Here is a 71,878-nt window from a genome sequence, read left to right on the forward strand (position 1 = left end):
TTCATCCCACAATGTTATTTTATCTTCAAATCCGTTTGCCCTATCTTTGTTATAATATTCTTTTAGTTAGTAATATTTGAGCCAAGTCATGTTTTCATACTTATTTTTTAATTCCTCTAACGTTTTCAACCTTAGTTCATTTCCTTCTCTCTTCAGTATTTCCCTATACGTGGGCCATTTAATCCAACCAAGCTCTCTTCTTTGGTGTGTCTCCAGGGGGGAGACCCAGAGTGGGGTTTTCCTATAAAGTCTTTGTTTATATCTATCCCATATTTTTAATAATGCCGACTGGATAAAGTGGTTGCCGAAATTTTTTTCCACTGTTTTCCTATTGTACCAGAGGTACGCGTGCCAGCCGGCCCTCCATGACCTTCCAGGGTTAATATTTTCTTATTACTTAAATTTATCCAATCCCTTACCCAGTCTAATCCACAGGCGTCAAAATAAAGGACTAAATTTGGTAGACCAACCCCCCCTTTTTTTCTTTCATCTGTCATATTTGTAAAATTAATTCTTGTTTTTTTGTTGTTCCATACAAATTTAGATATATCCTTATTCCAATCTTTAAATAGTTTCTGATTTCTAATAATTGGTAAGTTTTGAAAAAGATACATCATTTTTGGTAAGATGTTGGATTTTATTACTGATATTCTGCCCAAGATAGATAGTTTTAGTGATGACCAATTCTTTAAATTCGTTTTGATTTCCTTCCAACAACAGCATGCTAATCTAACTGACCCCAGTCCATTATCAGATAAAAATTGTCCCATTTATACATCAGCAAGTGGCTTAGGTAAAAAACAGACTAATATTCGCAACTGTAAAGAGACATACTGTTGCCGCCATGATGACAATCTAAAAGCAGGACCCCAAACATGCACTCCAAATTAATAGATGTGTTTTAAAGTGGAAAGGAAGCCTCCACAGTTGGTTATTTGGTAAAACAATTCAAAGATGAGCAAAGTACATTCTTACGGGTGCTTTTCAGAGATGAAGCTCATTAAACATTATTTGTTTTCCTTCAATACCCAATGCAGCACGACATTCCAAAATTGCCTCATATGCCTTGGAAAGCTCAAATATTTTACATTTGTGTTTGCAAATGAAATAAAGATATCTGTATCCTTATCCAATGTATGGGTCTGGCTACTTTTTAAGGCACATGAGAAGAATAAGGGGGATATATTCCATCAAAGTGATAGTTTCCCCTTTCTTCTCGAAGCCCCACCGGCAGGGGACCCCCACCTTTCTGTTGTCCTTCCCAAGGGCCCCTGAGTAAATAGTTTCTCAGTACGTTTGCTTAGGTTGAACCAAGACATGTTCATAAAGTTAGTAAAGTCTCTGTTAAGGATAACGTTGACGAGCTGCTACTTATTGATGAACAAGAACCACAACAAGGGGGGGGGATACTCACTGCTTCATCTTCTACCTATGTGGATTTTTAAAATCAATTGGTATTTTAAAATATAAGCTTCCTCAAAGTATAACAAACAACACTTTTAAAATATATATACTTTTCTCACCTCCTATTATCATCATGCTGGGTGAATCATTTACTGAGAAGGAAGTCCTCTGTCAGTAAATGCAAGGAAAGTGAAAATAATTGTTCTTTCTAAGATGGCTGCTGGTTCTGCTACTCGAGATCCCATAGAGGATCTCTGTGAGGAAGCCACTTGTTCCATTTGCCAGGAGTATTTCAAGGATCCTGTGACCTTAGAATGTGGGCACAATTTCTGCCAAGCTTGCCTGACTCAGGACTGGGCTGCATCGGGAACTACAGAGACCTCCTGCCCTCAGTGCAAGGAAAAAGTTCTGCAAAGCAACCTCAGACCAAATCACTCCCTAGCCAAATTTGTCGAAATAGCCAAGAAATGCAGCCTTCAGAGAACTAAGAGGGCAGAAGGGAGTGAGAGAATCTGTGGGAAACACCAGGAGCCCCTCAACCTTTTCTGTAAAGATGACGAAGTCTTCATTTGCGAGGCGTGCAACAAGTCCAAGGAGCACATTGATCACAGAGTGATTCCTTTAGGACCAGCTGCTCAAGACTACAAGGTAAAAAAAAAACATGTTACAGAGTTTGATGAGAAAAGGGGATATATGTGGATACTTCCTGGGAAGTTCTCTGAAAACGCATTGCCATTTGAAATTCTTATCATTAGGTTAGAAATAACAATTGCTTGCAGAAATATGGGAAAGGCCATTATCACAAAAAAGGGTCTTTAGAACTAGGTGCAGGCAGTTCCCAAGTTCTAGGTTTGTTCTTAAATTGAATTTGTATTCAAGTCGGAACAGGTACATTTTCAAAGTGTAACTCCAGCATATATATACAGTAGATATATATAAGCTTTGGATAGCAAAGAGAAGGGTTAACACCCCTGTGGTGTTTCTTTTGCTATCTGTGTCCTTGTTCAGAGATTTCACCTCACTTTCTGACCCTGTGATGATTGGATTTTGAAAAAATTGGCTTGTTGTGGAAACAAGGATTGGGGATAAAGACCAGTGCAGACACCTCTCCTCGTGATAATAACTCTTTCAGGTAGATTTCTCTCACTTCCTGTTGTCTCGCCCCTGTTCTTAACTATGAGTTGTTTGTAAGTCAGATGTTTGTAACTCGGGAACTGCCTGTGTATCGGATGGTAAACTGGAATTGAATCTCCTTTGATTCTCACATATTAGTAATAGGTAAATCTCTCTAATCTCAAATGATAAATTGCTCATTGACCAAAAGTATAATCATCACTTATTTCATTCTTTTGCTGCTTCTCAGTGTTAGTGAGAATACATACATTTCTCTCTTTCCAGTAACCAATGCTAAATCTAATGTTCCAGTCCTTGGTTAAAGGGCACATGTAGGAAAGAAGAAAATCTAGAGCATCTACAAAATTTAAATGATCAGAAATTAGTTCCTGACTAAATCTTAACTGCCCAGGAAATCCCAGGACTGTTTTTGTTTGCTTATTTGTTTTTAAAAAGAGGTTGGATGACCAGCTTTCAGGGATGCAATAGTTGTGGATTTCCTGTTCTATAGAGGGATGGACAAAATGACTCTTAAATCAGCAGCAGAAAGCAAATGCAATCTAAAACGTACAGTGCTTAAGTTAGAATATATGGTATTTAAGATTAAAACCCATTGGTGCCTCCCTCGGAGTCTGTTTTCTGCACACTGGGACAATGAAGGGGTTCAATCCATAAATATAAGTTTCCACCTCTATCTCTGAAAAAGAAACACCTCACAAGTAAGATCAATGTTCCTATTTGGTAATCAGGCCAAGACCAGCCAGTGAAGACTTCATGGTTACAGTAGAGTCTCACTTATCTAACACTCGCTTATCCAATGTTCTGGATTATCCAACACATTTTTGTAGTCAATGTTTTCAATCGTGATATTTTGGTGCTAAATTCAGAAATGCAGTAATTACTACTTAGCATTATTGTATATTGAACTACCTTTTCTGTCAAATTTGTTGTATAACATGATGTTTTGGTGCTTAATTTGTAAAATCATAACATAATTTAATGTTTAATAGGTTTTTCCTTAATCTCTCCTTATTATCCAACATATTCGCTTATCCAACGTTCTGCTGGCCCGTTTATGTTGGATAAGTGAGACTCTACTGTACTTCCTTGACTTAATCAACTAGCAGTTCAAAGGACAATTGTAACTAGCACAATATGCTGATAGGCACACCATAAAGCCACCCTGGCACCCTGTGAACTTTGCTTCTGAGAGACAATAAAATAATGAATATTAACAGAACAGAATGGTGGGTTATATTTTTCTATTGGCTTGTTTCGAAGAAGCTGAAGCAACAGACTATGAATAATTTCCCATATCAGGATTTCTTCCCTCTCTTCAGTTATGCACACACAGTCTTTAAAAATCATTATTTACTTTTTAGGAAATACTCATTTATCAAAACTAAAAATACAGTTTATAATAAACAAGAATAAAAATTTTCATTCACTCAAATCCCACTGATATTTCTGATATTGTTAGTAATAACACCAACCAGAACCAGGAATAACCACATCTTAATGAATATAACATCCTATATACAGTGCATTATCAAGTTTTATCCCCTTCTCTACCCCACCCCCATGATTTGACTAAATGCAAACTTGAACTCAGTTTGAAGCAATTGAAGTAAAATCCTGAAAAAATTGTGGAACAGAATGAGATGTTGTAAAGCACATTCAAGTAGGACAATATCTGTCCTCCTTCCTCTTCCAAACTCCCACTTTCAGCACCAGTCATCCCTTTCCAACGTGGCAATTGCTTCACTGGTGGACAGTGGAAGAAAACAGCATGGAAACACTGATGAGAGACAACACTCCTCCATGTCTCCTTCTCCCTCACTCTCCACCAGACAGGCAGATCACTTGAAAGATTAGATCTTCTAATACAGGAGTGTCAGGCTTATGGTTATTGACTAGTTCAATAAGAACTTCTATCTCCTATTGTCACGCCCAGGCAACGAGAGCACTAAGAACCGACATACGGAGGCCAAAACTATCTAATATCTTTATTAAGGAAATATGTAAGAATAATAAGAACAAGTAGGAAATATAGTCCAATGGAAGACCTTTCAGGAAAGGTCAAAAATAGTCCAAAATTATACTGTCCAATATTTTATATTAGAGTCCAAAGTTGTAGATCCAAACCGAAACACACTCTATTTGCAAGCAATAGAGTGGGGAAACGTCCAAATTCCTCCCAAAGTTCAGAGTAAGTCCCCAGCAAGGTTAAAAACAAGGCTTGATACTAGAAGCAAGGTCCAAAGCTGAAAACAAGGCAAGATAGTTCTTGAATACTTGGCTAGACAAGGGAAGGCAAGGAACTAGAGTTGCGGACTTTGCGAAGTCCACACTTGGCTGGAACCACGAAATCACTCCTGAAGTTGATCTGTTGACTCCGCACGGAATCCTTCGTGTCGGGCACTTTTAACTCGGTTTCATTTCTCTGCAAAGCAGGTGTCCTGAGCTTCCTTTCCCAAGGGAAAGGAGAGCGAAACACATCTCCTTCCAGATGCATTCCTCCCTAGAGTTTCCCAGGGGAATATGGCTAATTAATGTCTTGTTTAGCTGCTAATCTCAAACTTCTCCGAAACTGCTCTTTCTCACCCCGGCCCGCCGCATAGGACTGTTTCCTGAGAAACGGAGGGGAGGCAGGGGAAGAGGCCTGTTCAAGGTCTTCCTTAATGGGCTCTCGGGTAGGATCATCAACAACAGGCATCTGGAAAGATTCCGGATCCTGCTGAGCCGGCAAAAATTCCGTTTTCATCCTCATCAGCTACAATGGCGCTGGAATCAGAACTCCAAGGCCCATGAGACATCACACCTATCCCCCAGCCCAATAGTTCCCACCCCTTACTTCCCAGTCTTACAGACTTCTTTCCCCTATCCCTCAGTCCAATAGCCCCCAATTCCCTACCCCCTATCCCAAAAGCCTCCTGCCCTCCACCCCTCAGCCCAATAGTCCCCTACCCCCAGCCCAATGGCCCTCTTCTCTCTACCCCCAGTCAAATGTCCCTTTAACTCCTTTGCTCCAGTCTAATAGCTCCCTACACCTCACCCCAGCCCAATAGTCCTTTACTCTTCACACCCCAATCCAAGAGCTCCCTATCCGCTGGCCCAACACTCCTCTTTTTTTTTATCCCCCAGTCCAATGGCTTCCTATCCCCTAATCTTCAGTCCAATAGCCCTTCATCTTCTCTCCTTCAGTCTAATAGCCCCTTACCCTTTATCCTCAGCTCAATAGCCCTCTACCCTTTACCCCTCAGCCCAAGAGCTCCCTATTTCCTTTTCCCATCACCCAGTCCAATAGTTCTGTTGGACCATGGCCTAAGGACAGGAAGAGAAATCAGGTAGGGAGTGAAAGGAGTTCCAGTGGTCGTGGGGAGGGGGCTATAGGAATGACAATGGGGAGAGGGAAATATGGGAAAGGGGGACCAAAAGTGCAAATTCAACCTACAGAATGTGAGAGAGTTATGGTAGTTCTAAAATGACTTTGAAAACGGTCTCCTGGCATGGTGAATTTGGGTAACCAGGATAGCGGTCCCTCCCGGTTAATGGTGGTGCTGTTGAATGCCAGGTCTGTGAATGAAAAGACTGTAATCATCCAGAGACCTGGTTGGATGAGGCTGGGGGGGGGGGGGAGGTCAATTTTACCCAGCTCTGTCCACCAGGCTACTCTATGCAGCACCAGCTGAGATCCGGAGGATGGGGAGGTGGGGTTGCAGTGGTCTATAGGAATTCCATCTCCTTAACCAGATGCCCTACCCCACAGACACCCTCATTTGAATGCATCCACCTGAGGGTAGGAGACCGGGACAGAATAGGGATACTTGTAGTTTACCAGCCACCCTGCAACACTACAACCGCCGTACCTGAGTTAGCCGGAGTGATCTCAGGCCTGGCATTGGAGTCTCAAAAGCTTATAGTGCTGGGGGACTTCAAAGTTCATACAGAGACCTTCCTGTCAGGAGCAGCTCAGGATTTCATGGCAACCATGGAGCTGTCCTAAGTGGTTTCAGGCGTGCGCCTGTGCCACCCATGATGGGGCCCCTGACCCTTTGACAGCTCGCTGTAAGGCATTTGCTTGGTTCTTTGTGGATAGTCGTTCTGATTATCTCCACAGAGAGCTCGACAGGCGGAATGTGTCCTTGTTGGTTGTCCTGGACCTCTCAGCGGCCTTCGTTACCATAGACCACAGTATCTTTCTTGGTCGCCTTGCAAGGATGGTTCTTGGAGGTACTGTTTTGCAGTGGCTCCAGTCCTTCATGGAGGATCGCACTCAGAAGGTATGGTTGGAGGACTCCTGCTCGGCCCCACAGCCATTGCTCTGTGGTGTCCTGCAGGCAGGAGCGGCCCTAGGTTTTTTCAGGTTGTAAGCCAACCTAGGGCCGTGCCCCCCCCCCCCCCGAAATTATGCCCCCCACCCCAAACTTACTGCTGGTGGCGGCGGGTGGCGGGCGGCAGCGGCGGCGACCATTGGGTCGCTCACTGTGGAACCAGGAAATAGTTTGTATTCTCACGAGATCTCGCAAGAATACATATATACCTCACAACCTCAGAGGATGCCTGCCATAGATGTGGGTGAAACGTCAGGAGAGAATACTTCTGGAACATGGCCATACCACCTGGAAAACACACAACAACTCTGTGATTCCGGCCATGAAAACCTTCGACAACACATTCTGAGTCATATGTTCGTTCTGAAAAGACTTTAAGGCCAGGTTTAAATTATGCTTAAATAAATCATGTGTTGGTTGTCCATTGTATTTGGCCTTTGTCTAGAAACTGTTCCTTCAACTTGTTCCACCTTTCTGACATGCTGGCGCCATCATGTATTTGCTGGAAAAGAAATGCTCTGACTTTAAATACAAAAAAGATAAAGTAACTGTGTTATTTCTAAGGTTGGTAGGCTGCTTTGTCTGTTGCTAAAGACCCCATGGAAGAGGAAACCACTTGTTCTGATTGCCTGGAATACTTCAAGGATTCTGTGTCTTTCAAATGTGGAGACAATTTGCCTGACCCAGCGCTGTGAGAAGTCTATCACGAAGGAGACCTGTTGCCCTCTCTGCAGAGAAACAGTCCTACAAAAAGACCTTAGGCCACATCAGCAACTAGCCAACATTGCAGAAACCATTAAAAAACTCAGCCCTCAGGGGCTTAGGAACGCAGAAGGCAGGGAGAGAGTCTGTGAGAAACATCAGGAGCCCATCAATATTTTCTGAAAAATGATGAAACCCCCATCTGTGAGGCGTGTGAAAGATCCAAAGAGCACAAATATAGAGCAACTAGCTGTGCCCTGCCACGCGTTGCTGTGGCCCATTGGAATTGCACTGAATAGCTCCAGTTTTTGGGTTTTTTTTAGACCCTGTGGAGGTTCATGACGTGATATTTTGTGGTTTCAACCTCGAGGTGTGGATGATGGATTGTGTTGTGAAATTTCGAGGTTGGGGGGGTGTTTAGTTTTGTTGTTTTGCTCGGTGCCAGGATTCCATCACTCTTTTATATATATAGATTCCTCTGGGGGTGGCTGTTCAAGACTACAAGGTTTTAAAACTGATGAGAACAGGGAATACTTACAGGTGCTTCCTGGGATGGTTTTTGAAGAGATTCTCTTATTTGAAATCCTTGTTAGAAAAAGTGATATCTTGAATGAACTTATTTAAATATTATTGTTTTTGCAAGGGTTTCTTTGAAATGGATGGATGTAACTCAACTATAGCCACCTTTCTTCCCAAACATTAGTAACAAGTAACCCTTTCTAATCTCAAATTACAAATAGCTCAATACTTACATAGGCTATCCCTTGTTGTCTGAGTATGATGGCCTTCCAAGCATAGTGTCTTGGCGGTGGATACACAGGTGACTGTGGAGCCCTATTCTTGACCTGCATGTCTTTCCACAGTGAGAGCATCTGTTTCCAGGTGGAAGGTAGTCCTCATCAGGGGTGGCTTGATATGCCTTCCTCTTGGCATGTTTCTCCATTTTGCTTCTTCGAATTCCCCAACACTGCTGGTCACAGCTGACCTCCAGTTAGAGTGCTCAATGGTCAGGGCTTCCCGGTTCTTGGTGTTTGTGCCACAGTTTTTAAGGTGAGCTTTAAGCCCATCTCTTTTCCTGTCCCCAAATATTCCGTTTTCCATTCTTGAGTTGGGAGTATAGTAACTGCTTTGGGAGATGGTGATCTGGCATTTGGACAATGTGGCCAGTCCAGCAAAGTTGATGGCGTAGGAGCATTGCTTCAATGCTAGTGGTCTTTGCTTCTTCCCGCACGCTGACATGTGTCTGCCTGTCTTCCCAAGAGATTTGCAGGATTTTTCAGAGGCAACGCTGGTGAAATCGTTCCAGGAGTTGAGTGTGATGTCTGTAGCTCAATGGCCAAGAATTTAGTTTTTGCTTATTTCATTATTTCACAACATCTTGTGTTAATGACAGTTATATATTTTCCTCTTTACAACACTGAAAAAACCTGTTTCAACCTAATGCTCTAGGCTCTGGTTAAAGGACATCCTTAGAAACAGAAGATAATGCATAAGATTCAAAAGACCAGAAATGAGCTCCTGACTAAAAAAAAATGTGTTCCTGACTCAATCTTAAGAAGAACTGTTAACCAGTAGAATGGACTGTAAAGAAATGAGGAGGTTTTACTTTTTGTTGTTTTTAAAGAGAAAGAATAGAAAGAAAAAAAACCCTGGGACTTTTCCATCAGTTTGGGTGTACAGTACTGAATTCTTTCCTCTCTCTAATAGGGTTCTTACACCAAACCGTTGTTTTCTGATGCCATTGATGTCATTGCACATCCTTCTTTTCATCCTCTAATACCAGAGAATGTAAATTGGTGAGGAACAACTTTTCTGCCCATGTCCTTCTCATGGGCTTCCTAACAGGGCACATGGCCTGCATTGCATGAACAGGATGTTGAATTGGATAAGTCTTATTCAACATGACTCTTCCTAACTTTATTTACTAAAGATAGTGTTTGCTTTTTTTTAACAAAAATGTCTGTACATATCTGGCATTATGTCATAATGACCATCATGATGAGTGAAATGCTTTACTTTTTAAATGAAAAGAAAGTAAAAAAAATAACTGTGTTTGTTCTTAGGTGGGCTTGGCTTCTTCTGCTGCTAAAGATCCCATTGGTTATGAAGTCACTTGTTCTATTTGCCTGGAGTATTTCAAGGATCCAGTGACCTTAGAATGTGGGCACAACTTCTGCCGATCGTGCATCACCCAATACTGGGAGAAGTCCGTCACTCAGGAGACCTCCTGTCCTCAGTGCAGGGGAAAGGTCCAACAAAGGAACCTCAAGTCAAATTGGCAGCTAGCCAACATAATAGAAATCACCAAGAAACTACCAAAGGGGCAGAAAAGGGCAGAAGACAAGGAGAAAGTCTGTGGGAAACATCAGGAGGCCCTGAAGCTTTTCTGTAAAGATGATGAAATTCCCATTTGTTGGATGTGTGACAGATCCAAGGAGCACAAAGATCATACAGTGATCCCCGTGGAGGAGGCTGCTCAAGACTACAAGGTGAAGAGAAAAATGTGCAATTTGGTAAAGAAAGGGGATATCTGTGGATGCCCCCTAGTAGATCTCCTAAGAGATCTTATTATAAATCCTTACAACTGAGCTAGATATAGTTCTTGTAGATGTCACTTTGGCCCCTGCTTGTCCAGTGTTGCTGTATACTTTCAATTTGTGCAGGATCCGGGAGGGGGGGGGATAGGTAGAACTACTACAGTTATATTAGGCATTTGTCCTTCCTGGTACAATAAACAGCCCAGAAAGGGACTGGCTGACTGGTTGAAGGACAGTGATTGATGCCTTTTTACATCAAGGCAGGGTCCCAACACACATGAAGGAGGCTGTGGCAAGACCTCCTCTAAAGAAACTAGACAGGGTTAAAAGGAGTCCCATGTTAGCCTCTTTGGGCCATATCTTAGGATGGCAAAATGCAGATTTCACTCATATTTCTTACAAGTCCCTTCATCATCATCATCATCATCATCATCATCATCATCATCATCATCATCATCATCATCATCATCTTTATCATCATCAAATGCTAGCTGAAGAGGTAAGAGAAATTTTCATGTAGTGATTGAGGTTTAGGATACAGCATCCTAAAGTAAGTATTCACAAAGTCAGAAAAGTTTTCCTTTCCAGTGTGTTGCCATAGTTTTAGCACTGGATTATGACTCTTGGAGATGGGTTGGAATATCCCCTCAGCCATGGAATCCCACTGGGTGACTGAAGGCAAGTCACATACACTCAGCGTCAGAGGAAGGCAGTGACAGCCCCCTCTGAAGAAATCTTGCAGCAAAAAACCCCCACATCATAGATAGACATATTGCAGAGTTGATTTAAAAGGCACATGACAAGAACACTGTTCAAATGAATATACAGTAGAGTCTCACTTGTCCAACATAAACTGGCTGGCAGAATGTTGGATAAGCAAATATGTTGGATAATAAGGAGAGATTAAGAAAAAGCCTATTAAACACCAAATTGAATTATGATTTTACAAATTAAGCACTAAAAACATCATGTTATACAACAAATTTGACAGAAAAAGTAGTTCAATATGCAGTAATGCTACATAGTAATTACTGTATTTACGAATTTAGCACCAAAATATCACGATGTATTGAAAACATTGACTACAAAAATGTGTTGGATAATCCAGTACATTGGATAAGCGAATGTTGGATAAGTCAGACTCTATTGTACTATTGTTGCAGTCAACACTACAACAGTAGTACAGCAAACCTGAGACTATTTCTTTCTATTTCTAGTAGAATCTTTATTATAAGATTATGCGCATATATTGACCTGGAGGGAACTGGTTGGAAAAGTCTGAAAAAATATCTCTCACTGCTGTTCATGCTGCCTTGTAGTTGCCTTGAAACACTACTGAACTGGCTGCCAGTCTCTTATGTGTAGCACACCGAGAGGGAAAACCTTAAATATCTACATGAAAAGAGAAGCTTTCATTTTCAAATACAGAGGTAAATAGAAATGGGTATGAATTTATTACTGATATACTTTTGCCCACCCCCTCGATGGATTGTCACCTTGCCGTGGTGAGGGGGCTTGCATGTTCCAATGAACCTGTGGGCACAACCACTGGAGTCATGCACTCCCAGGAGGGGCCGCAGGGGAGGTTCCAGACCAAGCACAATCCGAAGACACTAAGACCCTAACGGCGGAGAAGGCGGAAGATAACATGGTACATGTTACAACGGCTGTGAAGGCGGAAGGCGGCTGCAACAGACTGAGAAGCCACTGTTGTTGTGTTAACCACACCACTCCTGGAACCTCACTCTGTGAAGACTGTGTGTTGACCGGCCGTGCACCGACCTCCACAAATTTAAAAAAATCACGCACAGGCGTCTTCCAACAAAAATAAAAACAAACCTACAAAAGTCCCATGGCGATCAGCGAGTGGCAACGGGGGCAGGACTGTGAAATCTGGAAGCCCCTAGTCACAGATTGGCACATGGGCGGTGGATATGGACTCAGTTGCTCTACTGAGGCAGTTGAGTAGTCCGGCAGTTGTATCCATGACTGAGCAGCCCTTTTTAGGATCTGCTCCGCTTACCCCACACGGGGAAGGGGCTAGAAAAGGTGCCCTAAACATAGTCTGCCTCTCTTATTCCTGACTGGACTGCCGCATCCAGAGGGGCCACCACTCTGCAGCCAAAAAATTAAAATGAACTTTGGAACATGGAACATAGGGACACTGTTGGATAACACTGACAGCGAACGCCCCGAACGCAGGACTGCTATCATTGCAAGGGAGCTGGGACGTTTTAACATCGACATAGCAGCGCTTCAGGAGACCTGGAGAGCAGGAGAGGGACAGCTGAAGGAAGAAAAAGGAGGCTACACCTTCTTCTGGAAGGCACTGCCTGAAGAAGAGCGAAGAATACACAGAGTTGGATTTGCTATCAGAAACGACCTGGTGAAGCACCTGACTGAAGCACCCATTGGCATTAATGAATGACTCTCAACCTGTTACGAGTCAGACGCCAGTCAACATAAACAAATCAGTTTATTGCAAAAACAACACAAAGGAGTCTAAGAAACAACCAAAAGAGGCTCAAAAACACTTTCTCTTCAGTGTGAGATGATAATGTCCAAAAAGAACTCAAAAAATCCGAACTCAGGATATAATCTGGATTATCCTGGGAAATAACCCAGATTAAAACAAATTTAGTTGAAAAATCTGGAAACTCACTCCACCTGCTGGTTGGAGCTAAACAAACACAGGAAAGCTACCAGTAGTTACCCACAGTGACCAACGGCCACACAATGCCCCAAAACATAGTTAAAGCTAAACTGCATCGTAAAGGAGAAGTCAAAGCCGCCACATCCGGTCCTCGTCTTTAGGGAGAGTCACAGGCTTCGAGTTCCAGTCCAAATCATCAGGGAGCAGTCAGAGTCACCGAATTCCAGTCCTATTCGTCAGGGAGAAGTCAGCGTCACTGAGTTCCAGTCCAAGGTAAACACAAAGAGCCAAAGCGACAGAGGCAAGCCAGCAGCTAATGCATAAAACCAACACAGGACAATCCAGCACAAACCCACACAATGCCAGCCCCCGTTGCCACTTAAAAACCCGGGTTAACACTTACGTCCCAAAGCAGTCTTCCAAACACATATTCTGAAACAGAGATCCCAAAAAGCGCCCAACAAGACACCTTGCCGATTGCAAAGTTACATTAGCAACAAACTTATCTACAAGTCCTTCTCCGAACTTGAGCGAGCCAATGCCCCATCCACAGCTGGTTGCTGCAAATCCTCATCAGAGTTGGAGTCACCCACCGCCCCACCTCCATCTGCAGCCCTTCTACGATCTCTCCAGCCAGATCACCTTCTATCCAAACCCATAACTCCCCAGGACCCATCTGTATCTTCTCTGTGCCATCCCTCAAATGTACCACTGCTTGTGGGTTCCTCAAGAATCTCCCGGATCTCCTGAACCCTAGTCCAATCCATCTCCTCACTCCCAGAGTCTGACATCCCATCCTCCTGATTTCCAGCCCCACAATCCCCTTCAAAACCCTCAAAGGTATCATCATCAGTGGGTTCCATAAGTATTTCCCGGATTCTCTTCCTTTGTTGCTCCTCATCAGAGTCTTGCTCACGAGTCGTCTTCCTGCCTCTTCTAATACAACTAGTAGTATCTCTACTTGAAGACTCCATCACAACACAACCCTCTGAATTAACTTTGCCAAAAACCAGCAAGCTACCATCATAAATGCCTATGCACCAACACTAGATGCTGATGAAGACATCAAGGAAAATTTTTATTGTCAGCTGGACACCGTCCTATCGGAGATACCTAAGGAGGACAAAATGATCCTCCTAGGGGATTTTAATGCAAGAGTCGACGGGACTCCGACCTGTGGCCAGGGACGGGGTCGGAAACAGCAACTCGAATGGCATCTTGCTTCTCACCAAATGCAGAGAGCACAATCTTGTCATCACCAACATGCTCTTCCACCAGAAAAACAAGCTCAAGACATCATGGAAGCACCCCCGGTCAAAACATTGGCACCTCTTGGACTATGTAATTACATGTGCCAGAGACCGCTGTGATGTGCTTCTCACAAGAGCCATGACAGGTGCCGATGACTGCTGGACAGACCACAGGTTAATCCGATCCACGATGGCTATCAAGATTGCCCCCAAACGCAGACTCTAAGAAAGAAAAATAAGGCATAAAATGAACACCCAAGCCCTTCAGGAGCCCTCCAAACGAGCCCTTCTCCAAACAACACTCAAGGATCATCTACCCACAGAACATCCCGAAAATGTTGAGGAACACTGGAACAAACTGAAGACCTCCATCATCACAGCCTGCGAAGAAACCATTGGATGCCAAACTAAGAAACATCAAGACTGGTTCGATGATAACAACAAAGAGATCCAACAGCTAATTGATAACAAAAGGAAAGCCTTCCAAACATGGCAGAGAGACACCAGCTGTGCTGCTAAGAAAAAGACCTATGCTAGTGCAAAATATGAGGTCCAAAGAAGGACCAGAGAATTCAAGAACATCTCGTGGACAAAGAAGGCTGAAGAAATCCAACACTTTGCAGACACCCATGATGCTCAGGGGTTTTACAAAGCCACAAAGATCATTTACGGACCAAGAAACCATAGCATACAGCCTCTACACTCATCAGATGGAACCAAACTTCTGAAGGACAAAACATCAAGAGGCCCTCTCACAAATCCCGCAACAACAAACCAGGGATGAACTTGCAGCACTGCAAGAAATCACCAATGCCATCAGCCAACAAAAAAACAACAAAGCCAGCGGACCTGATGGGAGCCCTGCTGAAATCTTCAAAGAGGGTGGACCTTAGCTGATACAACAACTCCACCAGCTCATTGAAAAAGTGTGGGTTACCGAGAAAATCCCAAGGATGCCAACGTCATCACCCTTTTCAAGAAAGGGGATAGAACAGACTTGGAAACTATCGTATCTCCCTTCTAACCTTCTCTGGGAAAATCCTTGCAAGAATCCTTGCAAACCGCCTTCTCTCTGTCTCAGAAGACACCCTCCCAGAATCCCAGAATGGCTTCCGTCCCTCCAGAGGAACAATGGACTTCACTGCACCACAGCTCCAAGAAAAATGCAGGGAACAAAATCAACCTCTGTACATGGCATTTATTGACCTTGCAAAGGCATTCAACACAGTGAATCGCAGCGCTCTCTGGACCATCCTCCAAAAAATCAGGTGCCCTGACAAATTTGTGAACATCCTGCGGCTCCTCCATGATGACATGATGGCAACAGTCTTGGACTACTACGGCTCCCAAAGTGACCCATTTAAGGTGGAATCAGGTGTCAAGCAGGGATGAGTTATTGCCCCTACCTTATTTTCCATCTTCATCGCTATGATACTTCACCTTGTTGATGGGAAGCTTCCCACCAGTGTGAAAATCATCTATCGGACAGATGGCAAGCTATTTAACCTCAGCAGACTGAGAGCCATTGAGAAAACCAAAAGTGCTCTTCCAACAGGCACCAACTACTCCCTCTGCAAAGCCAGGAATACAACTTAATGGTGTAACATTAGAAAATGTTGACCATTTCTGCTACCTTGGCAGCCACCTCTCCACAAAAGTCAACATCGACACTGAAATACAACACCGCCTGAACTCTGCGAGTGCAGCATTTTTCAGAATGAAGCAGAGAGTGTTTGATATCGGGACATCTGTAGAGATACCAAGGTGATTGTTTATAAAGCCATTGTCCTCCCAACGCTGCTCTACGCCTGCAAAACGTGGACGGTCTACAGATGTCACACTGAACTCCTAGAGCGTTTCCATCAGCGTTGCCTCAGAAAAATCCTGCAAATCTCTTGGGAAGACAGGCGGACAAATGTCAGCGTGCTGGAAGAAGCAAAGACCACCAGAATTGAAGCGATGCTCCTACGCCATCAACTCCGCTGGACTGGCCACGTTGTCCGAATGCCCAATCACCGTCTCCCAAAGCAGTTACTCTACTCCAAACTCAAGAATGGGAAACGGAATGTTGGTGGGCAGGAAAAGAGATTTGAAGATGGGCTCAAAGCCAACCTTAAAAACTGTGGCATAGACACTGAGAACTGGGAAGCCCTGGCCCTTGAGCACTCTAATTGGAGGTCAGCTGTGATCAGCAGTGCTGCGGAGTTCGAAGAGGCACGAATGAAGGGCTTAAGGGAGAAACGTGCCAAGAGGAAGGAGCATCAAGCCAACCCTGACCGGGACCGCCTTCCACCTGGAAACTGATGTCCTCACTGTGGTAGATCAAGAATAGGTCTCTTCAGCCACCTACGGACACATCCCCAAGATAACAGAAATGAAAGACAATCATCCTTGAACTATGATTGCCTAAGAAGAATAAGAATAAGAAGAGTACAGCACAGCTGAAACTGTTCTCTTTCAGTTGAGTAGATTATAATAAAGTTATGTCTACCTGGAGGGCAACCTATTAGAGAAGGCTGAAATACTATCCTTTCCTGCCGTTCATATTTCTGTGCATACTCATTTTGAAACACAGCTAAAGTAGTTTCTGTGATGTCTCATGGACCATGTAGTCCCGTTCCTAGTACTATTGTGGCAGACGAAGAGGAAAACATGGGATTTACACCGTTTCAGCCAGAAACGGAGCCCTTGCACCTGGAGGATGTTTGCCCTCAAGAAGTCAGCCAAACAAGCCTTGGGCAGAATTCTCCCCCGTTTTCTCGTAAAGACAATTATAATAAAGATAGAGGCGCTAGGGAGGCGAATCGCCGAAGCGCCAGAATCGCAGCCAAACAATTAGCTGATTAAGTCTGCTTCCCTTGGGAAATTCTAAGGAGTCTTGCATCTGGACTAAGTTGAGTTTCACTTCTAGTTCTCCAGGGAAAGTGTTCTTCTGGCGGGAAACGAGACCTTATTTAGGTGTTTGCCGCAAAGGAAACTTTGCGGAGTCAATTCGTCAGCTGGAGGAGTGAGATCGTGTGTAGACTTCGTACTCCAGTTCCCTGTTTCCCGGATCAAGTTTCCAGCCTTGCCTTGTCCCGCGTTTACCACGGACCTTGTTTTTGCTCTTGTTGCCTTGTTTCAAGTCTTGTTCTAGCCAAGTATCAAGTTTGCTTTCCAGCCTAAGGACCTTAAGCCTATGGACTTAAGGACCTTGTCTTCTCCCCACACTTTGCTTGGCAAAGTGTGTGTTTCGGTTATTGGATTATAACTTTGGACTTTAATATCACATATTGGACATTATTTTCCTGGACTATATTTGACCTTTCCTGAAAGGTCTACTTCTGAACTATATTCTACACTTGTTTTTATTGACTTTATATGTTTCCTTAATAAAGATATTAGATAGATTCTGGTCTCTGCGCATGGTTATTGGTGCTCTGCAGCCTGGGTCCTGACAGTTTCCAATCTCTCATGCTTAGCACACCTAGTGGAAAAACCTAAAAATAAAAAATAAATACACACACTTCTGCGCTGTACAAACAATGGATGGCTGTGAGCAAGCATATTGTTCAACACCTCTCTCTGTGTCTCTTTCTTCTCCCTTTCCTCCACCATCACCTTCCAACCAAACCTGAATCTGTTTTTCTCTTCAGGAGTTGATGAGTGTTCGTCAGGATATTCTGGAGAAGGAGAAAGAAAAAAATCTGATATATAAAGCAGAAACAAACAAGGAAGCCCAAGTCCTTCTTGTAAGTACAGGTATAAATGATTAAGATAGATTGTCTAGAACAGTGGTTCTCAACCTGTGGGTCCCCAGATGTTTTGGCCTTCAACTCCCAGAAATCTTAACAGCTGGTAAACTGGCTGGGATTTCTGGGAGTTGTAGGCCAAAACACCTGGGGACCCACAAGTTGAGAATTACTGGTCTAGAATGAAAATGAGAGAAGACTTCTCTCTCCTTCACAGCTGTTTGGTATAGTGGTTTGAGCAACTACAACTCTGGAGACCAGTGTACGAATCCCCACTTCACCATGGGAGTAATACTCTCTCAGCCTTAGAGATAAGCAAAGGAAAACTCCCAACTAAATGCACCTTGCTGAGAGAAACCCATGATAAGGTCACCTTAGAGCAGGGCCGGCCCCACCATAGAGGCCACGTGAGGCGGCCGCCTCGGGCGCAGGTCCCGGGGGCACCGTCAGGCTTCCCCCGCCCCTGCGGAGGGGGCGCTTTTCCCCACCACCTGCGTGGCGCCGGCGGGGGGGGGGGGGCGCTTTACTCCACCCCCGCTTAATATTTTAAATTATCTCCGGCCGGCCCTGCCTTAGAGTCATCATGAGTAGAAAATGAATTGATAACATCCAACAGCAACAACAACAAGGTTTTTTTTTTTTTTGTCAAGCACATCTCTTCAAATTCCCTTTTGTATTTGCTCATTAAAGCGACAAGAGTCTTCTCTTTTTTTCACTTTGGCAAATCTGTCCTAACATGAGATTCCTTTTCTTTCCACCTGCTTATTGCAGAAGCAAATAGAAGAAAAAATGGAAAAAACCTTAGAAGAAAGCACACAAGTGCGTCAGTTTCTAGAAGAACAAGAGAAACATATTCAGGTCCAGATGGAAGAGCTGAAGAAGCAGATTACAAGGGAAAGAGATGAGCACTTGGTCCAATTATCCCAGAATGTTTCCTCTCTGGAAAGTCTTATACAGGAGATGAAAGAGAAATGTCAGCATCCACCAGTTGAACTGTTGCAGGTAAGACTGGCCAAAAGAAACTTGCTGCTAGCCAAAGCAAAACTGGCTACAAAAGCTTTGTGTATTAGCCATGGTGTAGTGGAGCCAGGGCTCTCAGAGCTAAAACCCAAAAACGTTTTGCTGAGAAGGGACTATGATGCCATCTGCCCCTCTCCTTGGACTCCCCAGTTCCTCTGAGTTGAACTGCAATATCTACAATAGCTGGAGGAGAAATTTATATTCTCAACAACTCTATATTTAATGAACTATCCCTCGTGGCTTTCCTTGCATGGGCAAAATTATTACAAAATTCTACTCCTGGTCTTTATGGAAACATTTAAACATTGTTTTGGATCATTACAGCTGCCTGCATTTTGAAATTGCTCTGATGGTGTTACAGAACCTGTCCTGGGATCCATTCACACCAAACAATTATTAGCACTATATTTCATTTTAACTGCCATTGCAGCATCCTATTGAATTTTGGGATTTGCAGTTTAGGATGAGGGATATAGAACTCCCTGCAAATCTATCACAACACCACTGGTACAGAAGGAATAAATGAAACAAGCCGGATGTACTGAAAAGCAGCTCTATTCTATATAGGAGCATCGAATATGCACTGGGTGCATACATGTACTCTAGATAATCTGAATTTATCTAAGCATCTAAGACAGCTCTATTGCAGAATGGACTAATAACTGGAGCAGATTTACTACAAATTTGATGTCAGAAGTATCAACCTTCTCTAGAAATACAGTAGAGTCTGACTTATCCAAGACTCGCTTATCTAAGGTTTTGGATTATCCAATGCATTTTTGTAGTCAATGTTTTCAATATATCGTGATATTTTGGTACTAAATTCGTAAATACAGTAATTACAGCATAACATTACTGCGTATTGAACTACGTTTTCTGTCAAATTTGTTGTATTACATGATGTTTTGGTGCTTAATTTGTAAAATCATAACCTAATTTTATGTTTAATAGGCGTTTCCTTAATCCCTCCTTATTATCCAAGTTATTTGCTTATCCAAGGTTCTGCTGGCCCGTTTAGCTTGGATAAGTGAGAGTCTACTGTAGATGCTTGGAATTGCTATTAAATACTGAGTTCTGTAAAGAGAATTAATTAAGGAAGTTAGAAATTTAAGAGGCAGAGAAGTAGAGTACATTACCTATAGCTGCCTCACTTAAGGGTGCATCCGTATTACACAATGATTGTGCTTCAATGCCATTTTAACCTCCATGGCCCCATCCAATGGGGTACTGGGTATTTTTCTGATCCACTTAGAATTATGTACTAGAGAATTCTTTGCTGTTGATCATGGGAGCTTACTAAACAATTTCAAACACTTTACCATAAACTGTTTGAAATGCAAATTTTAGAATTCTGCAGGATGGATGTGTAGCTATTAAGGTGATAGCAAAGTATTATAATTGTAGAGTGCAGAATAGTATTGTCCAATGTCTTTTGTTATCAGAAATGTCCCTTATTTGATCGTTTCCATAAACCAAGCAAGATGTCAAAGAGAGAGAGAAAATAAACAAATCTGTATTTTTAGTGTGACCTGATCATAAAGATAAAAACATGAACATGGATTAATTTATGAATATGGGTAATAAGTTAATTTTACAGAGAAATGCATGAGAGGGGTAACTTTGGTAGAACATAACTTGTTAACAGATGTGTCCTGAATTGTAACTTATTTTAGGAATAGGCTCCAGTCTGAATTTCCTGAATTTCAATGGCTTCAAACTATAGGAAAGGATATTCCACTTGAACATTAGAAAGAACTTCCTCATTGTGAGAGCTGTTCAGCAGTGGAATTCTCTGCTACGGAGTGTGGTGGAGGCTCCTTCTTTGGGGGTTTTTAAGCAGAGGCTGGATGGCCATCTGTCAGGGTAGCTTTGAATGAGATTTTCCTGCTTCTTGCAGGGGGTTGGACTGGATGGCTTATGAGGTCTCTTCCAACTCTAGGATTCTATGATTCAACTGTCCCCTATTGCTCTTTTGAAAACTCATCAACACTCAGGAGGGATACTGTGGAGAAGTGGTCAGAAAAGAATTTAGACCTGAGAGCCTAGTCTGTAGACAAGGAATGGACACAACAGACTAGACAAGGGGAAAACCCACCAGAAAGTGTTGTGTTCTCTTTCTCCTCTGTTGCCCTTTAGGGCACATAATCCTTTGCACAATTTTTGCACTATTTTGCACTATTCCCAATTTTTAAGTTACAGAAGAATCCTTTGGGACAGCCTTCTCATTTACCAGAGAATTGAATATGTCAGCAATGATGGCCTTGTTTTTCTCTTTTTCCCTCTAGGATGTGAGAAGCATTTTGCAGAGGTAAGTGGACCCCAGTCATTTCCATCAGTGCTGGAAAAACTGAGTGAAGCTGAAGCAGGACAATGCTACATTCACACTTTTTCTGTAAAAGCATACATGCACCTATATCTTTCAGTCTTTTTTTGACAAATGTCAGCAACATTCTTTGAAAAGAAAGTAATTCCAGTGATACTCAGGAGACCTCCTTTTGTAGGGAGCAGACACTGGAATGTCAGGTCTGCCATGAAACTCTATAGTGTCATGTACTGCAGGGCACCATTAAGCCAGCAGAAAAAGCTTATGGTCCAGTCTTGATTTTGATCAAAGAGTTCACGGACGGACCTTTGTGAACCCAACCAGGTTTCATGAATCAAGAGTAACAGCTTATTGATTGGTTTATTGCAAATTTAGAAGAGTTTGATAAGCTAATGGTGATTACAGCGCAGGTGCAAACAAGAACTAGTTCAGTTCACACAATAAGAGTTACAGTAGCATCAAAATGGTTCAACCACATGGTCTAGCTGCAATGAGGGGTGATTTGATTTTGTTCTAGAGTGGTTACTTTGTATATGTTAAGGCAGGTAGGAACAGAGTTAGGATACTGACCCAAGTGGTTACACTAAGGACCTTATCACACCGAGGTCCAAAGCCAGGCAACAGCGGAGGGATTCACTCTGCAGTGTGACAAATCTGGCATTCCCACTCGGCTTCCCCATGCTCTTCCCAGCGAGAACACGTGAAGCCTCCCATGTTCTCTGGGAAGCATCCTAGCATACTTCCTCACCCCGCCAGAAGTAGCCTTACCGTGTATAATGGCATCTCGTGGGCTCCATTGAGGAAGCAACCTAGAAATGTCTTAGAATGCTTCCCAAAGACTAGGACACAGAGCAATGAATTCAAATTGCAGCAAAAGAGATTCCACCTAAATATTAGGAAGATGCTAAGAGCATCATGATGCTAAGAGCTGACAGTGGAATATATTGCCTGGGAGTATCGTGGAGTCTGAAGGTTTTTAAGCAGAGGATGAATAACCATCTGTTGAGAGAATGTTGATTGTGTGTTCCTGCATGGCAGAATGAGGTTGGATGGGATGGCCCTTGTGATCTCTTCCAACTTCATGAATCTATGATCCTACAAGAACATCTTCTTTCTATTCCTCATATTACTTTGGTAAGCATTTAGGGACACAGGCTTTCTGTTCTACTCATACTCCAGTGCCTGGCTTTGGAATTTTAGTTGCCAAACTGTGAAATGATCTTATTGGGTAATTTCAAAAAGAAAAATGCATTAAAAAAGTAAAGCAGCAACAACAGCTGTTTTAACGGATCAGAAGCTTTTTGAGCTTAGCAGTAGAGGCAATGAGCTTTAGCAATTATAGGAGCAGAGACAAGTTTTAAATGTTATGAAATACTTTATTAAAATGACTGTATTTCTTTATAGAAAAATTAGGGCCAAACTGTCTGTCTAACTATCCAGAGACATGCTTTTTCCCCCCTCTCTATCCTCAAAGGAGAAGAACAAAATGGAAGACACAGGGACTTGCCATGTGGCTAGAAACTTTGAATAAAAAGAGACATGCCCCTGAGAAGTACCAGGCTAACAAACAAGAGACAACAAGAGAGAAAGAGAGAGGCAGACAAAGAGGACAATGGGGGGAAGAAATTTCCATGCAAGCTAACTCATCTGCCTCTCTATTTCTTTGATGAAGACTATAAACCTATGCAGAATATGGTTGAGTTCCAAGAATCTCTTCCTCAATGTGTGTTGCCTGAACCTTGTGGAATATACTTCTTGTCTTAAGTTCCTTTATTTTAATTTACTTGGAAATTCTGGACTGGATTTTTGATGGGTTAATCTTGTTTTTCTCTATTAGGAGTGAAGAGAAGAAAATATTTGAGAAACCAATGGCTTTCCTTCCAAATTTGAAATGGGAAGTCTGGGAGTTTTGTGATCTAAACTCTGGTCTATCTGCTGTTATGAAGCAATTCCGAGGTAAAGAATGTGTCTGCAAGGAGGTATAGCGGTCACTGCACTGGCCCAAAAGGAAACATGGGAAGGTGGTTTTTATTCTGTTAGCATCACAGCTTGGGGCAGAAGCTTCTTTCTCCATGAACAGACATAATTTCTTTTTTTCCACCAGAAGGGCCCAGGTACAGTTTTGTGACAAAACTGTGAGATGGGGTCAGGCAAATAAGGTGACAATGGTGCATACACTAGAGAGATCACACAACTAGTTTATATGGTTTTACTAATTTTTGAAAATCCAATTCTCACAGGGTCAGAAAGTACGATGAAATTTTCTGAACAGGGGCACAGACAGCAAAACAAACACCACAGGGCTATGCTATTCAGATATATATTTGGCTGGAGTTATACTTTTAAAATGTACCTGTTCTGACTTACATACATACCAGATAGACTATAATCTTGTTCTTTCTATATCAAGCTGAATTGCATTGTTTTCTATAGACATGTTGCTGCAACCTGTCACTAAAAGTGGCATAGTGGGTTAAACCTTTGTGCTGGCTGAACTGCCGAGTTGAAGACCTGAAGGTTGGCAGTTTGAATACGTAAGATGGGGTGAGCTCCCATCTGTCAGCCCCAGCTTCCCATGCGGGGACATGAGAGAAGCCTCCCACAGGATAGTAACACATCCAGGCATTCCCTGGGCAACGTCTCTGTAGACAGCTGATTCTCTCACACCAGAAGTGACTTGCAATCTATTCTCAATTCGCTTCTGACACAATTTAAAAAAAAAACCAAAGGTTTGTGTTTATCCACTCCTCCTTTACAATTTTTTTAGTGGAGATGCTGCTAGAAAACTAGATTACAATGTTTCCTCACTTATCGCTGGGGTTAGGTTCCAGGACTACCCGCAAAAAGTGAAAATCCACAAAGTAGGGACACAATATTTATTTTAATATTTATACATTATTTTAGTAATTATACACTATTTTAAGTCTTTATCAACCAATCGTGTGTTAATAAATCGCCTCCTTCTCCTCCTGTTACCGCTTGAGCTACTTTTCTCTCCTTCCGGCTTCTCCTTCCTCCCTTCCTTAGGCTGTAAATTGTAATTTTTTATGATTTATAATAGTCTTTTAGAGTTTATTGAAAAACCAAAACAGCGAATCCGCGAAAGTGAACCGCGAAGTAGTGAGGGAACACTGTATCTGTTTTCCCATCTTTCTAGTATATATTAGAAAAATTACCCAAGATTCGCAGAAAAGAAGCACAACAGATTGGTCACTAATTATACAGTTTATGAAACAAGAGAAAATGAATTGGATAGAAGAATTTAAGTACTGAAGCAAAACCCATTCCCTAGAGGAAGAGACATGAAGAGGAGAAAAGCGTCAAAGCAAAATTAGAAAATAAGATAAGTGGAAACCCACAGAGAAGATTGGAAGTCAACTCCATTTTTATTTTTTCCTCTTTTTATGTATTTTTTCTAATGCGTACTACTTTATTTTTCTGGACTACACCCAATTTTCTTTTTCTTTTTTTCCCTTTCTTGCCCATTCCCTGTTTTTAATATAGAAAAAAAGCACTATTCTATTCTCACAATAAAAATTATTTTGAAAAAAAGAGAAAACTTTCATTGGAAATGTTTGATCCTCCACCAATTTGGAGATTACCAAAGTTCTGCTTGGACCTATATAAATTGATCAACAAAGGTAGCAGTCTGATTGTTGACACATGATTCTACATCATGCATTAAAAATTCAATACCAGATAGACATAAATATGTTAACCCCAATATTTGCATGAATGAATCAATAGTTGGTATTGATTCATGCATGTGTGATGTAGATTCATGTGTGAACAATCAGACTGCTATTTTTGTGGATAAAATCAACTTATGGTATATAGGTCCAAGAAGAACTTTGGTAATCTCCAAATTGGAGGATCAAAAATTCAAATGAAATTTTCCTGATATATTCTAGTGGTGTGAGAAAACAGATAGTCTAGTTTTCTGTCATCATCCACACTTAAGGCAAACCTGTCACAGGGATATCTAATGTCATATCACTCTACATATCCTGGGATTCCATAGGATGAAACAATGGCAATCAAAGTGAAACAGCATTATGTGGATGAAATTGCTCAAATTCACATGGAACTGATGCTTTAGAGTACATTGCTTGAAATAATGGCAGACACTAAACTTTTATTTTATTTTATAGGTACTCTATTACCCAAGCTAGAGCTTCAGAAAGGTAAATTTCCAATAGTGGACTAACATTGCAGGAGAAACGATGACATTTGTCTTGTAGTATTTTACATGCAATTTTGCTATCCCCTCTATGCCCACACAAACATTGAAGGGACATAAGTCCTTTATCTCCCCAGAAACCTTATCCTGATGTAGTATCATACCCAAAATATTATGTAATTGTAAAATAAAGCCAACATTTCTTTCTGAGAAAAGACCTTTTCTTTCTGAGAAAAGACCAGTGCTAATCCTGTTCTCTAGACAGAACCTACACAAGTAGAACTTGAACCTTCTCATGATGGAAATACAGTACTTATTCCATAAACTGTAGTCACAAGTAACAGACTGTTTCATTGGGATGTTAGAGGAAGTGTGTATTTTTTGATACCATTTTCTGTGCCAGTTCGTCTCTCAGCTCCTTCTCTTTGGTTTCCTTCATCTTTCTCTCTCTGTCTCCAACAGCAAATGTCTCTTTGGATCCAGACACAGCATGTGCCTGTCTTGTCGTGTCTGAAGATCATCAGAGAGTGAGATGGGAAGCCAAGAATCAAGACGTGCCTGACAATCCGGAGAGATTCAACCCCCGGGCTTATGTGTTGGGACACGAGGGCTTCACAAAGGGCAGGCATTTCTGGGAAGTTGTTGTGGAAACAGAAGGAGGCTGGTCTGTGGGGGTAGCCAAGAAGTCTGTCAGGAGAAAAGGCCCTGTTACCATTAGTCCTGAGGAAGGGATCTGGGCTGTGGGGAACTGGTCAGGGAGCTATCGTGCTACCATTCACCCTTCAAGCTCTGCTCTGTACCTGACTGAAAAGACCAAGAGAGTCAGAGTGTGTCTGAACTGTGCTGTAAATCAGTTGGCTTTTTACGATGCTGATACAGGAGACCAGATCTACAAACTCTCAAATGTCCCATTCATCGGAGAGACTGTCGTCCCATTCTTTTACGTAGGTAGAGGCGGCCACCTCAGAGTCTCACTTTAAAGCAGCCTGGTCACAAGCATTGCATTTTAAACTGGAAAGGTTATAATAGAGTGGTGAAACTCTTCTCAGCAAGTGTTAATGATATATAGAAAATTGTTTCTGATGTTATTTTACATTATTTTAAGATAATTGTATTGACTGTATTCTGCCCTGAGCGTGTTGTGAGAGATGAACTATTTTATTGAATAAATATAAATAATATAAAACTTGAAATATATTTCCCACTGAGGCCCCATCTACACTGCCATATAATCCAGTTTCCGAATCCAGATTATCTGCTTTGAATTGGATTCTATGATAGTGTAGAAACATATAATCCAGTTCAAAGCAGATAATCTGGATTCAGAAACTGGATTATATGGCAGTGTAAATCCAGCCTGACTGATGCCCTTTCTTATTTCTCCAAAGAAGGTTTTACCAGCACCAGTCCACAAAACACTCTCATTCATTTTTAACAAAGGCTGTCTTAAAATCTCACTTAAAGCAGCCAAGCCCACCCCACAGCTCTTGTTCTCTAAACTGGGATAGTTGTAATACAATGGTTAAATTGTTCTTGACAAGTGTTTCTAAAATGTTCAAAATTATTTCTGGATTTGTTTTAAATTCTTTTCAGATGATTTTAATGACTGTACTCTGTCCTAAGAGTGTTAAGAAAGTGCAAACTTGAACTGGGTTAATGAGTAAACATAAATAATTTTTCTTCTACATTGCCATATAATCCAGATTATCAAGCAGAAAATTCACATTATCTCCTTTGAACCAGATTATATCAGTCTTCACTGCCATATAATCCAGTTCAAAGTAGATAATCTGGATTTTATATGGCAATGTAGAAGGAGTGAGGCACTTTCTCATTTCTGCAAAAGCCCCCAAGGAAGTTTACTCAAGTCTCTCTCTTCAAACCTCCCTCCTCCATTCATGCAAGTGTTTATTTCCTCCTTCCTTTTACAAAGTATCTCATATAGATTAATTCTGAAAGAGTCAGTAGCATATTAATATCATAAGTGTGTTGTTGTAGTGAGCAAACCTATTATGGGGGTTTTAGCTCTGCAAGAATTGTAGGTTTGGGAGCCTGACATACCAAGTTCCAAAGGATTAAAATGAGACATGGACAGGTTGAAGACAAAGAACATCCACCTTGGCCAAAGTGAATGTCATCAGAGTCTGCACTCCAAAGACTGACAAAAAGCCATTGAAGATAGACAGGTTTATTTATAGCATTTTAACAGCTATTCAAAATAGATTTGGCTGCTCTGGCCACTGATCCATTGTAATTTTATATTGTACTAGCTGTGCCCGGCCACGCGTTGCTGTGGCAAAGTATGGTGGTATGGGAAATAAAGTATTGAGGAATTGGTGGTAGTTAAGGTAAAGGGTAAAGGTTTTCTCCTGACATTAAGTCCAGTCGTGTCTGACTCTGGGGGTTGGTGCTCATCTCCATTTCTAAGCCAAAGAGCCGGGTCATGTTATTATCTGCTTAGAAGTGGATTATATGAGGCCCCTTCTTCACAGCTGTATAAAATGCACACTGAAGTGGATTATATGGCAGTGTGGAGTGAAGATAATCCAGTTCAAAGCAGATAATATAAGATTCTAAATGGGTTATATAGCTGTGTGGAAGGGCCTTGAATCTACACTGCCGTATAATCCAGTGCAAATTAAATAATCTGTGGAAGAGGCCTCAGTGAAGCCTAACTCTGCCTGTCCCCTGGGCTGAGTTGGTTGCTAGGAGACCTAGTGGGCAGAGCTTAGCCTTCTAACTGGCAGCAATTGGATCAAAACAAGTATTCCTCTCCCTCTAATTAGGACTTTATTTTCCTTTTCTTTTTGTTGTATCAACCTAGAGCCGTGGATGATGGGTTGTGTTGTCAAATTTGGAGTTTGGGGGCCTGTAGTTTTGTTGTTTTGTCCGCTGCCCTGATGCCATCACTCTTTTATATATATAGATTTAATAGTTTTAATTGATTTTATGTATTGTTTGATACTGATTTTGTCTAGGCATCGAATTGTTGCCAGTGTTGTAAGCCGCCCTCAGTCCCTTTGGGTGAGAAGGGTGGGGTATAAATATTGGAAATAAATACATAAAATAAAATAAAATAGGTCCAGATCAGAGCTGAATTGAATCCATTGGTTGATTGGAGAAGATGTATTTGCCTGGACATTAGTGTTGCTGATTGGTTTTCAAGTTTGATGGGAAAATTAATAAACACCAATTAGTTCATTTGAAGTTTTGTGGTTGTTTCTTGGTTTGTCCATAGAGGGGTGCTGGAGGAAAGGAATGTGGGGTATGGCTGGTGTTAATGAGGTTGATTGCCCTGTTTCCACCTGTTCAGAACTGGACAATGAGTTTCAGCTGACCACACAATGGGTGCTGGGGTGTTGCCACAGCCTTAATGAAATTCCAAGAGAAGGGGCCTGAGCTGGTGATTGAGACTGAGAAGTGTTTCCAGGGATAAACCCGATAATATCTTGGAAAAAAACCTGTGTCTTTTCTTAAGACCATCATGACTCTCGGGGTGTTTTGAGGGGATTATCTCTTTTCCTGAGCCAGATCATGAGATTTCCACCACTACACCTCTCACCCGGTATGTATTGTGCTCTTGCAAATTTTGGTGAGTTCTTGGGAAAGTTGCCTGAAACTGGGGAAAAGGTCATTGTGGAGTCCATTTCTGGGTGCCCTTGAAGCTGTGGATTTTGGAGTCCATTTTGGGGTCCTGGTTTTTCAAAACAGGGAATAAAGGGATTCACATTTCATAGAATCACAGTATCATAGAGTTGGAAGAGACCTCACGGGCCATCCAGTCCAACTCCCTGCCAAGAAGCAGGAAATCGCATTCAAAGCACCCCCGACAGATGGCCACCCAGCCTCTGCTTAAAACCTCCAAAGGAGCCTCCACCATTTCGTTTTTAAAGAAGAGATACTGAATTTTGATAAGATCTTCATACTCTCTTTTCCCTGTCTCTCTTTCTTTTTTACTTCTTTCATCCTTCCCTCTATTTTTCATCCTTTCCCTTCCTTTTTCTTCCTTCCTTCCTTCCTTCCTTCCTTCCTTCCTCCCTCCCTCCCTCCCTCCCTCCCTCCCTTCCTTTCTTTCTTTCTTTCCTCCTTCCTCCCTCCGTCCCTCCCTTTCTTTTTCTTCCCTCCTTCTTTCTTCCTTTCCACTTTCTCTCCTTTTCTTTTTCTATCTTTTCTTTCTTTCTTTTTCTCCATCCTCCCTTCTCTTTTTTTCTATCTTCTTCCCTCCCTCCTTTTCTTCTTTTTCTCCCTTCCTCCCTCTTTTTCCTTTTCTTCCTTTCCAGGGTTTGTGCTCTCTCGCGCTCTCTCTCTCTCTCTCTCTCTCTCTCTCTCTCTCTCTCTCTATATATATATATATATATATATATATATAGAGAGAGAGAGAGAGAGAGAGAGAGAGGATCCAGTCCAGAGAGGGAAGCCAGCTGTTCTGGATACTCACAGAAAGCTTCCCCATCATTGTGCCTAAGGCTGCCTCCCCTTCCCTAATCCTCCAGCTTCACTTCACCTGGGTCTAGCCCCAAACTACATGTTGTGCAAGCCTGATATCAGGTAATGAAACTGGAGTGGAAAATAATTCTGGTTATTGCCGCCCCACAAACTGCACATGGCAGATGAACAGCAATATCCGGAAATCAGTGCACACAAGAAATTATATGGTAGCACCGATGTCGCACTTCTTACTGGAAAGCCTATGAAACAGCAGTGTTTAACTTCTAATCAGCTATAAAGGAAAGTAGAAAATCACTATCAAAATTATATAGCAACATGTGATATTCCACACAGACTATACATTTAAATAAGCATTTTCCTTCTTTTTTTTTCCAAGATGGAAAATAGGCAGACCCTGTCATGTATCATAGACTTTATCATCTACAGGTTTTACCAGGCTATATGCCCTTCTTTAATGATATATAAGCATTTTAATGGTTTATGCACAAGATTTACCAACTTAGTCTGTCCTGTATCAGTACACTTTAAGAAATAAATAATCTAGATAGCTCATTACTGGAACACTTATTAACCAATACAAAGTAATGTTCTGAGGATTATCTAAGTAGGGCATCTTTATCAGTCCAAAAACTGAACTACTGTCACATGGGCTCAGCGGAAGCCATGGGCTCAGCGGAAGCCATATGTCAACAGTAGGCTCTGTTGTGATGGTTGTTCCCCATTGCCGCTGGAGCTTTGCCTCTATGTAGATTTTATTTAACAGACGGCACACCTGCATTCAATAGCATTTTTGAGGCCAAAGCATAACCACACCAGGGCTAGGCAGGAAGACAGACTGTTACAATTATTTAATGCCATTGTTCAAATTGCATACAGTGTATCCCAGAAGCAACAAATGTATCATTTTTCCATTTCACAACAATATTGGAGAGTTTTAGACCAGGCCTGCACAACCTGGCAGTACTAACGAGACAAAATTAATATATCCTAAATTTCTTCAGGACACATGTCCAGGACTGAGGCTTGTGGGGAGGGGTGCCTTCCTCTTGAGGAACCTGTCCATGGAGCCCTTGGTGTCCCTCCTGCAGCCAAGAACATGGGGCTTCCTCTGTGCTCTCCGCCCACTTGGTCTCCTAGCAACCCACTCACCCAGGGGACAGGCAGAGTTAGGCCTCATTTAGGCCTCTTCCACACTGCCTATAAAATACAGATTATCAGATTTTAACTGGATTAGAGGCAGTGTAGACTCAAGGCCCTTCCACACAGCTATATAACCCATTTATAATCTTATATTATCTGTTTTAACTGGATTATCTGGACTCCACACCTTTACCCTTTACCTTAACTACCACCAATTCCCCAATACTTTATTTCCCATACCACCATACTTCGCCACAGCAACACGTGACCGGGCACAGCTAGCATTATCATAAATTTCTTCTTAGTGTAAAATCTCTTTTCCTACAGTTTGAATCCATTGCTCTATGTCCTAATTCTCTAGAGCAACAGAAAACAAGCTTGTCCCCTACTCGATGTGATATCCTTTCACTTATTTAAACATTGCTATCGTGTACCTTCTCAAGCTTCTCTTCTCCAAACTAAATATACATAGATCCCTAAAGTCTTTCCTTATAAGATTTGGCTTCCAGATTTTTTACCATTTTGATTGCCTTTCTCTAGACACATCCCAGTTTGTCAGTATCCTTAAATTGTGGAGCCCAGAACCGGAGACAGTATTTCAGGTGAGGTCTGACCAAAGCAGTACAGAGTGGGATTAGAACTTCCCTTAAGGTCAACACTATACTTCTATTGATGCAGTTTTGAATTGCATTGGCCATTTAACTGCTACATCACACTGTTGATTCATGTTCATCTTATGGTCTACTAAATAAGGTACCAATTTATTTATTTATTTGTTTACTGCATTTATATACTGCTTTTCTCACCCCTGGGGGGACTCAAAGTGGTTTACAACATAATGGCAAAATGCCAACCATACATTAGAAAACATAACAGACTGATCAAATCATAAACAATAAAATGAACAACATCAGGTGTACTTATTGAACAACTCAAAAATAACAAAAATAGAAATTTAAATATATACATCAAACATTTAGGACATTTTTACTAATAGATCTAATATTAGTAAACAGTTAAAACTTTAAATGTAAAAAGGCAATTTGCAACTAGCCAACAGGGCAGATGTAGTGTCAGATTGTTTAAAGTGCTGTCTGAATTAAAATTGTTATATTGCACAATTCCACAAGATAAAAAGGGCCAAGTTAAGAAGTTTTGGTTACCATTCCCCTCCCCCACCTGCCTCCCGAATTCCCTCCCCATAATGTCTAGCCCCAGTCTTTATGCCCTCTCAAAGATTCCCAGATCATCACAAATAAGGACTCCTCTGGATACTGTTCAGGCAAAGCCCAGGTCTTCATGGGGGGCAGACGGTGTAAACTGTGATATGAGGTCCTTGGGGAAGTAGATGGGGTGTTTTTTTCTTGTGATGGTGAGGTGTCTCTATCCATGTTGGTAAAAGTTGCTCAGCAAAAAAAGCCATTAATTTCCAGCCATTAATTCAAGGGGTATATTGTTATGACAAATTTAGCCAATTTTTGCAGTGCAGCATTATTCCAGCAAATGTTGAGAAAATGCATAATATCAAACAAAACAAATTAATTTACATTTATTTATTTATTTATTTACAGTATTTATATTCCGCCCTTCTCACCCTAAAGGGGACTCAGGGCGGATCACATTACACATATAAGGCAAACATTCAATGCCTTAACATAGAACAAAGACAAGACAAACGCCGGGCTCCGAGCTGGCCTCGAACTCATGGCCTCTTGGTCAGAGTGATTTGTTGCAGCTGGCTGCAGCTGGTTGCTCAACAGCCTGCGCCACAGCCCATGTGAAGAATACACTCATGCTGCAAGAAGGGATGTTTACTTTTTAGTGGATCAGGTTACAATCTTCATAATTTATAAAAATAGAATAATTATTACATTAAGTAAACATATGTGAAACCATTAATAATATAATAACATACTCCTCACATCCTTCAGGCTCTCTCTGTACTTGCAAAAATAAAGATTAATAGTAATTAGGAATTCAACCAAAACATTCTGGCATATATCATTGACTCCTCAATACAAAGACTTCCACAAGAACGTTTCCCCTACACTGCATAAGCTTTCATTTTAAATTCATGCACTTCTATTTTCACTCCTTTAATACAGCTATCTTCTTTAATTCTGCATTTGTAGAATGCAGTCCCTTGGGAACTTTTTTTATTTTTGTATATGCTGAGTTGATTCTATACGTTGTTGAGACTGTTGCCTTAATCTGCTATCATTTTTACATAATAGGCTCTTAAATCTCCCTTTTCCACACCTTCCTTCATGCTTTTGATTCTTATCATATTATCGTTCATCTTTAATTCCATTGGGGCAAGTTTAACTTGATTATCATCCAATTCCTTAATCTTATCCATATTCTGCTCTACTTTTTAAATATAATATTGAATTCCATTTCTATTTTTTCCAGTTTAGCTTCTGTTTGCATTTGACGGCCTGCTTTTTTTTAATATCAGCTTTCAGAGTATCTTGGCCATTTTTCAGATTCGGCAACATTGCTAATGTTAGTAAGCATTTGTTCAGAAGGAGAAGGGCCTTTTTCTGTTTGTCAATAGAACATGTAGCTGCAGCGTATGATGTAATAAGACTTGCAACGAGCTCAGGTGGTCTTGGAAATTGATCTTTCTTATCCATCTTGTGATAAGTTTTGTTTGAGCTGTAAATTTATGTTTCAGCTTTAAAGTCTTATTTTCAAGGTCAGTCCTAGACACATCAATTAGAAAGAAGGTTGGACGGTGAGGAGGAGGAGAGGAAAAGGACTGAGGGTACTTTAGCCCTTAAACATACATATAAACCTCCTTATTCCATAAAAGAAAGTTTCAATTTTGTCATCTTCAAATCAGAGAGCTACACTAAACATTGTTTCCTAGTGCCATTAATGTCATTGCACCAGCTACCTGTTGCATGTGCATACACTTCCTTTCACTCTATAATTCCAGAAAATGTTAATTGATCAGGAGCTATTTTTCTACCCATGTCCTTCTCATTGGTGTCCTAACAGATCAGATGACCTGCATTGTGTGAATAGGATTTTGTATTAAATATTACTCTTAACTTTATTTACTAGTTAGTCTATACTTCTTATTTCCAAAATGAAGATCTGTTCATATCCTGCATTATGTCATAATGGCAATCATGCTGTGTAAATCATTTACTGGAAAAGAAATGCTTTGCTTTTTAAATGAAAAGAAAGTAAAAAAATAACTGTTCTTTCTTAGGTGGATATGGCTTCTTCTGCTGCTAAAGATCCCATGGAGAAGGAGGTCACTTATTCTGTTTGCCTGGAGTATTTCAAGGATCCTGTAACCATAGAATGTGGACACAACTTCTGCCGATCTTGCCTGACCCGGTTTTGGGAGGAGTCAGGCAACAAAGAGACCTTCTGCCCTCTCTGCAGGGAAAGAGTTCAGCAAAGGAACCTCAGGTCAAATTGGCAGCTAGCCAACATTATAGAAATCACCAAGACACTACCTCAGGGGCCTAGGAGGGCAAAAGATACGGAGAGAGTCTGTGGGAAACACCAGGAGCCACTGAAGCTTTTCTGCAAAGATGATGAAACTCCCATTTGTTGTGTGTGCGACAGATCCAAGGAGCACAAAGACCATACAGTGATCCCCGTGGAGGAGGCTGCTCATGACTACAAGGTGAAGAAAAATGGATGCTTCCTAGGAGTTCTCCTAAGAGGCACTCCTATTATAAATCCTTACATCTGAGCTAGATATGGTTCTTGTAGATGTAACCTTGGTCCCTGCTTTTCCAGTTTGGGTGTATATTTTTTTAATTAGTGCAACCTGGGGCTGTGGATAGGATCCTGGGGAGGACAAAACTACTACAGTTATATTAGATCTTTGTCTTTCTTGGCACATTAAACAGGCCAGAAAGGGACCGGCTCACTGATTGAAGGACAGTGATTGATGCCCTTTTGCATTAAGCCAGGGTCCCAACACATCTGAAGGAGGCTGTGGCAGACCTCTTTTAAAGAAACTTTATCTGGGTCCCACCCCCTGTGTCCTGGCAGGTGCCACAGGACAGGGATTGAAGCTCAGCCCTGCCTCAAAGCTCGTAACTCCGCCCATCCCAGTCCTGGCCGCTCATTTGTGGCCCCACCCACTTCCCCTTCCCCCTCCCAGCCCTGCATCTTGGACTAGGGGAGACGCTCAGTCCCACCCACTTGAGCAGGAGCCACACCCACCCCTCTAAGCCACATCCCCTTTCCAGGGGTCACTGAGTAATCTTTTTTCTGGAAAGGGGGTGGTAGGCCAAATAAGTTTGGGAACCACTGATCTACATGAACCTGCCAGGAGACCTCGTCCAGAGTTTTGGGCTCAAGGTATCACCAGTATGCTGATGACACCAATCTCTATTACTTGTTGAAGCCTAATTTAAGGGGACTATTACTGTAGTGGAATGTATGAGGGCAAGCAAATTGATACTTACTTCAGACAGGAGAAAAATGTCCCTAGTCAGTTGAAAAACAGGTTCATCATGTATTAGCTGGTATTACACTCCCCCGAAAACTCAGGGTCAAAGTTTGGGGTATTGGATTCAGCTTTGAGCCAAGAGACCCAGGCATGCTTTTACATAGTTAAAGCTAGTGCATCTGTTCCAGGAAAAATCATTTCCAGCACAATGATATGTGGCTTGGTATGAAAAAAGATGTGTTTACACCTGTTTCACCTAATGTGAGTCAGTATATGGCTTGGTGACATTCCATTGGATTATGTTAATGTGCTTTACATGGGGCTTCCTTTGAAAAGTTATCAGAAATTTCAGTTCGCCTAATGAACTGCAGAGAGGCTATTAAATGGAGCTGGCTACAGGGAGTACATAACTCCTTTATTTCAATAATGCCATTGCCTACCAGAAATGAGCCCCTGACTGAATCAAAAGAGTTGTTTGACAGAGGAGTGGACTTCTCAGAAAATTTAGGGGTTTTACTTTCTTGGATGGATTACCAGCTGCCAGGGAAGCTTTAGCTGTGGATTTCTTATTCAGGCAGGAAGATGGACGACATGCTCTTTAAAGCAAAGCAGCAGCAACGTGGTTTCAGATACATCATAAAGTTTATAATCCTTAAGATAGAACTCGAAAGGGTTACAAGGAGTCCCATGTTAGCCTCTTTGGGCCATGTCTTAGGAGGGCAAAGTACAGAACTACACTTGTATATCTTGCAAGTCCCTTCATCATCTTCATCTTCATTATATGCTAGATGAAGAGGTGGGAGGAAACTTCATGTAGGGATTGAGGTTTAGGATACAGCATCCTAAAGTAAGCTTCACAAAGTCAGAAGGGTTTTCCTTCCCAGTGCATTGTCATAGTTTTAGTGCAAGCCCCCTCTGAAAAAGTCTTGCAAATAAAAACTCCACAGGTTTACCACAGGTCAGAGTTGATTTGAAAGGCACGTAACAAGAACACTGTTCAAATGAATATACCATTGTTGCAGGTAGCACTACAAAAGTAGTAATGTTGGATAAGCGAATTAAGGAAAAGCCTATTAAACATCAAATTAGATTATGATTTTACAAATTAAGCACCAAAACATCATGTTTAACAATAAATTTGACAGAAAAAGTAGTTCAATACGCAGTAATGCTATGTAGTAATTACTGTATTTACGAATTTAGAACCAAAATATCACGATATATTGAAAATATTGACTACTGTATCTACACTATTGGGAAAACTTATAAATAGGGGAAACCAAAGCAAAGGAGAGGAAAAGGCAGAGCCAAGGCTTCACACCTCTCTTTTAATGTCAGGATATTTAAGGTTTTCCCACTAGGTATACTACACATAAGAGACTGGCAGCCAGTTCCGCAGTGTTTCAAGGCAGCTAAAATGCAGTATGAACAGCACTGAGAGGTATTCTTGCAGACGTTTCCAACCAGTTCCCTCCAGCTTGATATATACATATAATTTTATAATAAAGATGCTACAAGACTGAAAAACCAGGTTCCAGGTTCATCATTGGTAGGGTTCAGAGTGCTCTTAGATTGCTGGTGAACTATACATCCCAGTCCCTACAACTCCTCTAAATTGTCACGAATTCTCCCCAAACCTCTTTCTCTAGTATGTTCAGTTGCTGTATACCATAGAAAAAAATAGAAAAGGGTTAAGGGAGAGGCAGTGAGCAGGGTCATGCAAATTCCATAGCAATGGAGAGAGAAAGGAATCCTAGGATGTTCGCTGTAACCTGCAATGCCCTTGGAGGGAGTGCTTTGGTGGCTTCACAGCATTGTGGGTTAAAGCTGTTTGTGGAGACAGGAGGCTGTCTGTGTGAGCGGACACCACATACACACATACAGATTTTCACTTTTATTATGTGTATATAGATATGCTATTGCCCATCCATAATGCATTAAATACTGAGTTTAAACTGTATATTCTACACATGTCTAATGCTCCAAGGAGATAATCATATACACACTCCTACCTTGTTGAAAACAGATGTCAGTGGGCAAGCATGTGGTTCAACTCCTCTCCTTCTGTCTCTCTGTCTCTCTCTCCCTTCCCTCTGCCCCTACTATCTTCTGACCAAACATGAATCTGCTTTTCTTTTCAGGATTTGATGGGTAATCATCAAGATATTCTGGAGAGGGAGAAAGAAAAGATTCTGGTATATAAAGCTGAGATAGAAAAGGAAACCCAAGATCTTCTTGTAAGTATAGATATAAATATTATAATTACTTACTTAGGGGATCCCTCTTTATCTGAGGATGATTGTCTTCCAGGTGTAGTGTTCTTGGTACATACCGGTAGGTGACTGTGGAGTCCTATTCTTGACCCACATGTTCTTCCACAGGGTTGGCTTGACACGTCTGCCATGAACCAATACGATACTTCCTAACATCTATACCAGTCGTTTTCAACCTGTGGGTCCCCAGATGTTTTGGCCTTCAACTCCCAGAAATCCTAACAGCTGGTAAACTGGCTGGGCTAGAGTTGTAGGCTAAAACACCTGGGGACTCACAGGTTGAAAACCCCTGATCTATACAATATTTGTGTTTGGTTATACTCTCCCATCCTCCCATTCCTCCCAATTTAGTGACTTTCCATTCCTTGGGTTGGAAACATAAATATATAATTATGTTCTTCCTTCTGGCCTGATATTTATTATTTATAAATTTTCTATACAGATCCTAACAATATGGAGCCTTCTATAAAAACCTTTCTTTCTTTGTTTATTTTTACACAGTTTAGAAATGTTTGCCAGTTCTTGTTAAAGTCTCTTGTACTTTTTGTTCGTTCATCATTGCTAATTTGTCCATTTTTACTATTTTAAAGACTTCAACTATCCATTCTTGTATTATTGAGAGGACTGTCTTTTTCCAGAACTGTGGATATACTGTTCTTGCTGCTATGATCATGTAGTGTAATACTTTATAGTTTAGTGATTTTGTTTGGTTATTTGACATTGCTAATAAAAATAATTTGGGCTCCAATTAAATATTTGAATGAAAAATGTCTTGCAAAGTTTTTTGTATCTTGCCCCAGAATACTTTTGGTTTTTTACAGGTCCACCATGTGTGGAAGGAAGTTCCTTCCTGTTCTTTACATTTCCAGCATTTGTTGTTTCTTCCCTTATACATTTTAGCTAGTTTTGCTGGGGTCAGGTACTACCTGTTCATCATTTTATAAAAGATTTCTCTAAAATTGTAGCATCAAATTTTCTTTAAGCTAATGGTCCACATTTTCCCATTTATCTAGTTTTATGTTGTGTCTGATATTTTGTGCCCATTTAATCATATAGTCCTTTATGGAGTTCTGTCTCCATTTGCATCTTCAGTAATACTTTATATATTTTTCCAATAAGGTGTTCTTTATTAGTACACAGTTTCTTTTCCAATTCCAATTAGTCTTTTTCAAATTCCATATTTTTACTGTGTAGTGCTAATCTTTCTTTCAGTTGCCTATATCTGTACCACTGTAGGTGAAATTCTGCATCCTTTGGTTCTTCTTGAGTTTTAATTTTTTTTATCTTCATGCATTATTAAATCTCTGTATGTAATCCAATGTTCTCTTTTCTTCTTGTAAACATTTTCTTCCATTGAAATTGATAACAGGGTTTTTGGACATAGTTTAGTTTTGTAATTGTTCCAAATCCTTAGTATGGCTCATCTTATGAAATGGTGATTAAAGTTTGCATGTACTATTGCTTTTTGATACCACGTATAGGCATGTTATCCAAAACATAGATCATGACCTTCTAATTTTAATAGTCTCTGATTTTTTAAGATTAGCCAACCTTTCATCCAAACTAGTATGCATGCTTTGAAGTACAATTTCAGATCTGGTAACATCAATCCCTTTGCTTTTCATCCTGCAGAATCTTAGTTTTAATTCTAGGCCTCTTGCCTTGCCATATGTATTTGGTTAAGTTCTTTTCCATTGTTTAAAAAAACATTGTTCCATTTATTATAATTGGAATGTTCTGATAAAGAAACAGCATTTTTGGTAATTAATTCATTTTGACAGCAGATATTTTTCCCAATAGTGATTATTTTAATGTGCTCCTTCTTTGTAAATCTGATTTTATTCTTTCCATGTCTTTTCATAATTGTCTTGAAATAGCGTTGCATTCTCATTTGAGAGTGTTATTCCTAGAATCATAGAATCATAGAGTTGGAAGAGACCATCCAGTCCAACCCCCTGTCAAGAAGCAGGAAGATGACATTCATTTTAAAGTATTTTACTTTTTTTCAATTTGTAATCCTAATATTTCATTTAGTTTCTCTTCTCTTCTTCTGTTAATTTTTTTTGTAAGGACTTTGGTTTTTGGTTTGTTTATTTTAAAGCCTGCTTTTTTCCAAATTCTTCTAATGTAAGCAGAAAATTGTCTATGTTTTCTGTTGGGTCTTCTATTATAATGACTAGGTCATCTGCAAATGCTCTCAGTTTGAATGTTTCATTCTTAATTTTCAGTCCTTTGATTTCCCCCTCTCTTATCTTTCTTAATAATACTTCAAATGCCAAGATGAATAACAACTGGGAAAGTGGGCATCCTTGCCTTGTGCTCTTTTGTATTTTACATTCTTTGGACAATTCTCCATTCACTAAAATTTTGGAGATTTGTGTTTTGTAAATTGCTCTAATCCATTTTGTTATGTTAGTTCCAAATTCCATTTTTTTTTCAAGAATTGCAAATAAAAACTCCTAGTCTAAATTATCAAATGCTTTTTCTGCATCTATGAACACTAGTGCTGCTTTTCTCCCATTATGTTTCTCCAGTTGTGTCCAAAGCCACTCACAGGTTGTCTCAAATATGTCTTTTAGGAAGAAAGGCTGTCTGATCTTGTGTATGATTTTTTTTTTACAATTTTTAAGTCTTTCTGCTAGAATTGTTGTAAATATTTTATAATAATTATTTAATAGGGATATTGATAGTTTTACAAGGTATATAATGGTTCTTTATTTTATAGTGATTTTGTCATTAGGCTACAGTTCTGGAGATGCTTAGTTTGAACATTAACTCAGCTTTGTAAATCTACTGGTTGATCTTGGAAAGACACAATCTCTCAGCCTCAGAGGAAGGAAAAGTTTGACCCACATTCTGATTACACCTGGTCAAGAAAGCTGTATTATATGTTCATCCTAGGGTCTCCATAAGTTGCAAGTGACTTGATGGTGTGCAATAATAATAATAAGAGGGAATTTAGCAGATGTGCCTTGTAACCTGGCTGTTTGACTAGCAACATCTGTTCTAATTCTCTCTTCTATGCAACCATTAGAGTGAGATATAAGGCCCTTTCTATGTTTGTACTCTGACAATCCTGTCCAAAAGTGAGATTCATTTCTTCCCTTTTCATCTGCTTACTCCAGAAGCAGACAGAAGCAGAGATGGAAAATATCTTTGGAGAAGTCACAGAAATACGTCAGTTTCTAGAAGAGAAGGAGAAACATTTATGGACCCAAATGGAAGAGCTGAAGAAGCAGATTGTAAGGAAAAGAGATGAAAACTTGGCCAAATTTGACCAGGAACTCTCTTCTTTCAAAAATCTCATCCAGGAGTTGAAAGAGAAATGCCAGCAGCCACCAGCTGAACTCCTGCAGGTAAGACCGGCTGAAACAAACTTAGCTGCTTCTGTATGGAAAGGCTAATACAAAATGTTCGTCTACCACCATGGTGTAGCAGAGCCAGGGCTTTCATGGCTCAGGCCCCACAATGTTTTAATGATAACATGTGCCCCTGTCCCCTTGGACTCCCCTCTAGCTTGAGTTGCAATCACTAGAACATTTAGAGAAGAAAAGGATATTCTAGCAATTCTATGTTTGATGCGCTATCTTTGCTGTAATACGTACTTTGGAAGTACATTTCCTTGAATGAGCAAAACCTTACAAAATACCTGTTCCTAGCAGATATAGAAACAGTTATGAACCATTTTTGATGAATTCAGCTGCCTTCATTTCGAACCTGCTCTGATGGTGTTATGGAGGCTGTCCTGATGCTCATTCGCACTACAAAATACAGCACTATGTTCCATTTATACTCCCCGGGAAACTCCTATGAAATCCTGGGATTTGCAGTTTATAATGTGGGATTTAGAATCCCCTACTGGAGATAATTGCTGCTGTAGTTCAGGAGGGACTCACTAAACAATTGCAAATGCATCACCATAATTGAAATCCCAGAATTTTGCAGGATGGGACGATAGCCATGAAGGTGGTATCAAACTCCTGTAAATTGTACTGTGTGGATTTGGGTTGCAATATGTCCCAAGTGTTAAGAAATGTCCTGTATTTGGGGGTTGATAAAGATGGAAGAATATGCTCCCACCCACAAATCTTACTTATTTGGATGTATGCTCATCACAAATAAAGAAATATGCACATGGTAACATTTATGGGTCTATAGTGTATGTTACTTTTATAGAGGAGTACTGAAGTTAAAATGTCAATTTATTATTTTATTGGAACACAAACATCTTAATAGACAATTGGTATTCCTCCAGATAGTCAACCCTGTATTTCCTGAATTCTGAGAATCCCTTATTACTTTTTTGAAAACCAAGAACACTCAGCAAGGAGACTGAGGAGGTCAGAAAGGAATTCAGACCTGAGATCATTCATCTGTGAGCAAGGAATGGAGACATAGGGCCCATCCAGACAGGCCCAAAATGCAGGACCTGTCTCAGTCATACTGGAGGCATCCAAATTACACCTCAGCAAAAGCAAATCAATGCAGAAGGAAACCAAGTTTTCCCTGGTTTGAACACCTCATTAGATCTGGATCTTTATGAAAGGCCCAGGTCTAACGAGGTGTTGTACTTGTGATGACTGACTTCCTGGACATGTCACATGTTTCTTGGCGGTCAATTTCCACAGCCATCCTGCACTTTTGAACTCCTGGAAGCACCCACCTCCTTTCCCCCAGCCCCTTCCCGGCCAGTCCCCAATTTACCCCCTACAATATATTGAAAAGAGTCCTTAGCTGCCATAGAGCCTCTCCTCGCATCCTTGTGGCATGAGAAAATGATGTGTGAGGAGACTGGGGGGGAGGGTATTCCTGCTCATCCCTCCCATCTCCTCTTGCATCATTTTCTCGCTTTTCAAAAATGCAAAGAGGTGGCCAGGGACCCTTTTCAGTAAGTTTTAGAAAGTAAATTGGGGGCTTTGGGTTGGCTTCGTGCTATCCCAATTTCAATTGGGATAGCATGTAAGCATCCCGGGAGGGAAATCCCTGGGTTGTGGGAGGGGGTGAAGACTAGAACCCGTTTCAGCACAGGTTTTAGATATGTGTGGAAGCACCCATGGTCAAAGGGAGAACTGTCTCTTTCTCCTCTGTTGACCTTTGAGGCATGTAGTCCTTTGCACAAGGGTTTTTTTTTGTTTTTTTGTTTTTTTTGGTATCAGAAGCGACTTGAGAAATTGCAAGTCACTTCTGGAGTGAGAGAATTGGCCATCTGCATGATGTTGCCCAGGGGATGCCCGGATGTTTGATGTTTTACCATCTTTGTGGGAGGCTTCTCTCATATCCCCGCATGGAGAGCTGGAGCTGACAGAGGAAACTGATCTGCTCTCTCCCCAGATTCGAACCAGCAACCTTCAGGTCAACAACCAGTTTTTAAGTTATAGAAACATTCTTTGGAAGGGACAGTTTGCCTCTTTATTCACCAAAGAATGGGTTATATGAGCAATGATATCCCTCTTGTTTTTGTTCTCCCTTCTAGGATGTGAAGAGCCTTTTGCAGAGGTAAGTGAATCCCAGTCATTTCCATTAGTGCTTCAAAAACAGCCAGGGATACAGATGGATTTGGGTTGATACCCTATTTCATGTTGCCAGCTTGATGGCATCAGAGCACAGCCTTCTGTGAATCAGGATGCCGGAGGTCTGGAAGGACAACCTCAAGGGTTCCTTTTTCATAGAATCATAGTAGAGTTGGAAGAGACCTCATGGGCCATCCAGTCCAACCCCCTGCTAAGAAGCAGGAAATCGCATTCAAAGCACCCCCGACAGATGGACATCCAGCCTCTGCTTAAAAGCCTCCAAAGAAGGAGCCTCCACCACAGCTCGGGGCAGAGAGTTCCACTGTCGAACAGCCCTCACAGTGAGGAAGTTCTTCCTGATGTTCAGGTGGAATCTCCTTTCCTGTAGTTTGAAGCCATTGTTCCATGTCCTAGTCTGCAGGGCAGCAGAAAACAAGCTTGCTTTCTCATCCCTATGACTTCCCTTCACGTATTTGTACATGGCTATCATGTCTCCTCTCAGCCTTCTCTTCTGCAGGCTAAACATGCCCAGTTCTTTAAGCCACTCCTCATAGGGCTTGTTCTCCAGACCTTTGATCATTTTAGTTGCCCTCCTCTGGACGCTTTCCAGCTTGTCAACATCTCCCTTCAACTGCGGTGCCCAAAATTGGACACAGTATTCCAGGTGTGTTCTGACCAAGGCAGAATAGAGGGGGAGCATGACTTCCCTGGATCTAGATGCTATTCCCCTATTGATGCAGGCCAGAATCCCGTTGGCTTTCTTAGCAGCCGCATCACATTGTTGGCTCATGTTTAACTTGTTGTCCACGAGGACTCCAAGGTCTTTTTCGTGCACACTGCTGTCAAGCCAGGCGTCCCCCATTCTGTATCTTTGCATTCCATTTTTTCTGCCGAAGTGAAGTATCTTGCATTTGTCCCTGTTGAACTTCATTTTGTTAGTTTCGGCCCATCTCTCTAGTCTGTCAAGATCGTTTTGAATTCTGCTCCTGTCTTCTGGAGTGTTAACTATCCCTCCCAGTTTTGTGTCATCTGCAAACTTTTTCTTGACTCTAGAACTGCATCCAGATGGTGCTGGGGGCCTCCTGATTCTACAGGTACTGGTTAGTTGAGGGAGTGCCCCCTGGCACCATCAAATGGCAGCTGGACACGTGGGGGCATCTTTACATAAAATTGTACTGGTTACGTCTTTCTGCAACAACCCCAAAGGTGCACACAAATGTTATAAGGTTACCCCATGATACAGGATTCCATGTGTTGTGCTATCAATTGCAGCTGTAGCAGATCAAAATTCCTGGAAAGTAAGAGATCAATGGGTTAAAAGAGATTTAGCTTTACCTGAAAAGGTTTATTTAGTGGCAGAAGTGGCAGTAGCTGTGTTGGAGAAAAGGAAGAGCCTGTCTTGCCACAAAGGAAGATTAAATCATGCAACTTTGACTCAGTTACTATGAACAGCGGCTTGAATGCTAATAAGAAACACAGAAAATGATGTGATATGAAATGAATAGAAAAAATTACAAAACAACATGGCATTGTCTATTCCAGCCAGGATCTTTGAGCCCTTAAATAGCACACAAGGATATCTACTTCTAGGACTTCCTAGTAAGCCAAACAAAGGTTATTGCATCATATTAATTCCAGAAAAGTCTTTACGGTCATTTATGGCCCCACAACCAAGACTCTGGAAGACAATCATATTCGACTACGAGTGATCGCCCATGATGATTAATTTGGCCAGGAAAAACACATTGTTTCTCTTTCGCATATTACTTTGGTAACAATTTAGAAAAAACAAAAGAAATAGAGAGGAACCACTTTCTGTTTTTTATTCTCCAGTACTTGGATTTGGAGTTTTAGTAGCCAAATTGAGAAATAATCTCAAAGCATGCTGCTGAACCCCTTTGGAATTTACATCCTCCCTTAACCTCCTTCACTTTGCCCCACTCAGGGATTCTTGGGTTAACCTTCCTTTTTTCCACTAGGAGTCAAGAGAAGAAAACATTTGAGAAGCCAGTGTCTTTCTCTACAGAGCTGAAATTAAAGATCTGGGAGCTTTATGATCTAAAGGCCAGTCTAGGTCCTGTCGTGAAGCAATTCCGAGGTAAAGAAATCACTTCATAAGGGGCTATGCTGGTCTCTGCATTGGTCTAAAATAAATTTCTAGTTTAATGGCCAAAATTATGTATCAGTACTTTTAACACACCAAGGCCCCTTCTACACTGCCATATAAAATCAAGATCATCTGCTTTGAATTGAATTATATGAGTCTAAATGTGGGACCTGCCGCACTTTACAGGAGGCGTCCAAATGATGCCTCCGGTAAAAGCAAAGTAACTCTGCTTTGTCCTGAATTACTTTGATACGCCATTAGACCCGGTCCTTCCTGAAAGGCCTGGGTCTAATGGAGTATAGGACCAGTGGGTTTTAAGGGGGCCTTTGGGGGGTAGCCCCATTCCAGTGCAGTATCTGTGAGGTACCATGCTGGAATGGGGACAACTCCCACTTCCTTTGGGCAACCATGGGGACCTAAATCCACTGTGAAGCGGGTTTAAGCCTTATGTAGAAGCTCCCTCAGGTAGCTATGAGTGGGCTTCCCTGTTCTCCTCGTCCTCTGTGTTTTACTGTCCAGGCATCAATTGGGATTCTAGAGCAGCTAGTGTTTACCCTGCTTTCTTGGTATGTGCATATACCTATTTGTTTACGCAATGAGTTCTAGGTATATTGTGTATCCAGTAAAACACACCTGAGACCCCATCTACACTGCCATGTAAAATCCAGATTATCTTCTTTGAACTGGATTATATGGCAGTGTAGAATCATATAATCCAGTTCAAAGGAAATAATCTAGATTTTATATAGCAGTGTTGATGGGGCCTAAAAGATAAAAGAGGGTAGCTTCCTTTTCAACAGAAAACTTTTTTTTCTGTTTGTCTTCTAAAGAGGAATGTTGTACTTCACCATGGAATGATAGGAAGCCTGATCTCATGCATACAGCATTATTCCTTGCAGAGGTAGGAAGGCAACTGAGGCTCCTTCTACACTGCCATATAATCCAGATTATCAAAACAGATAATACACATTATCTGCCTTGAACTGGATTATATGAGTCTACACTGCCATATAATCCAGTTCAAAGCAGTTCATCTGGATATTATATGGCAGTCTAGAAAGGCCCTGAGATGGTTTGCCCTGAAGATATATAGAATTCAGTGAGTCTCCAGCTGATCTGATCTTGTTTTGTTCCTGGGACCCATTCAGACTACACAATTGTAGTACAACATTTCTCTTTAACTGCCATGACAAGATCCTGGGACTGGCAATGTTGGACGGGGCATTTTGAATTCTTAGATAGACCATTCTCATGCTACTGTTGTTGCTGTGCGTCTTGAAGGTGTTCACGACTTACAGTTTCTCTAAGGCAAACCACATTAGAAATCCCAGGATTTCGTATCATGGCACCATAATAATAATAATAATAATAATAATAATAATAATAATAATAATAATGATAATAATTTATTCTTGTACCCCGCCCCATCTCCCCGAAGGGACTCGGGGCGGCTCACATGGGGCCTTGCCCAACATCACAATATAAAATCAAAACAAAAACACACATTTACAACAATAAATCAACAATATCGGTAAAACAATCGAAAAGGACAATCTTATAAGATAAAATGTTAAAACAGGTATATCAAACACAAGTCTGGGCCAAAAGATGAATGTGTCAAATCGGGAGGAGATAGTTACATAATTGACATAGTCAATGAAGTACAGGGCCGGCCCCACTATTGAGGCCCCTGACGCCGCCGCCTCGGGCGCAGGCCCGGGGGGGCGCCGTCAGGCTGGGCGGGAGGCGGGGCACCGCCCTGACGGTGCCCCGCCTCCCGCCCAGTGCGCCCTGGCCCGTCTGGCCTTTTCTAGCTGGCCAGAATGCAGCGGAGGTCCCTGCAGGCCGCAATCGCGGCCTACAGGGACCTCCGCTGCAGTCTGGCCAGCTAGAAAAGGCCAGACGGGCGAGCAGGAGTAGCGTGGGAGGCGGGGCCAGCTCTGACGCGATTGCGGCCTGGAGGGACCTCCGCTGCTTTCTGGCCTGCTAGGAAAGGCCAGACGGGCGAGCGGGAGTAGCGTGGGAGGCGGGGCCAACTATGGCCCCGCCCCCCCGCCCAGCGTGCCCTGGCCCCGCCTCCCACGCAGCGTGGGAGGCGGGGCCAGGGCACGCTGGGCGGGGGGCGGGGCCAACTGTGGCCCCGCCCCCCTCACTAATCGCCCTGGCCCCGCCTCCCACGCAGCGTGGGAGGCGGGGCCAGGGCGCGGGAGGCGGGGCCGGTGGCGGGGGCGCTTTTCAGCACCCCCGCTTCCCATTAAAAATTATCTCCGGCCGGCCCTGATGAAGTACTATAAATGACAATAGTGACAATAAAAGGGCAGATCAGTGGGTCTATTATTACATAGGCAGGCATCTTAAACCAACAAAACCAACCATAGCACTCAAAGTGAAACAATAACACTATAATTATAGATAAAATTGCACAAAATTCGACATAAAGCATACAGGGAACCTGATGAACCTCAGGAAGGCCTTGGAATTGCCAAGCTATGCCGAGACGTCCTTTAACATACTGTTGGTGGCAGAAAATTATTGGACAGCTTAATTTAAACTGGGATTGTTAAACATGTAAAAGGAAACCTTACTGAGGAAAAATCATATGCTATAGGCAACCCCCCCCCCTCGCTTCCTCAAATGTTTGGTGTTCTTTCATCATAACAAACTAATATTTATTTATTTCAGTTTCTATTTAAAACTTTACTTGAGATCTCTACTATGTGAAGTGATATTTTTCTGAACAAGATGATGTGGTGCTTAGTCTTATATTTATTTTATTTTATTTTCCTTCTTAGATACTTTGTTGCCTGTGCTAGAGCTTCAGAAAGGTAAATTTCTAGTATTGGACAACAGTAACAAGAGGGATGATGATGTGTGTCTGGTGATATTTTCCTGAGTTTAAAAACAATTCTTTGTGTGCCTTTGGTTGTAATTTCATGGATCTACATACAAGTTCTTTCGAATTTATTTTTTTAACTGGTGTAGTTTGGCAAGGGGATTCGATGGTTTGAAGGGAAATATTTTCTACTCTATTTTTTTAAAAAATAATTCTTGCAGCTATAATGTAGCTGAAATCAAGCTACCTGCCTCAAAAGTGTGCTGAGGTTCGATGCCCAGTGCCCTTCATTGACTTTACCAACCAAATTAACATGCAAACTGAGTTTGAAGGCAGCAGGACAGAACTTCATTACTTTCAGGACCTAAAGGATGTCAGAAAAAAAGTCTACACTCTAAAGAATCTGACATAAAGCATACAGGGAAAGACAGGATATTTGATTCTCTTTGACAACTACTCAGAAGACCCATGCCGGTTCCTGATTGACTGAAAACCAGGCCGGCTTCGATCTGGGTTCCCATTGCCTGGGAATTCCCTCTGACGTCACAATGGGCTGAGAGTAGGAATGGATGTTAGTCATGCCATTATGATAATGTGAAAAGCCCCAAAATAGGATTAAGTGGTCAGAGGAGATTATGCAACAGCAACGCCTGACCGAAAGGTCCCAGGTTCAAATCCCGGGAGCGGAATGAGCACCCCCTGTTAGCTCCAGCTTCTGCCAACCTAGCAGTTCGAAAAAATGCCAATGTGAGTAGATCAATAGGTACCACTCTGGCGGGAAGGTATCAGCGCTCCATGCAGTCATGCCAGCCACATGACCTTGGAGGTGTCTATGGACAACGCCAACTCTTCAGCACCAACCCCCAGAGTCAGACATGACTGGACTTAACATTAGGGGAAACCTGTACCTTTTTTTTATCAAGGAAACATGATTAGATACAAAACAAAAAAGGTATACAACTATGGTTTTAGGTTTGAGTTCCAGGTTTTGTTCCCACCAGGCACTGGCAAAGCTGCCCGATGGGTGAGCATTGTCTTTAGCGTGATTAATTTATCTTCTTCCTTGTCGGTGGATGGCTAGGAAAGTCTCCAGGTAGTTGCAATTAATATTTTGATGATTTTCAGTTCCTTTTGCACTGCAACCCACTTGTGCTAGTTTCTGTGCTCCGTGCCAGCATATATGATTTATTAAAATTAAGAGGATATAGGCAAGAGTCTTCTTGGAATCATCTCTCTCTCTTTGTCTCCAACAGCAAATGTCACTCTGGATCCAGACACAGTGGGTCCTTGGCTGGTCCTGACTGAGGATTGGAAAACGGTGGGATTTGGAGACAAGCCTCAAGACCTGCCTGACAATCCTGAGAGATTCAGCAACCGATTTTGTGTTTTGGGGCGGGAGGGGTTCACAAAAGGAAGGCATTTCTGGGAAGTTGTGGTAGGAACAAAGGGAGACTGGTTTGTGGGGGTAGCCAAGAAGTCTGTTAGGAGAAAAGGCCTACATATTGTACATATTGGTCCTTCTGAAGGGATCTGGACTGTGGGCAGTTGGAAAGGTAGGTCTCGTGCTCCCAGTCTCCCTTCTAGCTCTGTTCTGTCCCTGAGTGAAAAGACCAAGAGGATCCGAGTCTGTCTGAATTGTGCTGCAAACCGGGTGGCCTTTTATGATGCTGATACGGGAGACCAGATCTATGTATTCTCAGAAGTCCCATTCTCCGGAGAGGCTGTCCTCCCGTTCTTTTACCTGTATGGCAAAGGCCACCTCAAAATCTCATCTTAAAGCAGCCAACCCTAAACCTCTGGCCTTGTTCTGTATGTGATGATAAAAATATGTATAATGGTTAAAGAATTATTGAAAAATGTTATTAAAATGTTAAAATTTGCTTCTGAATTTGTTTTCAATGTTTTTAAGATGATTTTATTAGCAGTGTATTCTGTCCTGAGAGCCCTGGAAGAGATGTAATAAATATAATTAATGCAAATCTTAATGTCTATTCTATTGAATAAGTTGAATGCATTTCTCCCATCCAAATGCTTTCTCATTCATTATACATAGGCCTTGTCTAATGGTTTAAACTTTAAACAAAGCTTGAGGCTTAAACAGATCAAAGTCTACATATTCTCAGAAGTTCCATTCTCTAGACCAGGGGTCCCCAAACTAAGGCCCGGGGGCCGGATACGGCCCTCCAAGGTCATTTACCTGGCCCCTGCCCTCAGTTTTATAATATAATATTTTTATATCATTTTAAATAATATAATATATTGTATATAATATTGATAATAATATTATAATGTTATACAATATAATACTAATAATAATACCATATAATAATATTAATTATATGTTATATATTACATATAATATTACAGTATAGTGGTATAGTTCAATATAGTAATATATAAGGCTAATATTGTGCTATGCTAATAATATAATATATTGTATGTACATACAGCTGTTCTAAGTCCCCTTTGGGGTGAGAAGGGTGGGATATAAATGTAATAAATAAATGTAGTAAATGAATAAATAAATAATTTTAGACTTAGGCTCGCCCAAAGTCTGAAATGACTTGAAGGCACACAACAACAACAACAGTCCTAATTCACTTGACTATCTCATTGGCCAGAAGGAGGCCAACACTTCCCATTAAAATCCTGATAGGTTTATGTTGTTTGCAATTGCTTTCATTTTTAAATATTGTATTGTTCTTTCATTGTTGTTGTTGTTTTGCACTACAAATAAGACATGTGCAGTGTGCACAGGAATTTGTTCGGGTTTTTTTTTTCTAATGATAATTCGGCCCCTCCACAGTCTGAAAGATTGTGGACTGGCCCTCTGCTTTAAAAGTTTAAGGACCCCTGCTCTAGACCAAGGATTCTCATTTTTTTTAAAGCCACAGAGCCCCAATAAACTTTTGGACACAGGGGCTGCATTGCATTTTTACATTTGACAGATAGGCCGGGGCAGTGGCAGATGGACAGAGAATGTTTGTGTGAACTAATTGCAAAAAGAAAAAAAGAAGAAGAAGAACAAATTCATATGCACATTGCACATATCTTGTTTGTAGTGGGGGAAAAGAAAGAAAGAACATTACAATATCCAAAATGAAGAACAATTTTAACCAACACAAGCTTAACAGTATTTCAGTGGAGAACCCCAGGGACCATCCAGCCTTTGTAATAATAATAAGAAGAACAATAACAACAACCCCAGGGACAACCCAGTCTAACATGTTTCTGCCTTGCAGGAAAATCACAGTCAAAGTAACCCCAACAGATGACCATCCAGCCATTTAAATTTTTTTTCGTGTCAGGAGCAACCGGAGTTGCTTCTGGAGTGAGAGAATTGGCCGTCTGCAAGGACGTTGCCCAGGGGACGCCCAGATGTTTTGATGTTTTTACCATCTTTGTGGGAGGCTTCTCTCATGTCCCCGCATGGAGCTGGAGCTGATAGAGGGAGCTCATCCATGCTCTCCCCGGGTGGGATTTGAACCTGGCAGCCTTCAGGTCAGCAACCCAACCTTCCAGTCACAAGGCTTTTATCCCCTAGGCCACCGGAGGCTCCTATTTAAATAATAATACTAATACTACTACTACTACTAATAATAATAATACTATTACTACTATTACCCAGTCCAACCTGTTTCTGCCATGCAGGAAAAGCACAATCAAAATGGTGGTGGAGAGGCCCAGCAGTCCATGTTGGTGGCAGCAGGGCCCCACAGGCCACATGATTCCTAGGCAGGGGGAGTGGGGGCATCGGACCCCTGTGGAGCCCCTGACTGCTTTGTGGAGCCCTAAGCGCTCTGTGAAACATAGTTTGAGATCTGCTGCTCCTGTGTTTCCTTGTACCATTTTTTGCTTTTAATCTGAAATTAAGTTTGTATCTATCTACTCTCCTGATTCAGTCATCTTTGTGTACTTCTTCTTCTTTCTCAGATTGTAAAACTTTTCAAATGCTCATTAAATTGCCCAATGTTTGTATCAGCTTGCTTTTTTGTGGCGAGGCCATTTAGTCTGACCCTGTTATTCAGAGTGCCCTCTTGTGGCTACATTGCAGCATTGCAGTCTTTGTCTCTGCCCATCAAAATACAGCTTTTTGTACTAGAGCAGTGGTTCTCAACCTGTGGGTCCCCAGGTGTTTTGGCCTACAACTCCCAGAAATCCCAGCCAATTTACCAGCTGTTAGGATTTCTAGGGGTTGAAGGCCAAAACAGCTGGGGACCCGAAGGTTGAGAACCACTGGACCAGAGTGCCCTTTGATAGCAGGGAACAGAATTATTATTATTATTATTATTATTATTATTATTATTATTATTATTATTATTATCAACACAACGACGTTGTATGGCACAGCAAACAAGATAGATATGCTGGATTTCGTTTCGCAAAACCACAAGTCGAACACTTCCCAAGTGTCTAGGACTGTGTGATGTATTTTCTGATGATGTGTGCAGATCCCAGTAGGGTGGCCTTTTGCAGTTGACAGATGGTGATTTTGTCAATGTCTATTGTTTCCAAATGCCGGCTGAGATCTTTTGGCACAGCACCCAGTGTGCCCATCACCACCGGGACCACCTGTACTGGTTTCTGCCAGAGTCTTTGAAGTTCAATCTTGAGGTCCTGATAGCGGCTGAGTTTTTCCTGTTGTTTTTCATCTATGCGACTGTCACCTGGGATGGCAACATCAATGATCCAAACCTTGTTCTTTTCCACAACTGTGATGTCTGGTGTGTTGTGTTCCAGAACTTTGTCAGTCTGGATTCGGAAGTCCCACAGTATCTTTGCATGTTCATTTTCCAATACTTTTGCAGGTTTGTGATCCCACCAGTTCTTTGCTGCTGGGAGGTGGTACTTGAGGCATAAGTTCCAATGAATCATTTGGGCCACATAGTTGTGCCTCTGTTTGTAGTCTGTCTGTGCGATTTTCTTACAGCAGCTGAGGATATGATCAATGGTTTCGTCGGTTTCCTTGCACAGTCTGCATTTTGGGTCATCAGCTGATTTTTCAATCTTGGCCTTAATTGCATTTGTTCTGATGGCTTGCTCCTGGGCTGCAAGGATCAGGCCTTCTGTCTCCTTCTTCAGGGTCCCATTCGTGAGCCAGAGCCAGGTCTTCTCCTTATCAGCTTTTCCTTCAATTTTGTCAAGGAACTTTCCATGCAGTGTTTTGTTGTGCCAGCTGTCAGCTCTAGTTTGTAGTGCGGTTTTCTTGTACTGGTTTTTTGTCTGCTGTGTTTTGAGGAGTTTCTGATTTTTGACTTCAATCAAAGCAGGTTCTTCACTTTGCTTGACATATTCTGCCAGGGCATGTTCTTCTTCTTTGACAGCTTGCTTTACTTGTAAGAGTCCTCTGCCCCCTGATCTTCTAGGCAGATATAGCCGGTCAACATCACTGCGAGGGTGCAGTGAATGATGAATGGTCATGAGTTTTCTTGTTTTTCTGTCCAAATTGTCCAGTTCCACCTGTGTCCAATTTATAATGCGAGCAGTATATCTTATGACAGGTATGGCCCAGGTGTTTATGGCCTTGATGGTGTTGCCTCCATTGAGCTTGCTTTTGAGAATTTTTCTGACCCTTTGTGTGTATTCTTTGCTGACCACAGTTTTCACATGTTCATGCTTGATGTTGTCCAGCTGTAGTATGCCCAGATATTTATAGGCCTCTGGCTGGTGACACTTTATTGTTTGGCCATTGGGCATATTTATGCCCTCACTTTCAATGATTTTTCCCTTCTTCAATGCCACTGTCGAACATTTGTCCAAACCAAACTCCATGTTGATATCAGTGCTAAAAATTCAGACAGTGTTGGTCAGAGACTGGATTTCAGTTTCCATTTTCCCATATAGCTTCAGGTCATCCATGTACATCAAATGTGAAATTTTGTGAGAATTCTTAGATATTTGATAGCCGAGATTTGTTTTTTGTAAGATTGTTGACAGAGGGATCATGGCAATAATGAAAAGCAGAGGGGACAATGAATCTCCCTGGAAAATTCCTCTCCTGATGTTGACAAGTCCATAGCTTTCATTTCCAACAAACAGTTCAGTTTTCCAGTGCTCCATCATGTTTTCAATGAAGGTGCCAACTGTTTTACAAATCCCGATGGCGTCCAGGCACTTGATGATCCAGCTGTGTGGGAGTGAGTCAAAGGCCTTTTTGTAGTCAATCCACGTCATGTGAAGATTAGCTTTTCGGCTCTTACAGTTCTCCAGAATCATTTTGTCAATCAATAACTGGTCTTTTGTGCCCCTGCTTTTCCGTTTGTTGCCTTTCTGTTCATCTGGCAAGATGTTTTTTTCTTCAAGATAGTCTTGAATTCTGTCAGCTATGATGCCAGTCAGTAGTTTAAACATAGTGGGCAGACACGTTATTGGCCTGTAGTTTCCTGGTGCTGCTCCTTTTGCTGGATCCTTTTGTATCAGGTATGTTCTTCCAGTTGTTAGCCATTCACTGATACTTCCTTTCTGCAGCATCTCATTGAATTGTTGGGCCATTTTTCCATGTAAACTAATCAGATGTTTGAGCCAAAATCCATGAAGTTGATCACTACCAGGCGATGTCCAGTTCTTGACTTTTTGCACTTGTTTGCTGATCATTTCAGTTGTTATTTCCATCAGTTCCACTTTGTTCTGTGAGAATTTTCCTTCAAACTCCTTTATCACCCAGCGTTTTTGTTGTAGTTTTTATTATTTCCCCAAAGTTCTTTCCAGAACTTTGTTGTTGCAGTTTTCTCTGGCTTTATGGTTACTGTGTCTGTTGTTTGGTTCAGACTCTGGTAGAACCGTCTTTGGTCTGATTGAAACAGTTGATTTTGTCTGTACTGGATGATTCTGGCTTCATACCTTTCAATTTTTCTGGCTGTTGCTGTAATTTGTTCTTTCACGATTTCCAAAGGTTCTTCAATTTTTCTGGTGTTCAGCCAGTACTTTCGGATCAGGTATTGCTTGATTTTGTCATTCTTCAGTTTCCTCTCTTTCATATTTTTCAGGTTACTTGCATCTGATCTAAGTTTCTTGATTTTCAACTCTAGCCTGACCTTCCACTTTGGTTTTCCAGTCGATTTTATTTGGGGCTGCCTTGGTTGTAGGAGCCCAAGTTCTTCTGTTACTATCACTGCTGCACTGTAGGCAAACTGGTTTGTTTGTTCAATTGATGTTATTTGGACAGTGGAGAGTGCTTATTATTATTATTATTATTATTATTTGGTTTGAATTATTGATGTCGCCATACCAGGTGACAGTCGAATTGATGAAAAACAACAGGAAAAACTCAGCCGCTATCAGGACCTCAAGATTGAACTTCAAAGACTCTGGCAGAAACCAGTACAGGTGGTCTCGGTGGTGATCGGCACACTGGGTGCCGTGCTAAGAGATCTCAGCCAACATTTGGAAACAATAAACATTGACAAAATTACGATCTGCCAACTGCAAAAGGCCACTCTACTGGGATCTGCGTGTATCATCCAAAAATACATCACACAGTCCTAAACACTTGGGAAGTGTCCGACTTGTGGTTTTGTGACACGAAATCCAGCATATCTATCTTGTTTGCTGTGTCATATTATGTCATTGTGTCAATAATAATAATAATAATAATAATAAAATTTATTTCCAATATTTCTATCCCTCCCTTCTCACCCGAAGGGACTCAGGGCGGTGTACAATTGGCAACAATTCAATGCCGACACATCATTAAAACAAACAGCATATAAAATCTATTACAAATAGTTAAATACAGTATAAAATATAAAATGGTTAAAATCCATTCAATATCCTCGTGCTTTATCCATACATCAGTCTGGGTAGTCTTTGTTGTTTATTCGTTAAAAGCCTGAGCACATAGCCATGTTTTTAAGGCTTTTCTAAAACTCAAAAGGGTTGGGACTTGCCCTATATCTTTGGGGAGGGTGTTCTTTCTTGAGAGGACACGGTGGTTTCCAACATAGTAAAGAAACCATACAACAAATTAAACATAATAAAGAATAATAAACATGAAACAAGAACATACCATTCAAAGCAACTACAATTAAAAAAAAAAACCAGTTAGAAAATATATAATGACCAGGGCTTCAGAGTGGGCAAGGCCAACTATAAAGTGCTAGGCAAGAACAGTGCAACAGAATATCATAGGGCTGGGAAGTGAGTAAAGTGCTGAGCGGGGTCCTAGTTAACAACCGGGGGGGGGGGGGGGTAAGACTAATCCTGTTCAAAAATCTGCAGGAAACACCAAGTTTTCAAATCCTTGTGGAAAGAGGATAGTGTAGGGGCTTGTCTGATCTCTCTGGGAAGGGCATTGAAGAATTGGGGAGCCACCACCAAAAAGACCCTCTCCCTCATTCCCACCAGCTGCGCTTGTGACTGTGGCAGGAGTTTGAGGAGGGCCTCCCCAGCAGATCTCAAAGCTTGTGCTGGTTCGTAAAGAGAAATCACGACGATAGGGAGAACCCAAGCCATATAGGGCTTTATAGGGTATCACCTGCACCTTGAATTGGGACCAGCAGTTTATCCAGAGCCAATGGAGCTGCTTTAGTAGGGGCGTTGTATGCTCCCTGTGTTTAGCTCCAGTAGAAGCCTGGCTGCCGATCTTTGAACCAGCTGAAGTTTCTGGGCCATCTTCAAGGGCAGCCCCATGTAGAGAGCATTGCAGTAATCCAGTATGGATGTAACCAAGGCGTGGACCACCATGGCCATGTCTGAGTTCTTGAGGCATGGTCGCAGCTGGCACACAAGTTTTAGCTCTATCATGCCTTCTGCAAGTGTCCCTCTTGCATTGATTTCATATGATACACTTTCCTATGTTTTAGTGGATAGTGGAGTCATTATTTACAGGTTCCACTTTTTATTTAAGCAGGAGTATTATATGTGGAGGAAAATGTTTATGGTTGCCTTCTTCATCTTGGCAGGGGCTAGTAAGGCTAGGATAAGCCCTGCAGTGGACTGGATGGCCCATGAGGCCTCTTCCAACTCTATTATTCTATGATTATTCTATGAAAAAATATATTACTATTACCTCTCCATGTATAGTAGAGTCTTGCTTATCCAACATAAATGAGCTGGCAGAACGTTGGATAAGTGAAAATGTTGGATAATAAGGAGGGATTAAGGAAAAGCCTATTAAACATCAAATTACATTATGCTTTTACAAATTAAGCACCAAAACATCATGCTTTACAACAAGTCTCCCACTTGTTTGGGAGCGTGGCTGCACTTGTGTTGTTGCGTGTGTTGGCATGCTGCGTGTTGCTGCCTAGAGAAGCAGTTGTGGATCCGTGCAGGAGGCAGACTGCATTGGATAATACAGAACGTTGGATGAGCGAAGGTTGGATAAGCGAAACTTTACTGTAATTAAAATGATATTCATGGGCGTATTATGATATACATTTCCATTCTTTCACTGAAGAAGATCGACAAACTTTACATTTGATGTGCTTCAATCTGTTCAAAGATACAGTGTCCCTGTCCCAAACACAAACTAGGGCTGACATGTAAAATACTGGAGTGGAGTGCTTTGTATATTCATCACAATGGAGTGGGGGGGGGGGGGGGTAAGAGAAATTTGGTATAAAAAAGCAGCGGAAGCACTTAAAAAGCCAGAAGAGTTTTAGCAAAACTTTCCATCTGAGCAGATGCCCATAAGGAAGGGTGATGAGATAGGCAGCATTACATAAACAAGAAGAATCTGTGGCATTAAAACCTCTTTTGGGGTAACAGGAGGAAAGGAAAGGACTGTGCCTTGAAACTGGATAGTAAGGGAGTAGAGGCATGTTGGATCAAACCCTTTGGCATGAATGTTTGGCAGGAGTTTGTGTGGGCGTTAGAAATGGATGGAACACACAAAGACCCTTTTTTTCAAATAAACTTCCTTTCCCGCTCATTTGCTAATTTTTTTCTCTTTCCAGGAAAAAACATCCCATAACATGTTTTCTATTATCATTCTTTAGAAAATGTTCATTGGGCGTGTTCTGCCTCTGTAACATAGCGTTGTCATCATGCTGAGGGAATTGTTTACCGGAAAGGGAATGCTCTTACAGTGAATGCATGAAAAGTGAATCTGACTGTGTTCTTTCTGAGAGAGACATGGCTGCTGCTTCTGCTGCTCGGGATCCCGTGGAGGATCTCTGTGAGGAAGCCACTTGCTCTATTTGCCTGGAATATTTCAAGGATCCTGTGTCCGTAGAATGCGGGCACAACTTCTGTCGAGATTGTATGACCCAATTCTGCGAGAAGTCGGGCACTAAGAAGACCTCTTGTCCTCAGTGCAGGAAAGAAGTTCTGCAAAGCAACATCAGACCAAATCGGTTGCTAGCCAACTTTGTAGAAATAACCAAGAAGCTCAGCTTGCAGGGGCTTAAGAGGGAAGAAGGCAGGGAGAGGGTCTGTGGGAAACACCAGGAGCCACTGAAGCTTTTCTGTAAAGAAGATGATGTCTCTATCTGTGTGGTGTGCGACAGATCCAAGGAGCACAGAAATCATACAGTGATTCCTATAGAGGAAGCTGCTCAAGACTTCAAGGTAAAAAAAACCAAACTAAAAACCGTTATGTAATTTGATGAAAGATCCTGTGGATACTTCCTGGAAGATTCTCTGAAGAATCTTAGAAATTCGTATTAGAAATTCTTGAGGATTTCTGGGAAAAAATGGTTACTCTGAAATGGGTACCCTGTTTCCCCTAAAATAAGACATCCCCAGAAAATAAGACCTAGTAGAGGTTTTGCTGAATTGCTAAATATAAGGCCTCCCCTGAAAGTAAGACCTAGCAAAGTTTTTGTTTGGAAGCATGTCCACCAAACAGAACATTACAGCATGCAGCATCGGTAAACATACGTACCATAGATTGTTGTACATGGAAATAATGGTAGTAACAAGAAATTATTGATAGGATTCACAGTTTGTCTGGTTATGCTGGTTTGTGATGACAACCACTGTACAGTATATAATAAATGTTCATTTTTTTTGTTCAACAATAAATGTGAATTTTTCTTCATGGAAAAATAAGACATCCCCTGAAAATAAGACCTAGCACATCTTTTGGAGCAAAAATTAATATAAGACACTGTCTTATTTTCGGGGAAACACGGTACATGTGATAGTAAACTAGAGTCAACTTTGTTTGTTGGTAAAATGTTTCTAAACTCAAATTATAAATCATTCACTAGGAATAAAATCTTCACTAACTTCATTATTTTGTAAATTCTCACTGTAAGGAATAATACATGCATTTCATTTTCTTTTCAACAGAGGTCTTCCAAATTTTTAAAATGAGAGCTGGTTCACAGCCCGCCAGAAAATGGGCGGGTCAGGCTATAGTTTAAAAAAAAACATGATTCTGTGCATGCTGCACTTATTATAATTATTATTATTGTTATGTTTATTATTATTATGCTTGTTATGTTTATTTATACTCCACTTTTTCTCTATGCAAAGGAGACTCAAAGTGGCTTACATATGAAGCAATGCAATACAATTTAAAATCCACAAATATACAAACATTAAAATAGAATTCAACATATTATTGTAATGCAAAAACCGCATGAAAGAACAATACAATATTCATGATGAAGAACAATTTTAACTAACACAAAGTTACCTGTATTTCAAGGCACACAACAACAATCCTAATTAATCCGAAGCCCCTTCTACACTGCCATAAAATCCGGATTATCAAAGCAGATAATCCACATTATCTGCTACAAATCTCAGGAGTCTATAGTTTTTCCAAAAAAGCCAACTTGCCACATGGGGACTCCCAAGCCATCTCCAGGCTTCTCCCTCTTACACTCACTCACTTGCCACATGGGCTTCCTTCCCACCTCCTAAGCAAACTCCTGGCTTTTCTTTCTCCTCTGCTTCCTTTTTGCCTTCTAAATTCTGCCAGATGGATGCTCCTGAACTGCTTTCCCATTTTTCTTTACCTATTATGTGAATGTGATGCATATACTGATTTTGGCAACATAATTTAGCCCAAAAAGGTGCACATTGCAGCTACATTTGAAATACAGTAGAGTCTCACTTATCCAACATAAACGGGCCGGCAGAACATTGGATAAGTGAATATGTTGGATAACAAGGAGAGATTAAGAAAAAGCCTATTAAACATCAAAATAGGTTATGATTTTACAAATTAAGCACCAAGACATCATGTTATACAAATTTGACAGAAAAACTAGTTCAATACGCAGTAATGCTATGTAGTAATTACTGTATTTATGAATTTAGCACCAAAATATCACAATGCATTGAAAACATTGACTACAAAAATGCGTTGGATAATCCAGAACGTTGGATAAGTGAGACTCTACTGTACTTACAAAAACTACTCTCATGTGTAGCAAAGCTAGCAGTAAAATCAAATATTTTTCCTCCTTCCCATACAGATGAATATAAGAAGGTTTGGGCAGATATTGATGGGTGGTATCACCCATCCCATACTGTTGGAAAGACATTGATTTTTGTATATAAACAATTAGAAGAGAAGGATGAATTGGCTCTAGGATGAATGCCTGCTGTCTTGTTTTTACAATGCTCTCTCTCTGGCTGGAGCTAGACCACCTTATAATCCAGTTTCTGAGTCCAGATCTGCTTTGAATTGGATTATATGAGTCTGCACTGCCATATTACCCAGTTCAAAGCAGACAATCTGGATTCAGAAACTGAAATATATAGCAGTGTAAGTGGAACCTACTTCTCTCTCTCTCTCTCTCTCTCTCTCTCTCTCTCTCTCTCTCTCTCTCTCTCTCTCTGTGTGTGAATTTGGCTTCTTACCTGTACTTTCTAAAAGTTTTTGTGTTTTATGAAGACAGTCAGTATGAGGTTCCTATCAGCATGGCTTTCTACACCGATAAATGAAAGCCAGCTTTTAGGGGCTCTGGTCCTAAAATGTAAGTATTTTTCTTTTATCTATCTTTTATCCTATCTGAAATGGATTTCCTGTAACAATAAATTCATGTAATACACTAGCTGGTTATGCTGACAGAGATACCAAGTGGTCCTTCACATACTTTGTATTGAACATTGATTCCAGCTGAGTTTAAAGCATAAAGTCTAACATTTTTAATTGTAAGTTGTGTCATGGCTCCACAGCATAAAAATGGACGGCAGTGTGCAAACATATTCATCAACTTCACTCTTTCTCTTTCTTCCCCCTCCGCTTCCAACCATACTCGAATCCTTGCTTCTCCAGGTTTTGATGGGTATTCATCAGGATGTTCTGGAAAAGGAGGAAGAAAATATTCTGGCATATAAAGTCGAGACTGAAGAGGAAAGCCAATATCTACTTGTAAGTAGAAATGTTATTAAGGAAAGAGAAAATATATGGAAAACAATATGAAATACAGGCATATCAAGGCAGACAACGCAGCTTAATTTCACCAAACAAGTCATTGTTTTGATATAAACTTTTGGATGGTGTGAACATAAATCATGAAGAAGACTACGGGTGCATCTACACTGGAGGTTTCATAGAACAAAAGCTGGAAAGAGCTTCAGTCTTTTAAATGGCTGTGTGGTGAAGTGGCCTGACCACTGGACTACAATTCTGGAGACCAGGGTTCGTAAATAGTAATTTGGCTACAGAAATCCATTGCATGACCTTGGCAAGACACACAGCCTCAGCCTCAGAGGAAGGCAAAGGACTTTCTAGGTTAGCAATGAAGAATGACAAGTGCCTCACGGTGGGCAGCAACTTCCAAAAGTTCAGTGCATGACTGAAACTGTTATAGTCAGAGGGATGTGAAGGGTTCTCCCCTTGGTCTACCTCTCCAGACCCCTCTGTAATATAACCTGGTGCTCTTAGGGATGTTTCTTCACCTCTTCTTCTTCCCATAAGTTATCTCTTGACCTTCCAAGATTTAGCTAATTTGGATTAACACCCTAAATAATAGCGGTGTGCAAAATAGCAGAATTCTGTTTCAAATTTAGTTTCAAAATTCAGATAACTCCTGTTTCATTTTGAAAATATTTCAAAAAATTTGGGGAGGGGGTTGTTTTGAATCCGAATTTCTGAATTTCTGAATGGAGAAAGCTTTTTAAAAAAAGTTTTTTATTGTTATTATTATTTGAGAAAAAGTTACAATTATATAAACATATTCTATACATTTCCCCCTCTTTTATTTACATTCACGCCTGTGCTCCCCTTCCCCAGAGCCATCTCTTCTTCTGTAGTCCCACCAAAAGTTCAGTTCATTTGGAGGTAAATTCCCATCTTCTTTTTCCAATAAAAACCTTTGAGTTGAAACTTTGAGTTTCGTGTTTCTGTCATTTATACAGCTATTGAAAAGAAACTTGGGACATTTGTAAGACACATTTATGACTGTAAGCCTCCCAAGTTTCAGAATGTTTCACTCATGCACTGAACTTTTGGAAGTTTTAAAGTTTTTACAAATAAAAACTTTGGAAAAAATTAATTTTCTCTCTTACTGAGAGGAGGAGATAGCTTGCAGATTCAGCTAGCTACCATTCAGCAACTATTCAGCTAGCTACCATTCAGGGGCCGGGCTGTGGCGCAGCTGTTGAGCAGCTGCCTTAAATCACTATGACCATGAGGTCATGAGTTCGAGGCCAGCCCGTGGCGGGGTGAGCACCCGTCAATTAAAAATAAAAAATAGCCCCTGCTCGTTGCTGACCTAGCAACCCGAAAGATAGTTGCATCTATCAAGTAGGAGATAAGGTACCACTAATAAAGTGGGGAGGCAAGATTAACTAATTTACGACCTGGAATGAGGAAGTGCCGTCAGTGTGGATGATGAAGCAGCTGCTCCCCCCTGTGGCCAGAATCGAACATCCCCTCAGAAGAAAGTTAACTTGCCTCTGCGTGTGTGTCTCTCAGTCTCTGTTTGATGTGTTTATGGGCATTGAATGTTTGCCCTATGTGTGTTATAATGTGATCCGCCCTGAGTCCCCTTCGGGGTGAGAAGGGCGGAATATAAATACTGTAAATAAATAATAAATAATAAATAGTGCAACTTCACAACAGGGGAGGAGAAAGGAGAGGAAAACCAGCCCTGTGATTGGCTGAGGAAAAGCATGTGATGCAGCACGTATGGTTTCACTCAGCCCCATCACCGCCATAGAGAGATTACATGCTTTATCTTAGAAAAAATGGTCAGGATATTAATAAAACTTAATGAACTTTATAGAAATTTTGTGGGACGCCTGTTTTGTTTCATTTGGGTTTGGGGGGTGGGGCGGGGGCTTCCCACATTTTATGTTGGTTTATATCTACAAATTGTCAATTTTGTCCGGAACTCAAAATGACATCTGAAGTTTTGCACACATTTACTGAGTAGCTATTTCAAGCCATTGGCTCCTTAAATCAAGATCTTGAACTGCTGAGTATATTCCAACATTTCTGACCACATCTTTCCAAGAAATTCCCATTATAAGTTCATATTAGGGATACCATAATTCAGAAATGACTTCAAGGCACACAGTAATAGCAAGGTTCTACTGTGTTTTAGGAAATTTTATAATTCCTAAAATTTGACTGGGATTGTATGTGTATTGTTGTTTTTATACAGATGTTATGCATTTATACTTGTGTATTGTGGTTTATATGTGGCATTATGGGCAGTGCTTCTGTGAGCCGCCCAAGTCTCCTCAGGGAGATGGTGATGGGCACAAATACAGAAATAATAATAATAATAATAATAATAATAATAATAATTATTATTATTATTATTATTATTATTATTATTATTATTGTAATTAAGGAAAGCAATTAAAGCAGCAGCAATTTTTTTCTCACTCAGGCAATCCTATCCTAACATGAGTCTTGCTGCCTTCCTTTTTCATCTGCTTACTGCAGAAACAGATTAAAAAAGTGGAAAAAACATTAGGAGAAATCAGAGAAATGCGCCAGTTTCTAGAAGAACAAGAGAAACATCTCCAGGCCCAGATGGAAGAGCTGAGGAAGCAGGTTGCAAGAAAAAGAGATGAAAACATGGTCATATTTGACCAGGAACTCTCCTCTTTGAAAAATCTCTTCCAGGAGATAAAGGAAAAATGCCAGCAGCCACCAGCTGAACTCCTGCAGGTAAGATTGGTTGATATCTACTCGCTGTTTGCCTATGAAAACCTTGATACAAAATCTTGTGCATCAGCCATAGTGTAGTGCAGCCAGGGCTCTCAGTTTTGATGGGAAGGCACTATGGCCCAAGCTACATTGTCATATAACCCAGTTTGAACTGCATTATAATGCTTAGTGTAGACTCATATAGTACAGGCGGAACCACATTGAACTAGATTATATGAGCCTAAATGCAGTTAAACTGCATTCTGAAACTGGATTATATGGTAATGTAGATGGAGATGCCATTTGCCCTCCACCTTGGACTCTCTCTGGGTTGAGCTACAATCCCTATATTTGCTGAAGATGAAAAAAAATATTCTCAGCAACCCTGTATTTTATGAGCTATCTCGGCTGTAATACTTTTGAGGCAACATTTGTTGCATGGGCAAAACTATTACAAAATACCTGTTCCTGATAGATAAGGAAACAGACATTGTTTTGCATCAATACAGCTGCCTCCATTTATAACACACTAGCTTGAGTACCCGGGGATGCCTCAGATATTTGAAAAAGCCGTTTTTTAAAATTGTACAAAATGCATAAGGCTGTGGGTAAACTTCAACTCACATCATGAGTTATAACCCCCTCAAACTCCATCAATACTTAAAGTTTGTTATGTTGGGCATGTGTGGCAAGTTTGCTCAGACCCGTTTTTCAAACTGTGCTCCTCCAGATGTTTTGGACTTCAGCTCCCACAATTCCTAACAGCTGGTAACCTGGCTGGGATTTCTGGGAGTTGAAGTCCAAAACACCTGGAGGATCACAGTTTGAGAAACACTGCTCTAGACACATCATCATTGGGATTCAGTGTGCTCTCTGACTGCAGGTTGAACTACAACTCCTACCATGGTGGCTCCATCCCTTTAAACCCCTCCAGTAAGTACAGTGGACCATGGGGGTTCTGTGTGCCACGTTTGGTCCAGATACATCATCGATTGTGGTCATAGTGTCTTTGAATGTAAGTGAACTAAAACTCCCAGAAATGAAGGTCAATCCCTCCCAAACTCCTCCAGAATTCAAATTATGGCAGATGGATATGGGTGTCAAGTTTGGTCCGGATCCATCGTTGTTTGGGTTCACAGTGCTCTGTGGATGTAGGTGAACTACAACTCCCCCAAATCAAGGTGAATTTTCTCCAAAGACCTCGAGTATTTTTTGTTGGTCATGCTGGGTCTGTGTCCAAATTAGATCCAAGTCCATCGTTGGTAGGGTTCAGATTCCTCTTTGATTGCAGGTGAACTATGAACTATAAATTCCAGTACCTACAACCCTCAAATGTCAAGGTCAATTCCTGCCAAACCCCACCAGTATTCAAATTATGGCAGATGGATATGGGTGTCAAGTTTGGTCCAGATCCATCATTGTTTGGGTTCACAGTGCTCTGTGGATGTAGGTGAACTACAACTCCTAAAAATTAAGGTCAATTCCCCACCTCCCCCCCCCCCACCCCCACCCCCCCCCAAAAAAAAATCTCTGCAGTATTTTGCATTTATCATGAGGGTTCTGTGTTCCAAATTTGGTCCAGGTCCATTGTCAGTGGGGGTCACAGGGCTCTGTCTCGATGCAGGGTGAGCTACAACTTCCATCATGTTGAATCAATCCCCTAAAACACCTCAGTATGTTCAGTTGCTGATCAATACTGCTCTGTTTGCTGCATAAAAGAGTAGGAAAGGGTTATGGGAGAGGCAGTGGGCAGGATCATGCACATTTCACACCAATAGAGAGGGTAAGAAACATTGAGCTGTCTGTGGTGGAGAAAACACATAAACTCTAAGACAGTGGTTCCCAACCTTTGAGCCTCCATGTGTTTTGGACTTCAGCTCCCACAGTTCCCAACAGCCGAAAAGCTGGGTGGGATTTCTGGGAGTTGAAGTCCAAAACACCTGGAGGCCCAAACATTGGGAACCACTTCTCTAAGATGAAATTGTCCCGGTATGAAAGCATTCACCTGGGTGGGGAGTAGTATTGTTTGTGAAGGACATTAGCAGGGCTCTTGTACAAGTTCATGGTGTTTATATTAGTATATGCTTTTATGATTGCATTTCAACTATGTTTTAATATTTTGCTAATATAGAGCTGATATTTAGAGCTGATATTTTAGAATTGTAAAGAGGGATTTCCTGCTTGGCCCTAGTGGTCACTTTCAACTCTGTCATGATTCTGTTGCTAAGGAAGGAGACTGAAGGAATTATCAAAAAGGAGTTCATGCTTGAGGGTGTAATTTGTAGTCAAGGAATGGAAACATTAGACAAATAAAAGGGAAAAGACACCAAGGAGCTCTAACTGCCGCTTTCTTTTCTATTGCCCTTTAAAGCATGTAGCCTTTTGCAAAGTGTGGTTTCACTACTCTCAATTTTGCAGTGACATCATCTTCTGTTTCTCTTCTCACTTCTAGGATGTGAGGAGTCTTTTGCAGAGGTAAGTGGATCTCAGTTATCTCATGGTGGTGGTGGTGGTTGTTTTTAAATAATTTTTATTGTATAAAGGTGATACACAGAAGGCAAAAGAAAAAGAAAAAATAATCAAATACATGCAATACAAATACAGTAGAGTCTCACTTATCCAACATAATCGGGCCGGCAGAATGTTGGATAAGCAAAAATGTTGGATAATAAGGAGGGATTAAGGAAAAGCTTATTAAACATCAAATTACGTTATGATTTTACAAATTAAGCCCCAAAACATCATGTTTTTCAACAAATCGACATAAAAAGCAGTTCAATACATGGTTAACGTTATGTTGTAATTACTGTATTTACAAATTTACCACTAAAATATCACAATGAATTTAAAACACTGACTACAAAAACATTGACTACTAAAAGGCAAACTGCGTTGGATAATACAGAACATTGGATAAGCGAAGGTTGGATAAGCAAGACTCTACTATACACCTGTACACCAAATCTACCCCCTACCCCACCCATGGGCCACCACCCATGACTTCTGACACCACTCAATATGAAACTAATATCTTAGTTTAAACCCTACCCGTATCTTTATATTAATACATTCCCCTTGCGGCTACTTTAAGTGTACATTCCTCTTCCTTTCTAAATATTCAAATGCCAGCCTCCATTTTCTAGCAAAATCTTCATTATTTCCTCCCCAAATACCATTGGAGAGCTTGTCCATTTGAATATAGTCTAATAATTTTCCTCCTCCGATCCTTTATAAGTAATTCTTTTTTCCCCCTTCCACGATTCTGCTATTATTAATTTCGCAGCAGCAAAACTGTATTGACAAATTTCAAATTCAGTAAAGAAGACAAAATTAGTCTTCTTTACTCAGTCTTTCATTAAATAAACCTAAGAGACACATTTCTGGGTTTTTCTTAACCTTTTTTAGTAATCATTTTATTTTTTTTCTTTAATTACCTTTTCCAAAAAAGTTTATACTGACCTACAAGTCCACCAAGTGTGGAAGAATGTACCTTTTTGTAGTTTATATCTCCAACATTCTCTCCAATATTTTAATAATTAATTTTCAAAAAAACACAACTTTTGTATTTTTCTAGTCCTCCAGTGCTTGGATTTGTGTTTTTAGCAGCCAGATTGAGGAATTATTTTTGCTGATTTTTCTTTAACCACTAATTCCCCTATTTTTGTTCCACTGAAGGATTCTGGATTGGATCTGTGGTGGGTTTACCTTGTTTTTCCTTTCTAGGTATGAAAAGAAGAAAACGTTTGAGAAGCCAGTGGCTTTCTCTCCAGAGCTGAAATGGAAGATCTCGGAGTTTTGTCATCTAAACTCTGGCCTAGTTTCTGTCATGAAGCAGTTCCAAGGTAAAGAAGTGTGTCTGCAAGGAGTAATGCTGGTCTTTTTAATGGCCCATAATTGAACAAAGGAAAGCTCTGGGGTTTGTGTGTGTGTGTGTGTGTGCTTTGCTCCACATTGGACTTCTTTTTCCATAGCCAGACACCATTGTCTTTCTTTACACCAAAAGAGCCCAGGTAGAGATTTGTTCCATGACACAATTGTGAGATGAGATCAGACAGGCACAAGAGTTTATAGCACATATAATGAAATCCATTACTTCCTGTGTCTTAACAGAATTTTTTGGCATCACAAGCAGAAACATAATGGAAACAATAGGGATAGATTCTTAAGCAACAAAGGAAAATAAGAAGAAAAATTCAATGTTACAACTATCTATTAACCCAAACCCACAACAATAAACAAGGGATGAGCTGATAGGATTCCTGCTGAAATCTTTAAAGAGGGTAGACCTGAGCTGACATAACAACTCCACCAGCTTATTGAAATCCTTGCAAAGGGCCTTCTACCTATTTCAGAAGACATCCTCCCCAAATCCCAGAACAGCTTCTGCCCCTCCAGAAGAACAGTGGGTATGATTTTCACTGCACGACACCTCCAAGAAAAATGCAGGGAACAAAATGTGTTAAATGGGATTAACTTTAATTGGATCTAAGTAGGACAATGGTTGGGATGTTTTAATGGTAGTACCGTGTTTCCCCGAAAATAAGAGTGTCTTATATTAATTTTTGCTCCCAAAGATGCACTAGGCCTTATTTTCAGCAGGGGATGTCTTATTTTTCCATGAAGAAGAATTCACATTTATTGTTGAACTAAAAAAAATGAACATTTATTATATACTGTACAGTAGTTGTCATCACAAACCAGCATAACCAGACAAACTGTGAATCCTATCAAGAATTTCTTGTTATTACCATTATTTCCATGTACAACTGGTATGTACATTTACCAGTCCTGCATGCTCTGGTGTTCTGTTTGGCAGGCGCTGGGCATGCTTCCAAACAAAAACTTTGCTAGGTCTTACTTTCAGGGGAGGCCTTATATTTAGCAATTCAGCAAAGCTTCTACTAGGTTTTATTTTCCGGGGATGTCTTATTTTCGGGGAAACAGGGTATTGCGTGACTATTGCTTATTTTATTTATGGATGATGACTCTTGAGTTATACTTAACATGTTTTGTTTTATTTTATATGTATTTTGCTTTGTTATTGTTTGTTTAATTTTTTAAAAAATATATATGTTTATTATCATTTATTTTGTTTATACTGTTATATTGTTGTAATCTTCTCAGAGTTCACTCAGGGAGAGGGGACAGGATACAAATAAAGTTTCATTGTGTGTGTGTGTGTGTGTGTGTGTGTGTGTGTGTGTGTATTAATACCACCTTTTTGCTTTGTGGGAAGAAAGGCTATGGATTGTGTGCATGTATGTGAATAGACCATGATGGGAACAAGAAGGAGGTGGGTATGGGTCCATTTCAGTCACATGGCCCACTCTGCAACCTGAGACCATTTAGGTTGGAGGTACCTCCAAAAGACCCCAATTCAGGAGAAAAAGGGAGAGCCAACAGAGCATATTCTGACCCTTGGAGCAGCAAAGCAAGCATGCCAGCATGGCATGAGAAAAATGCAGGAGCCTAATCTTATATTTGTTTTGCTTTCTTTGCTTTCTCAGATACCCTGTTACCTGACATAGAGCTTCAGAAAGGTAAACTTCCAGTGGTGGACAAAAGTTACAAGAGGAATATTGATGTTTGTCTAGCAGTTTTTTAATGACTTCAACCGTTTTCATATATCTTCCTTAGCCACTCGTTCCGCTCCTTTGTGTGGCTGTGGGTTGTGATGTCTTGGATCTGCATAAGAGTTCTTTGAAATACTATGTTTCTAAAAAGAGAGCAGCAAGGAGAGAATGATACTGTTCCCAAATCACCCAAATGGGGTGAAAAGGAATGGTGATAATAATGGCAATTATATTGTGCTGTTACATTTCATTAAAAAGAAGCCAACTCAAGGATTGAAATACAGTAGAATCTCATTTATCAAAGCTAAATGGGCCGGCAGAATCTTGGATAAGCGAATATTTTGGATAATAAGGAGGGATTAAGGAAAAGTCTATTAAACATCAAATTAGGTTATGATTTTACAAATTAAGCACCAAAACATCATGTTATACAACAAATTTGACAGAAAAAGTAGTTCAATACGCAGTAATGTTACGTTGTAATTACTGTATTTACGAATTTAGCACTAAAATATCATGATATATTTAAAACATTGACTACAAAAATGCCTTGGATAATCCAGACTCTTGGATAAGCGAGTCTTGGATAAGTGAGACTCTACTGTAAAATGCCACATCTGATTTCAAAATGGCCAAAAATTAGACCACGGAAATAGGAAAATGTTAGATAAAAATGGTACAACATTTCTAGTATACAAAGAATACTGTTTGATGAACCTATGGAATATTGATAGCACTTGGATATGACTGTGAATGTTATGATGCAATACCTAAGGGAATGTGGTACTGGCTGAGTTATAACCATGTGAGGAATATTGCAAAGTGGTTGCATCAGCCAGTGTCCCTTACTGATGACCTATCAGCAGGTGGATATATAAGGAGGATGAAAGAATCCATCTTCCTGTCTCCTGTATGACTCGGTGTGAATAGCTGCCTATGTTGTATGTGACTATTTGATGACTCTGATTGTTTGCAACTTCAAGGAAAGTGGATCTGCATATCCTGTTTGTATATTTGTATATATTGTAATGGTGAAGATGACTTTGGATGAAAACCTGAATCCGTTAGTTTACTAAACAGTGTGTAGATAAGGGGCCGGGCTGTGGCGCAGCTGGCTAGTAACCAGCTGCTATAAATCACTACTGACCGAGAGGTCATGAGTTCGAAGCCCGGGTCAGGTTAAGCCTCTGACCATTAATTGCCCCGGCTTGCTGTTGACCCGAAAGACAGTTGCACCTGTCAATTAGGGAAATTTAGGGACGCTTTATGCGGGAGGCTAATTTACAACACCATAAAACTGCCAGCAAAACACGAGGAAAGGAATGCGGAAGTACAGCCACTACTGGACGGTGAAGCAACAGCTCCCCCTGTGGCCGGAATCGTGAAGCTGGAAAAATGTTAAAAATGCCTCTGAGTCTGTCTAATGTATGTTGTTTGTCTGTTGGCATTGAATGTTTGCCATATATGTGTTCATTGTAATCCACCCTGAGTCCCCTTCGGGTTGAGAAGGGCGGGATATAAATTCTGCAAATAAATAAGATCAGACGTTTGAAGTTGAACTCTGCTGATAGACAAGCTGAAGCATGTGCTTGCTGTGAAAGGACTCTGCTATATTTTGCTTGCTTCTGGGACACTTGCTATCCAGCTTGCAGCGGTTCAGAAGGTTGCGATTTGGAAACTATTAATCATTTCACAACCACATATCATGACAGAAAGGTATTGGGATATTAAAAACGGGGAAAATATAGCAACAACAGTCATAAGCTCAAGCAACCTCCTCATCTGGAGGATCCCTTACAAGAAGAAATGAAAAAAATACACACAGAACAGCAGCAGGCAGTGGATCCTCTTCCTCCCAAAGGTGCTCCAAGTCCTGAAGGGAAAGAGGATCAGGCAGCATTTCAGTTGAATATGAAGTAGCTCAGAAAGAGTAGTACAATTGCCTATTCTGAGAGTATTTTTGTTTATTTGTTCTTGTAAGGGGACTTGCTTGACATTCAGAGCCATAATATTCATTGTAGGACTCCCTTCCTAGGAGTTCAGTTTGGGTCCCTCCTTACTGTCTTTCTTCCAGCATTTAAGACCTTTTTCAATGTGTGTGATTCTGGAATTTGTAGTTTCACATGGTCTTTTCTGGCAAAGAGTGCAGGCGCCTCACACAAGTAGCACTTGAACCCTTTTGTGATGGAAATCCATCTCTCAGCAAGTAGTCTTTATAATGAGGATGTTTTGTTGTGAATGGAGGAAAGCTGATTTGAGGGGATGTACCAGTTATTCACGTTTCTGCTTTTCATCTCTCTTTGTCTCCAGCAGCAAA

The 71,878-nt window shown here is 41.0% G+C and overlaps 3 protein-coding genes across 3 annotated transcripts in view; all 3 read left to right on the forward strand.

The window, feature by feature from the left end:
- Positions 1-1,617: 1,617 nt before the first annotated feature.
- Positions 1,618-27,140, forward strand: LOC107982349 (E3 ubiquitin-protein ligase TRIM7-like). The gene is made up of 9 exons (XM_062969326.1): positions 1,618-2,052; positions 6,534-6,800; positions 9,617-10,042; positions 17,629-17,724; positions 18,496-18,726; positions 21,030-21,052; positions 22,905-23,023; positions 25,219-25,251; positions 25,710-27,140. Exons 1-9 carry the CDS (start codon positions 1,618-1,620, stop codon positions 26,225-26,227), a joined length of 2,148 nt encoding a protein of 715 aa, XP_062825396.1. The 3' UTR covers positions 26,228-27,140.
- A 116-nt stretch (positions 27,141-27,256) lies between these two features.
- LOC100566670 (E3 ubiquitin-protein ligase TRIM7) lies at positions 27,257-50,079 on the forward strand. Its single transcript, XM_062973677.1, has 8 exons — positions 27,257-28,812; positions 34,057-34,482; positions 37,401-37,496; positions 40,658-40,888; positions 43,006-43,028; positions 45,022-45,140; positions 47,942-47,974; positions 49,236-50,079. The coding sequence occupies exons 2-8, from the start codon at positions 34,063-34,065 to the stop codon at positions 49,757-49,759; spliced, it is 1,446 nt and encodes a 481-aa protein (XP_062829747.1). The 5' UTR covers positions 27,257-28,812; positions 34,057-34,062; the 3' UTR covers positions 49,760-50,079.
- A 7,759-nt stretch (positions 50,080-57,838) lies between these two features.
- LOC100566863 (E3 ubiquitin-protein ligase TRIM7) overlaps positions 57,839-71,878 on the forward strand; it is a 14,756-nt gene continuing 716 nt past the window's right edge. The window contains exons 1-7 of the mRNA XM_008105653.3: positions 57,839-58,491; positions 61,160-61,255; positions 63,782-64,009; positions 66,441-66,463; positions 67,712-67,830; positions 69,496-69,528; positions 71,872-71,878. The exon at positions 71,872-71,878 is cut by the window's right edge and continues 716 nt beyond it. Coding sequence (XP_008103860.2) covers positions 58,018-58,491; positions 61,160-61,255; positions 63,782-64,009; positions 66,441-66,463; positions 67,712-67,830; positions 69,496-69,528; positions 71,872-71,878 — 980 coding nt within the window. The 5' untranslated portion in view covers positions 57,839-58,017. The remainder of the gene's footprint in view (positions 58,492-61,159; positions 61,256-63,781; positions 64,010-66,440; positions 66,464-67,711; positions 67,831-69,495; positions 69,529-71,871) is intronic.

The sequence above is a fragment of the Anolis carolinensis genome, chromosome 2, assembly GCF_035594765.1.
Source record: "Anolis carolinensis isolate JA03-04 chromosome 2, rAnoCar3.1.pri, whole genome shotgun sequence".
In the NCBI taxonomy this organism is placed as follows: Eukaryota; Metazoa; Chordata; class Lepidosauria; order Squamata; family Dactyloidae; genus Anolis; species Anolis carolinensis.

Coding starts and splice junctions, on each gene's coding strand:
- LOC107982349 (XM_062969326.1), top strand. CDS start 1,618: ATGGCTGCTGGTTCTGCTACTCGAGATCCCATAGAGGATCTCTGTGAG. Junction 17,725..18,495: donor AGGAAGCCCAAGTCCTTCTT/GTAAGTACAGGT, acceptor TGCTTATTGCAG/AAGCAAATAGAAGAAAAAAT. Junction 25,252..25,709: donor CAAGCTAGAGCTTCAGAAAG/GTAAATTTCCAA, acceptor TGTCTCCAACAG/CAAATGTCTCTTTGGATCCA.
- LOC100566670 (XM_062973677.1), top strand. CDS start 34,063: ATGGCTTCTTCTGCTGCTAAAGATCCCATGGAGAAGGAGGTCACTTAT. Junction 43,029..45,021: donor GTGAAGAGCCTTTTGCAGAG/GTAAGTGAATCC, acceptor TTTTTCCACTAG/GAGTCAAGAGAAGAAAACAT. Junction 47,975..49,235: donor TGTGCTAGAGCTTCAGAAAG/GTAAATTTCTAG, acceptor TGTCTCCAACAG/CAAATGTCACTCTGGATCCA.